The sequence below is a fragment of the Mustela putorius genome, unplaced genomic scaffold (genome assembly GCF_011764305.1).
Source record: "Mustela putorius furo isolate JIRA1106 unplaced genomic scaffold, ASM1176430v1.1 tig00000174_pilon_pilon_pilon, whole genome shotgun sequence".
Lineage (NCBI taxonomy): Eukaryota > Metazoa > Chordata > Mammalia > Carnivora > Mustelidae > Mustela > Mustela putorius.
In genome coordinates this window covers 41827210-41895759 of record NW_025421304.1, presented here as the reverse complement: position 1 = coordinate 41895759, position 68550 = coordinate 41827210, and the positions used below count along the sequence as shown (strand labels likewise).

The following is a 68550-nucleotide window of genomic DNA, read 5'->3' as shown; positions in this document are numbered from 1 at the left end:
AGATAAATTCCCTTGGACAGGCTGACTCCCGCGCTCCCCAAAGACGGAAACAATGCAGCCAGCCACCGGCCCAGGCAGAGCCGGGGTTCCTCTGCCGGCGAGGAGGAACCCAAGCCCGCTTTCCGCGGGGGCTGCGCCCGGAGACGCGCGTCGGTGGCGCCGCACAGGGCGGCCTGCGGGCGAGGAGGCTGCCCCCGGTCCCGTCGTCTGCTGGATCGCCAACGCCGGGGCGCAGTCCCCACCTCCCGCTCGCGGGAAAACCCCCTTAGGGACTCTCCTGGCCGACTTTCTGTCGTCGTCGTCCTTTGATAAGACGATCTGGGCACCAGGGCTCCGTGGGAGCAGGGGTAAGTGACCGCTCACGGTTAAGACACCTCCAGAGTTTATTCGGTCGGGTTATCGCCCTGGAGCGACTCGAGGTCTTCGCCCTTCAGAGCTCTCCCCTCTCCTCCGGTTACCCCGGGAAGTTAGTTAATTTGTGGACTGAGTATTCCTCCAACACCTCCAACAATCGGCTCCCCATTCCCCGCTTCCCCTAGAGGGGGAAGGACACTCATAAGAAGGGCTGAAGACCGGTCAGAATCCTTCTGCAAGTTGCCCCTCGGTTGGGTAGGGAAGACCAGTGATGAAACTCGTGTACTTACCCACCGCCCCCCCCCCACCGCCCCTCTTCCTCGGTCGCTCACTTGATTCCCAGGAAAAGGGTGTGAGACAATCCGCCCGCGCTCAGCTTCGGAGGTGAGGACAGGGCGTTGGAGACATCTCATTCATTTTCTGGAAAGGAACAAAAGAAGAAAACAGGCGTGTGCGTTCTGTGTGAGTGGTACTGTCTCCCGGTAAATTCAGTTAGAGGGCCAATGCAAACCAGGTTCCCAGGTTTCATACTGCAGGTTCCCCTTCAGTATTCTACTTCTGAAACACAATTTTCTTTTTAATGGGTGCTGTGAGTCTTTCTTTAACTTGATTTTTTTTTTTTTTTTTTTTGCAACGAAATAGAATCAAGCTTCCCAGTCCTCAGCTCCCAGGTGAAGGGTCTGAGAGTTCCTCCGCGCCACTAAGCCTTTATTATTTTTTAGTATGTTCAGATCCATCTTTTTTTTTTAATGCCTTCCTCGTGGAGTGTGGGGCAGGCACCTCAAGTTCTTACTGTTTCACTGGAAATGCAAACTCTTGATCGAGAACTATTCCTCGGTCTGTAGGCTTCCTGTAGAAATATTATTCACTCTGCTTTTATGAGGTGCTCTAAGAAAATGTATCACAGCACAGGGTAAAACCCAGAAACACCGAGGACCGTGGAAAACAAATTCCAAAAGGACAGCTTCCATCTGAGTCTGCATTTACAGGGGTGTCCCGGTTTAACATAACGTCATCTGCAAAGCACTAGGTGGAGTCGCCAAAATTATTGCGCCCCCCCCAAAAAAACTTGGGGTTGGGAGGAAAGAAATCCTATCATCTAGACAGAAAAGGTGAGAGAGGCATTTCCCGCGGCCCCCGGCCCTGGGTTTGGTCTCGGCTCCGTAGGACCCCGGGAGGGACGTTTGCACCGGTCGGTACAGCAGCACCTTCCGCACACCTGCGTTTGGCGGACACCTGCGCTGCCGACCTTTCCTGGAACCTGCGGCGGGTCTCCGGGGGTCGGGGGTCGGGGGGGGGGGCTTCTGGTTCATGGACGGTTGCGTCCCCTCCCGAGCTTGCGGTGGTGGAGCCGAGAGCGGAATCGGGCCCCGGAGGGTGCTGCGTGTCGCAGGAATCAGGAGCGGTGATGACGGCGGGAGAAACTCAAGCCCCCCCCTCGACACCTCCTCCCCCTGGACCCCCACCCAGCACGCGCACCCGGAGGCCTCCCGCCCCCGCGCCGCGGGCTCCCGCACCTGGACGCAGCTCGCGCGGGCCTGTGGTTTTGGCGCCACCTGAAGGCCAACCAGGGAACTGCTCAAAAGGCAGAAAGCAAGGGACCGGGCGGCGCTGGTGGCAAGGCAGGTGCTGACACCGCACGGACGCGCTCCGGCACTGCACCGCGCGGGGAAGGCCCTGGGAAGGCGCTGAGCCAGGACTGCGTGCCGCGTCGGTGAAGGAAGAGCAAAACGCTTTCCAGAGCGAGGCAATGTGTCTTCAAGAACAGGGTCGGCTGGAGAACAGAAATGTCTTGGAGACTTCTCTGCAGCAAGAAATCCTCCCTGGGGAGATTCGCGGAGGTTCTGAGCAAAGAGAATAAATGAAATCTGAGCAAATATAATCTGCGCCTCTTAGGAGGCTAGAAGTCTAGGCGCTCCCACCCCACCCCCACGCCGGGGATTTCTTGTCCCTCTGTGTCTTCCCAGGCCCGCCGTCCTTCTGCCCAAGGTGGGGCTTGGGTTTGGAGGGATTCATCGGAAAAGCGTTTGCACTGGATGTGTGTGTCCGGCATTGGCTTGAACGAGAGGGGGGTAGTTTCAAACATGCCTGCAAGTCCCTTCTGCTTCTGAGGCACAACAGAGAATTCAAAGAGGCCACAAGCCAAAGGAGAGTGTGTCTTCTCTCACTGCTTTCAAGACATTTGTCCCAGAGGCCTTTCAACATCTCCCTCTGGGCTCGGGCTCCAGAGATGCCTTGGGTTTCAGGGAAAGGAACCAGGGATAAGGGCAGTCCTAGTCTTCCAGAATCTACAGGGGATGTGACGAACCTCTGGAATGAACAGAATCAGTTCTGCTATGTAAAAATCCATCACAACCCGGCTCCTAGCAATGATCTTGTTCCAGGACGACAGGCGTGTCCCTGATGAAAACTATCTGAGCCCCCACCCCCAGCCCCAAGCATGGACTTCCCAGGAGATAAAGCCGATGCGGTGCTGTTCACAGATGGCAGTGCCATGAATGACATAGTAACAGGGGACAGGACTGTCCTGGCTTGAAAGGAATGTGATAACTAAATGCAGTGCTTGACCAGAGTGGGGGAAATTCAAAGGCGAATAAAAGACAGTTTTGAGAGTACCTGGGAACACTTGAATCTGGAGTGTATATTAGATAATAATCTTGTATCGGGGTTAAAATTCCTGAGTGCAGTCACTCGATGTGGTCAAGCAAGAACACGTCTCTCCTTGTTTCTGGAAGGTACACGTCACCGTGTTGAGGGCTGGTACCTCCTCCTGCAACTTCTAGAAAGATTCCACTGCAGGGGGTGGGGTGGGGGAGATGGAGTGACAGGCCTGAACCGTCAAATGGAAACAGCCGCTGAGCCTGAGGGGTGTGGGCACTTGCTGTGTGCAGTTCTTGCAACTTTCCTATAAAACTGAAGTTCTTTAAAAAGACTTTTTTTTTTTTTAAGATTTTCTTTATTTGTCTGAAAGAGAGAGAGCGCGCACAAGCAGGGGTAGTGGCAGGCAGAGGGAGAAGCAGACTCCCCGCCCAGCAAGGAGCCCCATGTGGGACTCGATCCCAGAAACCCAGGATCATGACCTGAGCGGAAGGTAGATGCTTAATCCATTGATCCCCCCAGGTGTCCCTTGAAATTTTTCAAACTTAAAAAAAGATGAGAGAAGAACACCTCCATTACTCTGAAAATTAAAAAAGGGATATGACACAAAGCAAACACCCTTCCACGGAACGACTTGCAAGACCTCACATGGGGGCCAACTTGGCCCTGGTGTCCCTTCTCCTTGTGTTCTGGACGTTTCTGAAAAATAATCAACAGTCATGTGCTTTATCATATTAACTTGTGATTGTTTAAGTTAAAAAAAAAAAAAGCTGATTCTCTAAGGAGCTTTTCTGTCTTATAAGTCAAGTATTGCCATAATTAGCACAAAGACGCAAGAAATCCAGTCGACTGGTGTAGATGTTTTCCAAACAGAATGTTCAAGTGTACACGTTTCTTCTTAAAGAGAGTCAGTGAGCTGCCTTCAGCCGGATGGCTGTGGACGTGATTGGCTTGCTCAGTTGAGGGGGGTGTAAGCTGCAGCCAGAAACACCCCAAGTGTCCGCGGCTTCCTGCTGAGCAGTCCCAGCTGGCCGGGGCTTCTGCTCCTCCAAGTCACTCAGGACCCGAGTGTTGGAAGGCCACCTCTCCTGCCATGTTGGCAGGGGCCAGAGAGGGAGACCCTGTCCTGGGAATTAAGTGGTCCCGCCTTCCAGTGCTGTCTATCAAGTGTCCTTCACCACTCAATGGCCAGAGCCTGTCACGTGGCCCCAACATGCCCAGGGGACAGGATGTCCGTCTGCTCTGGGCCCAGGCACATGGGCGAGCTAACATTTGCAACTCAGCCCCCCCCCCTCCCGCTTACCCATGCCCTGCCTTCCTTGGCAGGTAGGGACTGCCTCATTTCTCTCTGCAGTCCCAGTGCCTTCTGTGCTACCTTGGCACGTGATAGGCGCACAAAAATCTTTGTGGAACCGAATGTATGATCTTTCCAAGATTTTTCTCCCTGGTGTGTAAGAGAAAGTAGAATGTGCGCACAGTGCGTGCTGTGCTGGAGAATCTGCCGTGACACCTCTCTTTTTTTTAAGATTTAATTTTTTAATGTTTATTTATTTAGTTAACAGAGAGAGAGACACAGCCAGAAAGGGAACACAGGCAGGGGGAGTGGGAGAGGGAGAAGCAGGCTCCCCATGGAGCAGGGAGCCCGATGTGGGGCTCGATTCCAGGACCCTAGGACCACGACCTGAGCAGAAGGCAGATGCTTATCAGTCGTTAAGTCCCACAGGCACCCCCTGTAACGGTTCTCTTAATCCTCTCTTGGGGTGGGTACGCTTCATATCACCACTTTACAGGTGGGGTTTAAGCCCTACTTGGAGACCTTAAATATCCTACTTGCGTCTTGCAGCTGCCACATGATTGAACTGGGTCTCTTAACCCATCACTTTGGAATTCGGGTCAGGACCTTGGAAATTAGAGGAGACTTAAAAAGTTAAAATAGAAACTTCTATATATGTATAAAAATAGTCTAAATGGAAACATATAGATTGTAATTTTATAACTATATATACACAGTGAATAGTGTATGCACGTAGGCGTGACTTCTGAACACACATGACTCAATGTCTCTGAAATTTTAGCTTTCTCTATCACCAACTGGAAACCCTGTAATTAACCCTGTGGGGTAAATAGACTCATTATCGGAGCCCGTGAAAAGCGGGCTATTCCCTGGGAGGTACAGACAGGGCCCTGATTGTGTGGACCAGGGCAGGGAGAGAGAGGGGGAGGAAGTGTGGGATGGGTGTTCTGAGCCCCAGGGAATAAGCCAGACCTGGAATCACCGTCCAGGGCAGCTTTGAGTGGTGCCTCTGACGACACGGTCTCATGGTGGCAATAACCTAGGGAGACCCCGTGGGGACCTCGAAAGGACTGAATGGAGCCAGGAGTCCAGAGCAGCTTTCCCAGAGGACTCGGACCATGGCGGGCCCTGGATGCTCATCACCCTTAGGAATCCCATGAAAGCAGAGAGCGTTCCCCAGCTGGACCCCAGCCTTCGCCCCCGAGTGTCCACACTGGGGGCTTCCAGTGCCAGACCAACCCGGACCCTCCACAGGGCCTTTGCATGTGCTGTTCCTTTTGCCTAGGTCCCTGGTCCTCAGTTCCGTGCTGCCTCCTCCAAGACCTCACCTCCCATCTGCTTCCTGCTGTCCTTCAGCCCACTCCCACCCTGATTCACTGTCACCCTCTCTGAGATGATCCTATTAGTCTGTGGTCTGCCTCGCCACCCCCCCCACACACACACACACTCCATTCCAGGTTAGAAGCAGCAGGAAAGCAGGCAGGACCTGGTCCACCTCATTTAGCTACTGCGTACCACACCCCACTGCTCTGCTCAGCCCAGACTCATGGCTCCCAGCTCCCAGTCACCTGGGGCTTCAGAAACACCGTCTCCTTCCTGCCATAACCACAGGCCTCTTTCCCCACTCAGTGGTTGAAACCCAGGATCCAATTCAGACATTTACTTGTACTTATTTTAGGCAGAGGCTGCCCAGGGAATGGGGAAGCATGGTCAGATGCTCCAAGGTTGTCCTGGAAGGGCTCACATGCTGAAACTTCTATTCTGGCAAGACACATACAGGCTTATTAAACAATTCTACATCTATTAAGTACTAGATGCAGCTCCAAATAACCAGGTATCTTTCAAGTTCTCAGTTCAAGGGAAAATAACAGAAGGTCTTTACTTGGCTCTGCGACAGATAGGAGAGATGTCAGTGGATTGCTGGCAGCCCAAAATACAAAAGAAATTATACAGATTTTTTTAAAGAGTGGGCATCATACACTACATGGCTATAAATCCTAATAGCAAAAAAAGACTTTAAAACCCAAAGAGCATCTTCTCGCCACTCTCCCCCGCACTCACAGAGACCACGAGCCCCTCCCACTGCTTCTTTGGCCGCTACCCCCAGATCTCAGAAAAAAAGCTTTGCTGCTGTTTCCCCTTGGCGAGGAGAGCTGCGATCCTCTGCCTGCCTGCTCTGTGTTTAAAGATGCTCATACGTTTACTTAGAAGAAACCGGTTGGTTCCTGTGTGCAGAGGACGTTTTAAAACGACCGGAATGCACCCGCTTGCCCCAGTTGCATAACGGCGGCACACTGTGTATATTTTAAATTCACATTTGGGTTCACCCGAGGAAGCCAGAGCTCTGTGCGGGCACCACTCCGCCCTCTCTCCGCCTCTCCAGCTCCCAGAGGAGGTCTGTTTCGACCCAGGGCAGGTCCTCCTCGTGCCTGGAACTAATACCTCTTCAGGCCCATCCGCACTTTGTCAGAGGAATTTCTTGGCGCCCCACCCTTCCCTCCTGCTGGCCACCAGGCCGATGTGGGGTCCAGGAGGGCATTTCTGGCATGGGAAAAACACCAACAAAAGCAGGAGGAAGAAGAAGGGCAAAGTCAAATTGATAGAGACAAAACCGGGCTGAGAGAGGAGGCTGAGAGTCTGAGCCGGTGGCTCGAAAGGCCTGGAGAGCAGGCTGCGAAGTGTGTGTTCGGCTAGGTGGGAGGCCATGGGACCAGGAGGTCACAGCTGGAAGGTATGCGGGGGGCATGCCCGTGGGCGGAGGGCAAGACAGGGGCAAGCAGAGGAGGGGAAGGAGGAGGGGAAGAAGGATGGGGTAGAAAGGCAGGAGAGAGCGGGGAGGGGGCAGCGCCTGGGAGTGGACAGAGTCGGGAGAGAAGATGGGGCGCCCGGGGGGCTCAGTGGGCGAAGCATCTGCCTTCGGCTCAGGTCATGGTGTCAGGGTCCCAGGATTGAGCCCTGTGGGCTCCCTGCTCAGCAGAAAGTCTGCTTCTCCTTCCTCCCTCTACCCCTCCCCTGGCTCGTGTCCTCTCTCTCTCTCTCTCAATACAATCTTTAAAAAAAAAAAAAAAAAAAAAAACTGGGAGACAGGAGCCCATTGCCCTCTGAAGCATGGGGACGCAGCTTTGCCCTGGGTGGTGGCGCCAGAAACAGCGCGCGGGGCCGTCCCGGTGACACTTCCCGCATACTCGTCTCGCTACAGTCCTGTCTCCAGTGAAACGCCAGGGGCTGACGGATGGCCTCGCCTGAGCCAGGATGGGCGAAGGCACATGACTCAGGAGCAGAGCCGATGACAGACGGATGCCTGAAGGGAGGGGGCAAGCTTCTGGCTCTGCAAGAAATCTTTGTTGTTAGTAAAATTATTCGGGTGTTGTTTTCTTTAGCACTTTAGGACCTGTGTGTGTGTGTGTGTGTGTGTGTGTGTGTGTTTGTGTGTGTGCACGCGCACATATGATGCAGGGGGCGTCTGGGAGCAGAAAGCAGAGGTGGCATTTTACATGTTAAGTCTGTACCTGTGACGTGTAAGGGCTGGAAACACTGGCATTTCCGAAGCACATGCAGGGAGAGGCCTGGCTGTCAGCACCCCAGCACCTCGGGTGCATCTCCCCTCTCAACACCTCCTCTTGTCTGTCTAACAGGATGGTTCTGGGACGATGACAGTGTGCTTGCTGCGGGCTGGGTGTGCACAGACTCCCCGTGGACCAGCCCGCTCGGTCCTCTCGCCGATGCTAATGCAGGAATCACTTCCTTGCGTTGTACAGGAAAGGGAACAGAAGCCCCGAGAGGTGGGGTTGATTACCCAACGTCACACAGCTTGGAGATCCATGGTCAAACTCTTCATGCTCTTGCCTTTTTCACCATGTGCTCCTTCTTGCCGGGCTCAAAGGGGTTGTGAGAACTCGCAAGGCAGTGCTGTGACGAGCTCTAAAACCCTCCACTTGGACGTAAACATGGTGTCCCAGCAACGTGATCATCATCGCCAGACCCCCAGGGCCACCAAGGTGTCCTTCAGTAGGTGGTGGATAAACTGTGACCCATCCAGACAATGGACTGTCACCACCACTAAAAAGAAAAGAGCTACCAAGCCATGACAAGATAGGGAAGAAGCTTAAAGGCTTATCACTAAGTGAAATAAGACAATCAGAAAGGCTCCGTCCTGTGCGACTCCAGCTCTGTGACATCCTGTGAAAGACACGGTATAGAGACAGGAGAATGAGCGGCTGCCAGGGGCTCGAGGGAGGGGGAGGTGTGGGCGAAGCAGGGATTCTCTGATACAGTCATGACGGCCACGCGTCATTATACGTTTGTCCAAGTCCATGGAATGTCCGCCATCGAGAGCGACCCCTACTGTGATCTGTGGGCGTCAGGTGTCCACTTTGGTGTCCTCAGTCAGGTCGGGCTGCTGTGACAAGATACTGTGGACCAGTCAGCTTAAACAGACATTTCTTTCTCAAAGTTCTGGAGGCTGGCAAGGGTGGTGGCAGATTCTGTGTCTGGTGAGAGCCTGCGTCCTTGTCCACGGATGCCCGTGGTGGAAGGGGCAGGGTGAGGGAGCTCATTGGAGTCCCTTCTAGAGAGGCACGAACCACACTAAGGAGGCTCTGCCTTCAGGACCTGTCATCTCCAGGGACTCTACCCACTAAAGCCACCATGTTGGGCATTAGGCTTCAACATGAGATGGGTGGGGGGTGGACACAGATATTCTGTCCATGGTGATAATGAGGCGTCAGAGGTGATGGTGGCAAAGGCACTATTTTGCTAGGGGGGGGGGATGCTGTTCCTGGGGAGGCTGTGCCAGGCAGGGCGGGTAGTGACAGTCTATGGGAACCTCTCTGTGCCATTGGCTCAACTGTGCTGCAACCAGAAAATGGCTCTACTGGGACTCTTAAGAAACTCTCAAGTGGGGCACCTGGGTGGCTCACTAGGTTAAGCCTCTGCCTTCGGTTTGGGTCATGATCTCGGGGTCCTGGGATTGAGCCCCGTATCAGGCTGTCTGTTCAACAGGGAGCCTGCTCTGCCCACCCCTTTCTCTGCCTGTCTCTCTGCCTACTTGTGATCTCTCTCTCTGTCGAATAAACAAAAATAAAATCTTTTTTAAAAACGCCAAAAAACCTCTCAAGTGACCCAAGTGCAAATGTACCTATAGGATTGAGTTTGAAACATTTGGGTCAACGTTCTAGAACATCTTCCTATAGAGGAGAGGCAACTAATTTTTTCCTTAGGTGTCTGTCTTTCAAAACCACTTATTCTTTTAAGTGCCTGGGCTCTGGGGGCGCTTCTAATCAGGCAACAGGGAATGAGGGGCCCAAGAGAATGTCCTGGGCGGTGCCACCTGCTTTCTGACGTTGCCAGTGAGGAAGTTTGTCCCCAGTGGGTGGGTGGCTTGTTACTCTCTGGGGGATGCACCAGGCTGTCCGCCTGAGGGACTTGGGCCGTTGGTCAGCCCCTGGGGCACTGCTCTGAGCCCAGCTGGCTGACGGTGAGACCCGCACACGCTTCCCCTGCTGTAGCCACGTCCGTTTGCTTAAAACACTCTCCACAGATCTACTGGGTTTTCCCGAGAGTGGGAAAGGACACTGACCTCCCTGAGAGATTTTATTTGATAACCTTCTATTGTCCAAAGCAAAGCTTTATACTCCTTTTTGCGAGCCTGTAAGAGACACGGCCCCCCTCCTCATGTGGAACGAAGGCCCGTTAATGTCTTTACGTATGAACGCCACAAACACCATCCGGGAATGTAGAGCTGGGACTGAGAGCCCGAGATTTATAATTAAGCCCGGGTGCTGCCCCTTCCCAGCTGGGCGGTTCTGGGCAAGGCTTGCTGATGTCTTGAGCCTCTGTTTCCTCCCCTGTGGAAGGCCGGTCACATTTGCTGTCCCACGGTCATTGTGAGGACTGTATTTAGGTATGATTGCTAAAGCCGTGAGCCTCTGGCATGTCTGTAGCAGTGTTCCTCACTGTCGCAGATTATGTTCTACCCGATAGACAAAGGGGATTGGATTACAAAGGGGATAGGATTCCTTCTGTGGGAGCTCCAGGAAGTCACTGCGACCCCCAGAATCTCGCTGCCCCATTCTTGAAGACGATTCTAAAATCTTCGTCTGTTTCACAAGCTTGTCACGGGGACGGTATCAAGTATTGGAAATACAGTTTTGAAAAAGTAGCTGCCAGTTCTTGCGGGCTTGGGATGCATGAGGCGCCCCTGCTAAGGGTGTGCAGCTACTCATTAGCAGGTGGTTACTGGTGACTTGGTTTGTGACAGCCTCCTTTTGGGAGGACCGGTCATCCTTCTAAAGGGCGAACGCACCTTCTTCTCTCTCCTGCTGGAGTGGAGCCCAGAGAGGGCTCCAAGTGGGCCAGTGTGTTCAGCCTCATCCTCCGAGCCACCTCCTGGCCCTTAGATGGGCACACCCTACGTGTTGCAGCTGCCCTGTCCTTGCAGTCCAGAGATCCGGAGGTCGCAGTAAAATCAAGAGGTGTTGCTCAACTCACCCATACCCAGGCTGGCCACCATCCCACGTGCAGCAAATCCCACTCCAGCAACCGGACATTTTATTTTACTTTTTAAATTTAAAATATTTTATTTATTTATTTGAGAGAGAGAGGGACGGCAAGAGGGAGAGGGAGACGCTGAAGCACACTCCATACTGAGGGCAGAGCCTGATTCGGGGCTCCATTCCGCGACCATCAGCTCGTTACCGGACCTGAATCCAAGAGTCCGAGGCTTCATGGACTGAGCCAACCAGGTGTCCTTACAACCTGACATTTTAAAGTGTCCACAGCTGAGGCAGATGCACACCCAGGTGAGAGCACTTGGATGTCTTTCTCCGAGAGGAAGAATCGCATCCTGGAAGAGCAATCAAGGCTGGCTTCCCGGAGGAGGGGGCCTCTGGGGAGACAGAAGAGAAGCTGGAGTATGTTGGAATTGGCTGTGGGCTCAGAGAATCCAGGGGCTTCTTCAGCTCGGCAGCCCCAGCGCCTGACAAACGCCCCTGGGAACAGGCGCTCAACCCTCAGCTGCTCCCAAAACAAATGACAGCCCGGGAACCACGTCGGTCTTCCCCCCCCCGCCCCCCCCCCGGTCGGTCCCGCCCCCCCGGCCGGCGGAGACGCATGCGCATGCGCTCCCCGGGCTGTACTCTCCAGGCTTCCAAGGCGACGCCACCGCCCCCCCCCAACTATCAGCGCGCAGGCGCGGGGGCGAGCGCGCCAGCGGATGACGTCACTCCGCGCCGGATTTGGTTAGTGGAGTCGTCGCTCACTGACTGCGTCGTCATGGCGCGGAAGCCGGGTAAGGGGCCGCGGGAGAGGCGGGCGGGGACCCCCGTGAGGGACAGGCGGGGGACGGGTGCGGGAGGGCCGCCGCGGACCCACAGAGGGGCCGCCGGGTGAGGGGTCACCGCGTGAGGGGTCACCGCGTGAGGGGCCACCAGGGACCCACCTGAGGGGCCGCCGGGTGAGGGGCCGCCGGGTGAGGGGCCGCCGGGGACCCACCGAGGGGCCGCCGCGGACGGGCCGGGGCGGAGCGGGAACACCGGACAGGCGGGCGGGGGACGCGGAGCGATCAGAGCGGGGCTCGGGGGTCCGGCGGCCGGCGGTCTCGGACCCTGGTGCCGGCAGAGCGGGGACACGGGCGGAAGAGGGAGGGCTGCTTGCCGAGCGCGTGGGCCGCGTGCCGGTCGCGGCCGGTCACGCCCGCCACCTGCGAGTCCCGCACTGGCGTCCGCACGGGGCCGCGGGGAGACCGGGGCTCGCGGCTGGTGGCCGCTCAGTCACTGTCCCCTGAAGCGCTGTGCCCGGCCCTGCCCGCGTGCCGGGAGCGTCGGTGCCGCCAGGCTCGGAGAGGAGCCTCGGGGGTGGGCGCGGGCTTGCTTGGCAGAGACGGAGCCCGGTACGGAGCCGGGGCCGGGCAGAGTCCGGCGGAGCCGGTCCGGCGACACGGGCGCGCGCGTCTGGCCTCCCCGGCTGGCGGCCGTGCGACGTGCGGACGGACAGACCCGCCGGGGCCGGCCGAGCGCAGCCGAGGTGGGCGGGGGAGGGAGACCTGGGTGACCCGACGCAGCTCCGCGTTGGGGGAGGTGAACGGGCATCGACCGACAGGGCCGGGGCACCGCACCCGAGTCTGTGTCGCCTTTTATTATCTCGCGGATTTCCCGTGCTCTGTAACTTTTCCAAGGGCCGGGACCTGCCCTATTACCACCCGCCCCCCGGTGCGCCCCCGGTCGGCATCGCTTTCTAAAGGGGAGTCGCGCAGATGCTCGCGGTTGGTGGGTTCTGCAGAGCGAGGGTCCCAACCCCTTGCACTACTCGTGCCCCACACAGCGTCCTGCACGGTGTTGGGAACGTTGTGGCGCCCACGGGTGTTAGTGAAAGTGGTAAATAACCCCGTAGTTGGGCCAGCGTAATTGTGTTTAAAAAGAAGGGTGCTCTGGTTGCTAAAGGGGGCACTCAGCCCCTCCGGGGTGGGGTGTGTCGGGAGACCGGGGGGAGAGGACGCACCAAGGCCGGACAGGCAGAAAGAGGAGGGCAGGTGTGTGGAAGCGGGGACAGCAGCGCCGGAGCCACATTTTGAATCCACCGCGAGGAGGGACGGCGGTGAGGCTGAAGTGGGCAGCTGGGCGTGGTAGGCCAGAGCTCCCTGTGACCCTGTGACGGAGGGATCCCCAGGCAGTGGACCGGGAGGGGAGGGGAGGACTTCCTGGAGGTGGTGCTGAAACGGAGCCCTGAAGAGTGAGTTTGTCGAAGGGACAAAGAGCCGAGCAGGTTTGGCAGCAGACGCGTTCCGTGCTGGGGTCCCGGGGGAACGCACAGCCAAGTGGACACTGCTGTCAGCCTGCTCCGGCTGCGCCTTACAGACGCGCGTTCCCGAAGCACCCCCAAACCGCGGTTTTCACTTGGGAGGTGGCGTAGCACTGCCAGGGGCAGGGAGCTCCAGAAGTGTTAGTGGTGGGCTCCAGGGGCTCTGGGGCAGGGCTGCCCCCCGAGCAGAGGAGATGTAGGCCCAGCCCCAGGGCGTAGGCAGCGGAAGCCTTCAGCTGTTGGCCGGTGTGCCCCAGAACTGCACGTGGAGGGTAACACCGGGAGGTAAACGGGCGGGTGGCAAAGCGCATGTCAGTAACAACACCGGAAGCCAGCTACTGCCTTCAGAAGGGGCTTCCTGAGTGAATTTTGGCCTGTCCTTGTGACGGAGTACCGGGCAGCCTCAGGAAGGGCACAGCCGCGGGCGGATCTGCAAGGCGGCTGGCGGGAACAGCAGCGTGCAGGGCAGTGTGTGCCGCGCAGCGCACCTCACTAGGGAGAGGGCTTGACAGCCAGGGTCTCTGTGCGCCCAGGGACCTGGAGAAGAATTCGTGAGGAGAAAGGCGCGCGCTGCCCGATTGCCCGGGGGTGCCGGCAACAAGGAGAGGGCTTGTCAGCAGTGTCTCTGCTTGTTTGCAGAGTCCGCGCATGGAAAAGGAGCTTTCACAATGGAACTGACTGACGTGATTCGAGGCCATACAGTTGAGAAATGTCTGGTTGAGAAGCCAGCTGCCCGCCCCACCGCACCACCCATCCCGGTGGTTCCCAGCTGTCTCCGGACCTGGGCTGCTCCCGTGGGTCACTTTTCAATATCCAGCCCTCTTTTAAGGGAGACTGAGGACCTGTGAGGTCAGACCTGCCCCTCCCCCCTGCTCAGACGGTGAGAGGTGCCCCAGCCACACACAGGGCACGTAGAACCTCACATCTAACTGCAGCGAGCACCTAAGTTCCCTGGAAAGAAGAGGTCGGCTTTCACTGCCCGCTTCGGAGGTGCGCATTCCCTGAGCCCCGTGCATGTGTGTCCCTCCGGTGACTTGCAGATGGCACTGGGTGGGTCGCATTCCTCGTCGCCAGCAGTTAGGGAAAGTTGGTGTTGAGAGTTCACCAGTGAGTGAGATGTCTTCACGGGGAGTTCCTTGCCTCACGCTTCTCATTGCCGGCCGCGCGACAAGTCTGTATGAAGACAGCTCAAGTAGGTAAAGTGATATGAAGCAGACTTCACAGTTCAGTTGTCCTTTGGAGGATATCCTTTAGGATCAATAGAAATGAAAATTCAGTCAGTATTTTTTTAAATATGTCTTTGTGAAGGTGCTGGCTTTGTTTTTTATCTAACTGGAAGCTGCTTTTTATGGTTCTCGACTCTTAAGAGGAACACACGGCTAATGTACATTTCATTAAAACTGTTGGAATCCAATAACAAAAGAGTGCTTGTCGACACAAAGCGTGCTTCCGAAGTTGGGTGTAGAGGAAGAACTTGCTGTACTAATGAGGGAGGTTGTAATCAATAACCCAAAATAGTAGGTGGTTTGCAAAGCATGTAGGCTTAAGGCAGGTTTTCTGGGTTCACAGTCTGCACACACAAATCATACCTGCATCAAAACTGATTAGAGGGGCACCTGGGCTCAGTGGGTTAAAGCTTCTGTCTCCAGCTCAGGTCATGATCTCAGGGTCCTGGGATCAAGCCCCACATCGGGCTCTCTGCTCAGCAGGGAGCCTGCTTCCTCCTCTCTCTCTCTCTGCCTGCCTCCCTGCCTACTTGTAATCTCTCTTGTCAAATAAATAAATAAAATCTTAAAAAAAACCAGCTGCTTAGAGCGAGGATTGCAGTGCCTTGACTGAACACAATGTGCGTTTCTGGGCAAGAACTGAGGAAAACCGGGGTACGTGGCTCGCTTCGCATTTTGTTCTGCTGCTGCAGGCCAGTAGAGCTAGAGCTAGGGTCAACACCTGGATTATATTGAATTTGCTCTGGTTTTGGACTTCATGTTGTGAGTTTATCACTAACCCCGATTTTTTGCCGCAGAGCTGAGAAGCCCTGGATTGGTGTGGCGTGACGGAACACTGTGGGCGCCGCTGGGGCAGGCACCCAACAGCCCCTGGCCCGGGCATGCGGCCGGACTCCTTTCTGCCACATTAACTAGTTCCACTCTTTGTTGCTGCAGGTGTTTCCAAACAGGACATTCGTCAGCAGATTTGGGACTACATGGAATCACAAAATTTAGCTGATTTTCCCCGGCCTGTTCATCACAGAATTCCCAACTTCAAGGTACTGAAGCATTCCTCAGCACTCAGAGGGAAAACACACTGTTCCTAAATGAGAGAGTTCGTAGCGCAGTTACTGTCCGGGCTCATGGCGGATCCGATTTGGGGGCACAGTGGGCAGCAGTGCAGAATTCACACCACTGGCCTGCATGTCCTTTGTGTTTTGAGATGTCCCTCATCTGGGTTCCTTAGTCCTCACTCATGGCCTCTTGCCATTCTGTGCAGGGTTGGCGGGTTGGTCGTGTCTTGCCATGAGGTGACGCTGCAGCTACTGTTGTTGGGGCCTTTTTCTCAAAGTTCGCTCCCTTAAGAACAGCAAGGAATGATGCCCTCTGAGAGGGGGGCCTGGGCCAGCGCCTTTCGAAAGAAGGCAGCCTTGCCGGTTCCTGATAGATGATTCAGGCCTCAGTTTCCCCACTGTTCAGAAAGAAGATAGTCACAGGTGTCTGTTTATGACACTGTTCACAGGAAATAAGTTTGCTTGAATGTGCAAACATACACCGCTCATAATTTCAGCATGCGTGTTTTTCACAGGAAAACCACGGGATTTTTGAAAATACACTGATGACTCTATCAGGCCCAAAGGATGTGTGGCTCATTTACTCGCCATCATCCCCCATTCTGGCTGGACTTGGTCTCCCATGCCTGGCTTCTTGGGAACAAGCTCCCACCCTTCTCTGGTTCTCAGCTGAGCTGGTTCTGAGGCCATCCTGTACCTTTGAAAAACTGTTCTTTTTGGGTGTTTTTATTGCTTCTTTGTTTTGCTTTGGTGCTTGTTATCCCCGGGAGGGAAGTGTACATGAAGTATAGGGAAAAGAGAAAGGTGCACAGAATCAGTAAAAAATGTCTAGAAAGGGAGTTCCGGGCTACTGGTCATGCACTTAGGGTTTAGGCAGTTACTACACATGTGTGTTCATTTTGTGAAAATTCATCAGACTATATACTTTCTACACTTTTTTGGAATATATGCTTTAGTGTGGTTAAAAATAAATTGGAGCTAGCTTTCTCAGCCACTTTCTACCCTGCTTTCCCACACTTCTCCGGGCGATGCTGAGATCTTGTCTCAGACTTCATGCGCCCCACCTGCCTGGGTGAGATGCTAGACCAATCTGCTCCTGCGTGTCGTGGCCCAGGATCGTGCTGTCTTGTCAGTAACATGCGATCGCGTTTGAAAACAGGAGGCCTCCCGTGCTGCCGAGCATTTCCCACGCTTGCAGGCGTTCAAAGTGGCCAGAACTATTAAAGTCAATCCTGATGCTCCCCAGACCAATGCTCGCTTCTTCGTCCTCGACGTAAGTGCAACTCTGTCTCTTTGCCTAACTAGGGCTCTTACCTGGCTTGCCAAAACATCAGAGAACTAGAGGTTTTTGCCAGAGCACAGGAAGTTAAAGTGGACCCCGATAAGCCACTGGAAGGCGTTCGGCTGCTGGCGCTGCAGGTAATCCCGCTCCCTGAGCCGCTGTCCTGGCCGCTGATAAAACACATCCTCCCGGTGGCTGGCACATGTGTGCGGCTTACATACTTAGGCTTGTGCTTCCGACTCTCTTCCAGACAGAACAGACCCCTGGAGTGGTTTTTTCTAGGAACAATCCAGAACTCTCTGATTTGTCAGAAGTCATGAATGTTCCTAAATTCAGAGATAAAGGACGTTCACAATGATGACCTTGAGGCAGTCTTTAGTCTGATGTGCTTCCTTCGCATTTAGTCTGATGTGCTTTCCTCAGGGAAAGGTTGTGTTTATTTCCTTTTGCTGCTTTAATATTATAATTCTTTGAGATGTGATAATCCATGAGTAAGAAATATGATGGAATCCCCAAAAATCTATTGATGAGAACAGTGTTTCCTAACTTACATACATAGGCCCCTGCTCGAGGGGGGAAAAAAACCTCCCCCAGGGTTGCTTTAAATTCAGTAAATTTTTTTTTTAACTTTAATTTTTAAAAAATTTTTAAAGATTATTTATTTATTTATTTGACAGAGATCGCAAGTAGGCAGAGAGGCGGGCGGGGTGGGGGGGAGCAGGCTCTGCACTGAGCAGAGAGCCCGATGTGGGGCTGGATCCCAGGACCCTGAGATCATGACCTGAACCGAAGGCAGAGGCTTAACCCACTGGGCTAACCAGGTGCCCCTAAATTCACTAAATTTAATAAGTATAATCAGAAAACTTGGTATAAAAGTTTACATGTTTGTAGCTCTGATGCAGCTGTAAAACCACGATAAACCCGTAAGTTAAATAGAAACTACGAGCAGCAGCATCCGTTGTCCGCACTGAGTGACGCCGACAGCTGCTGCTGCTCTGCTGAGACACCTTGCTGTCGGTGGTGGGCATCCAGATCTTTGGAATTTCTCCTTAGTGGCCACGCCTGTGTGGCCAGTCCACTCTCCCACCGTTCCCGCGAGGCCTCGGTCGCACAGCGCACCTTGCAGCCTGTGTGGAGAAGGGAATGCCAGGAAGCGATTTTACAGGGAACGGGGCGGGTGTGCGTGTAGGGGTCCTCCTCTCCTTCTTTCAAGGCTTGCGTGTCGGGGATCATTCTGTTAGCTGATTGCAGTCCAGCCCCAGAGGAGCCTCCCATTCAGGCCCTACTGGAAGCCTTCCCTCTTGCCAGCTGTATTTTCCCAGTCAGTGGTTCACCTGAATGAACTAGAGGAGATAATGGCAGCGGAGAAGAGCCCGAAGTGAGTGGTCGCCTTGTGCGAAGACAAAGCCCTGTGGAAACAGTGCACTCCGTTGTCTCATTTAATTCAGCCAACAACCCTGTAGGAGTGATCTCTGTTCCCAGATGACGTGGAATAAGCTAGACCCAGAGAGGTCAAGTGGCCTGGCCAAGTCCCCTGTTCAGAACAGGTGAAGCCGGGATTCCAACCCACACGGACTCCAGAGCCGGCTCTCTGCGTTTATGAGGTTCTTACCTGTCAGCCCATCAGAGCACGGATCAAAGCCTTGGGTGTGTTGGAGATTAGTCAAGACAGCCTGTAGCAGGAGCACGGCCGGGTAGCAAGATGGACTAGCGGGGCCTTCACTGTCTCTTTTATTCAGGGGCAGGAAAGCCAAGCTTTGAGAATCTGTGGTAGTACAGGCTCTCTGGTGGGCACAGGCATATAGTGGTGAAAAAGACAAGAAGACGTATGTGGTCTCTGTGCCCTAGACTACACCTGAGTATAGGCAGGGATCCTGATGCACATGGCCACAGTCCATGCCTGGGGACACAGTGGCCTGTGCTTGGGGATATACAGTTTCCCAGACCTTCAATAGGTTTCTAGAGTTTTTTTTTTTTTAAGACTTTATTGTTTTCTTTTTTTAAGATTTTTTTAAAATTAAAATTTAAATTTTTTAAATTTAATTTTTATTTATTTATTTGACAGAGACACAGTGAGAGAGGGAACACAAGCAAGGGGAGTATGAGAGGGAGAAGCAGGTTTCCCACTGAGCAGGGAGCCTGATGCGGGGCTCAGTCCCAGCACCCTGAGATCATGACCTGAGCCGAAGGTAGACACTTAACGGCCTAGCCACCCAGGCGCCGCTCCCCCCTTTTTTTGAGAGCGAGAGTGCGTGTGTGCACAAGGCAAAGGGAGAGGGAGAAGCAGACCCCCTGCTGAACAGGAAGCCTGATGTGGGGCTTGTTTCTCAGATCCCAGGATCATGACCTGAGCCAGAGGCAGACGCTTAATCAACTGAGCCACTCTCTGAAGTTTTTTTTAATAAACACCCTAATGGTGCCTTAAGAACCACTGCAGGTCAACATTTGCCAACCCTGGTTGCACATTGGTACCACCCAGGGAACTTAGAAAATTATCTGTTGCTGATGGTCAGGTCCTGAATCAGATGCTCTGGGTGGGTGTGCACTCCCACTCCCCAGGTGATTCTAAAGTATAAGCAGCTTCCAGAAAAGAGGGAGTGACCATGGGACGCCTGGGTGGCTCAGTTGGTTAAGCAGCTGCCTTCAGCTCAGGTCATGATCCCAGCGTCCTGGGATCGAGTCCCACATCAGGCTCCTTGCTCCGCAGGGAGCCTGCTTCTCCCTCTGACTCTGCCTTCCACTCTGTCTGCCTGTGCTTGCTCTCGCTCACTCTCTGATAAATAAATAAATAAAATCTTAAAAAAAAAAAAAGAGGGAGTGACCAGGATAATGTGCAGTACACCAGAATCTTCAGACTGTGAATGAATCCAAACCTCTTTCACACTCCTCAGGAAAAGAGCATGTGGTCATGACCTGTGTTGAAATATTTCTTCTCTCACGGCTTTAAGTAAGCCAGCCTTTGATTTTACAGGTCCTAGATTGGTCTCAGGCTGTCATCTTTTGCACAAAACTAAAATATACTCTTTTTACAGATTAGATTTTATAAATTTTACAATTACCTCATGGCCTGCCCTGGCATAATCTGCAGAGATGCCTGTGGCAGTGGCTCTGGAACTTTCCTGGGCATCAGAATCACCTGGCAAGCTTGTGAAAGCAGATTGCTGTGCCTGCCCCCAAGCTTCTGGTCATTTCTCACAGGTGCCCAGGGGCTGCAGTTGCTGGCCAGAGACCTGCACTTTGCAAGTCCTCACTCTGGGACTCAGAACAAGGTGTTTGGGGACTAAATAGAAGAAAGGGGACTGTGGACTCCGGTTAATACAAAATATCTACTCTCATGAGTACTAATCTCTGACGCTGGAACTTTTTGAACAGCAAACTGGTCGTGAAGGCTTGAGACGTAATGCAGGTTTCAAATGGGGGCGCCTGGGGGGCTCAGTGGGTTGAGCATCTGCCTTCAGCTCAGGTCGTGATCCTGGGGTCCTGGGATCGAGTCCCACAGCCGGTTCCTTGCTCTGTGGGAAGTCTCCTCCTCCCTCCTCCTGTGCCCCTCCCCCTGTTCCTGTTCTCTCTGAGTAAATAGAGAAAGTCTTAAAAAACAAAACATTGTAACTATAGTGTGTGATGCTGGGAGTGGAGGACACAGGAAAGTCCTGGCGGAGTCCTAATGAGAACAGGCCTTCATTTGGATTTACTTGTCATTTTGGCCTGTAGTGTTTTTGAGTGCAAGTAAAGTAGAATTCGGGAGTTTGACGACTCACTGCCTCTTCATCCTAAGTGGGTAGGGTAGTGGCCCTGAGTAAGATGGACCGCCGTGCACTATTTAGTTGGGTTTGCAAAGGAATCATTTCCTTGGCACACACCAAAAGATGCCAATAATAGGGCGCCTGGGTGGCTCAGTGGGTTAAGCCACTGCCTTCGGCTCAGGTCATGATCCCAGGGTCCTGGGATCGAGTCCCACATCCGGCTCTCTGCTCAGCAGGGAGCCTGCTTCTCCCCCTCTCTCTCTCTGCCTGCCTCTCTACCTACTTGTAATCTCTGTCAAATAAATAAATAAATTCTTAAAAAAAAAAAAAAAGATGCCAATAATAGTAATTTGTTTTTGCTCCTGAAATGCTATCATATGCAATAAAATTTTCTATGTCTAATTTTGTAATTTATTGATTATCTTTTTTTAAAAGAGCAAAAAAACATTGTTGGTCCCAACACCACGACTGAGAATGGGGTTATTTAATAAGATCACACCACCTCCCGGGGCAACGAAAGACATCTTGAGAAAATGTGCCACCTCTCAGGTAAGTGCAGGAGGCCGCCTCACCACAGGAGAGCACGGTTGTCAGCCGCGACTTCTGGTGAGTTAGAGTAGGTGAAATACACCACAAAATCGAAATTCGTTTTTCACAAAGCCAGAGGAGTGGAGATGGGAAAGTGTTCAGCAGGCCTGTCAGTGAAGGAGCCAAGGAGAAAACCGTGAGGGCGTGTCTTCCGTCTGAGTCACCCACTTTCTCTTTTGTCCCAAGTTAGCAGATTGTGCCCTATTAAATTCCCCATTAAAATGAAAAGTTTTGTGGTGCTCTGGTGCCTTCTGGGGTTAACCTGTGCCATGGTCTGGTGATTCATAGCATTTTCTTAAGTGCCACCAGAGCAGTTGGGGACTCAGGAATTTCCAGAATACTGGGACTGGAAATCACCTCGCCGGTTCTGAGTAATGGCTTTAGTAATTCAGTTCTGTGGTCTTCTTGAGTGTTCACAATGTGGTAAAACTGAAGTTTGTAGATGCTACATTAGGGTGCCCCGTGGGGGGATTTGTCCTGTATCTTGCAGATAAAGAAATAGAATTTGGTGACTTTTTTCACACTCCTAGAATAGACCGCAGGTCATTTGATTTCTGATCTATTAGGAATTAAAAATAGGACATCGAGATACTCCTTTTTAAAAAAGATTTTCCACTTAGGTCTGATATTTAAAAATTGTATGTTTATATTGTTATTTATTGATAACCTTTTTCCAAAAATACAGATTGCTACAGCTTTCAAAAGTGTGTGTGATAAAGTAAAACAGTAAAATATATGTAGAAAAAAGTGCGAATGGAAAATTAGAAAAATAAGACAGTCACGGTTCTGGTCGGTGTTCAGAAACACAAACTGTGTGATCGCGTGCGGTGGGCCACCCGGGCCGCACACGGGAGCTGACATTTCCCGGAGCCGGCAGGGAGTGTGGGGAGCGGCTCACGAGTCGTAGGTTTCGGAAGTACCAGCGCGCCCCACCCTGGGGTGGTTGAGGTCCAGGTCAGACGTGTCTGAGGGCCCGTCACAGGGGCCTGTGTCAGCCGCACTCATCTGTGTCGCCCTTACAGCATCCTCTCCGAAAGGCGGACACCGTGGTGTGTGTTGGCAGCAGTTCCCTGCAGTGCGCCGGCGCCAGCTGGTCCCTTAAACGGACCCCCGCAAGTGTGGCCAGGCCTCCGGGAGAGCCAGGCCAGCTCTCCTGCCTGAACTTCACTAAGGGTTCCACAGCAGAGTTCGGGCTCCATCGGCACATAAGATACAGGAACCTGAACAGGACATTTCCGTTTTCTTGATGGCACGGGGAGAGGCTCTTAGGATCACGTCTGTGTGCAGGTGTGGGTCCTGGTGCAATCACTATATCATTATTCACTCTGCCAGAGCTTAGTGGCAGAAACACTGTCCGCGTGCGGGTCAACTCTAGGAGACTCAGACGCGGCCTTACTTTTTGGCAGAGAAATCTCTGAATTTGTCCCTTTACAGCCTTTGCCTCCGGCACGTCTCAGCTGCCTTTGTGATCTTGGTGTTTTGTGTTTATTCTCTAACCCAAGAGTCTTCCAGCAGCCGCCTCCACGGGCACACAGAAATGTTTGTCAGCTGAGTTTTTGTTGAATCGAACCGGACTTTGGGGAACCAGGTTGCTCACGCGCTGTCCGGCCGGCAGAGCAGGTGAAGCTGACTTGGAGGGAGGAGGAAGTCTGATGGACAGTTTTGACACGGGTTTCTGCTCACCAAGGCTGCCAGGCACCACGCCCTTTAAAACAGGGCTGAGGATGTGGGTGGGCCTTCCCACCGTGGGGCACAGTGGGCTGGTGACTGGTGGCTCCTGAGAGGCCCCAGACCAGCTCTGTGTACTGGTCCCATAAGTGCCTTGTCATGTACTTGTAGACGAGGCATTATACTCTATGCGGTGACCCTCCCGTGCTGGGCAGAGGTCTGTACAGGGGCCTGATTTGGCTCTTCGATTGACCTGTATTTCTTGTTATCTGAGACTCGTGACCGTATCAGCCTCCCTACTCTGTAAATACAAGCCTCCATTCGTTAGTGTAAACATGTGTACTTTTGGTACATTTTGGCTGAAACAGTCATATTTTGGAAGTGAAGATGCTACATTTGAAAGTAATAGCCCCAGTATTTTATATGTAATCTGTCCCACACATTAACTGCCCACGTCTTCTGTGCTAAAACTCACTACCTCCGTGATCTCCTTGCCTCCCAGTGCCAGTCTGACGGGGCAGCAGCAGGTGACAGCTCTGCCTTAGAGGTGAAGAAACGGAAGGTCACCTTCCTCCTCTCGAGGTCACAGGGCTAAGGGGGACCTGGACCCGGTTCTCCGTGACTCCTGTGCCTCTGGTCTAACCGCTGTGCTCTTCTGCCGCGTGGGAAGAAATGATTTGCTCAGTATTGTAAACTTAACATCTTACTCATTTGTGCTCTCAGTTCCAAGTGGGATCTCTCCTGCGGAAGAAATTTGGGGAAATTATCCTACGATGGTTTCTGAACCAAGGTCTTCCTAAATACCGCTTCCATGCTGCATGCTCGCTGTCGGGCGAGTTTGCTTCTCGCAGGAGGTTGACCCAGACCCTGAGTGCGCCTCGCCCGTGAACCGCGAGGTGGGACAGCTGCTCGCTGCCCAGGAAGCATTCAGGCCCCCATCTGTGTCCACAGGGCGTGAGGAGCTACAGCACTCCCGTGGGCTTGGATTCCAGGGTCCTTGTGGACTTGGTTGTGGTGGGGTCCGTTGCTGTTTCTGAAAAAGGTAAGATTAAAATCAGAAACTCCTTGAGGTGACCTCAGCTTCACACTCTGCCGTGTGTTCATCTTTTAAACACCGACGGTAAGTAATTTCAGTTTTCTGGACACACGTCTGTCCTCTGAAGCCACTGTATCTCTCATTCATCTTGAAAAATTAACTCGGTTCCTCACACTCAGTACCTTCACGGGATCGCCATGTTTCTTAGCAGGAAACATAAAGTCAGCCCCTCTCTCTTTGGGTGGTGAGAGAGACTTCCTCTAATCTTGAGCTGCCTGGAACCGGAGCTGGGTTTACTTATAGTCCGTCAGTAGATAATGGAAAGACATTGCTTCTGTTAGCCTCTGGGCAAACAGGGTGTCCTGAGCCTGCCTGGGGAGGCTGCGCCGCTCAGGCAGGTGAAGCGGAAGGGTGTCCCATGCTGCTGTCTGCCATCTGCCCTCTGCCAAGCCGCCTGGGGGACTTGGGCCCCTGTGGTTCCCCTGGGACCTCTGGCTCCTCTGATGCTCTACCCCAGTCCCGGCTCAGTGCTCTCAGGAGACGGTCTGGTTATGCTGCTGCTTATGCTGCCCCGGGCTCAGTGGCTTCCAGGACGGGTCAGCTGGTCACAGACCGGGTTCGCACAATGTGGTTGTGCCCCCTGCTGGGAAGGCGCTCCCTTTGCTCCTTCCCTCCAGGAGGGACAGACTCTTCCAAGACGCCCGTCCTTAAAACTGCCCCTTGGAAATTAACCAGCTAAAGCCCAGATCTTCCTTAAAGAGACGTTTCCAACAGTTTGCGAGAGATGCTCTTAAGTCATTCGTTCCAAACCCTGAGCATCATATTTTTAAATGTTGACCTTTGATGCCTTCACCTGGAACATACAGTGTTTGCCGGCTCTCGCAGTAGAACGTGAGACGCTGTAGCGCAGTGTGCTTGCTCTCCCCGTGCTCCCAGTTACAACACTTCAGCTGTGTCATCAGGAATGGGTTCCCAGGAGCACATGTTTCCTGGGTGCCTACTGTGGGCCAGGTGTCAGGCCAAGGTGGTGTCTGTCTTGAGCCCACAGTGCCCGGAAGAGCAGACGCAGCAGCTGGACCCTGGTGTGGTGTGCTGGTGCTACACACCGAAGTCAGCACTGACGCTGGGGAGATGGGGTCAGAAGAGTCACCCTCTTCCCAAATGCCCAGTGTCGGCGTTTGCTTGTGTCGACACACATGTCCTGCGTTCTGTGTGTGGGTCATGTTTGTCCTGGTTCTGTTTTTCCAGGAGAGGCAGCAGCACGTACAGCACTCTGTGCCCTGCTAGATGACGCCCATCCATTGGGCACTTAAGATGTCGCCAAGGTTTGGTTTTGGCTTTCCCCTTGCAGATCCCACTAAAGTGAGGTGTAGTCTTGTGGTAGACTTTCTGTGTGCCTTCGAGAGCCATGCATGGCATAACTCGAGCAGAGAACTGTCGAACCGAAGTGCGGACTTGAAATCTTGGTGGCAGTTACTGAACAACCTGCGGTGAGGTGGCCTGCCTCCCATCCCCAGCACCGTACCTCACCTCTCCCTACGCCCTCTGCGTAGCTAGAATCATCAGACTTCCATGTTGACCGACCCAGTAGTGAGCAGTGGTAGATCATAGGCCGTCTGAGTGGCCTTTAATGGTGAGGGAAGGTGGTCATTACTCACTTTTGCCGCTTACAGCCTGCCTCTGCGCACTGTTCTGTCCTTGGTCGTTTCCGCGCTGTCTTTCTCACGGTTATTGGCTCGCATGGTTGTAGGTTGGTAGTCGCAGAAGTAGGACGACAGAGGAGAATGTCCGAAAGAGGCTCGGGCAGCGATGCCCTTGGTGGGAATGCTGATGCGGATGTTAAGCGGAAGTTAGAATTTCGGCAGTGTCGTGGGCTTCCTGATGTGGGGTACATCGGCTCTTGTGGGAGCCAGGGCTACTGCCATGTTCCCGTCTTGCTGCTTTCTTACCTGCTCTGTAGCTTCTCATGCACCTTCAGCTCAGCTTCTGCAGGCCCCCTCAGGAGTCCTCAGTATGGGACTAGCTCTGCCGACCCGGCCCTCTTCCAGGGACTGCTGGACTTTTCAAAAGACAAGGTGATGTCCTCTTGAAATACGTATCCCTGATTTTAGTTTTTATTTCCTCTCCAGGATAAATTGATTTAAAAGGTTTTGGTTTTAGTGGGAATTTGTTCCTTAATCTTTTTAAAAACTAATCTTGCGGGGCGCCTGGGTAGCCCAGGCATTAAGCGTCTGCCTTCAGCTCACAGCATGATCCTGGAGTCCTGGCATCGAGCCCTGTGTCAGGCTTCCTGCTCGGCGGGAGCCTGCTTCCCCTCTGTCACTCCCCCTGCTTGTGTGCCTCTCTCACTTCTCTCTCTCTGTCAAATAAATAAATAAATAAATAAATAAAATCTTTTTAAAAAACCAAGCTACTATTCATTGCTTTTAAATGTGAGTTCTGCTCACATTAACGCAGGTTCCGTTGCCTTTTGTAACACAACTGAAAGGCTCAAGCTTGGCATCACCGTGTGCTGCTGACCCCTGTATGTGTGCAGCGTCGGTGTGCCCCCAGGCCCCGCTGTTGAGGGCTCCCTGTGGGCTTTCTATGGAAGTTTCTATGGAGGTGCCAGGGACATTGAGTCCAAATTTCTGTTTCCACTACAACCTGATGAAACATTTCCTCCTGAAATACCGATGCTCTGTGTGTCTCTTAGGCTGGAGAATTGGGAAGGGAGAAGGTTACGCTGATCTGGAATATGCCATGATGGTGTCGATGGGAGCAGTCAGCCAGGGGACGCCTGTGGTCACCATCGTCCATGACTGCCAGGTGCTGCCCATGGACAGGCGAAGCGGAGCTACTGCCATACCCCCGAGAGAGCGGGCGGGGAGGGGAGGAGACAGACACACAGGGACAGACTGGTGTCTGCCTTCATTCCACGTCTGCTGGGACTGGTGGTATTGGCAGAGCTGGCGCTGTCTGGCAGTGAAGCCTTACCCCGTGAGGCTGCTGAGCCCTGCGCTTCTGCCGTGCGGCGCAGTGAGCACAGGATCCACATTCCCCGTTAGCTCCCTCACCCACTTCTGTCTGACCAGGTCGTCGACATACCTGAAGCGCTGCTCGAGGACCACGACCTAACAGTGGACTACATTCTCACTCCGACGAGAGTCATTGCCACGGGGTGTGAGCGCCCAAAGCCGACGGGAATCATATGGTCCAAGGTGGGTCCTGGGGCCAGCAGTGGCCTATAGCTCGGAGGCGTCTCCTCTTGTGTGGTATTCTTTGGCAGCTGTCCCTAGGCCCAGCATGTCTGTGCATTAGAATCACCCGTAAGCTTTTGAAAACTCAGCTCCTGCATCATAGTCTCCAGACATGGGCCCAAGAATCTCCTTTGCAAACCTGTGGGATTCTGATAAGCAGCCAGGTTCCAGGTCTCCTGTGGCAAGACAGCAGTTCTCGATGGCAGAAGGAACAGTCCACTCAGGACCAGTGCCATGACACACTACTGGCCAGCGGGTTTCACCTCTGAGAGCTGTGTCCCGCCATCCTGGCCACGGCAACCTGCTGTCTAATCAGCTTTCCCATTCTAAGTCCAGCTTGTCTTGCCGTGACCTGGGTCGCCGGGCAGTACCCACAGCCTCCGTAACCCGGTACCTTTGCGACTTCATCTGCGGAACAGTCACAAGCATGCGTGACAGTAGTCTACAGAGGGAGTCCTGTCGCAGAGGCCCACCTGTGGGAAACGGAGAGTCGTGCTTCATCTGGATTGAAGCTGTTGCTCGTGTCTTCCGTTCCTTCAACCCCAATCATCAGAGCTGGAAAAGAGCCTTCCCTTGGCCATGGAAAACCAGTCACATACACCTCTGAGATGGGCAACAAAGTGAAACACCACGGCACAGTGGGCCTTTCCCACAGATGCCACAGGCAGGTGGTTTTGGGCTGCCTGGGGCCTGTGCCCCTTCTAGGTTAGTCCCGAGAAAAGCAGAGGAGGAGCGTGCATGGCCTAGAAGCGAAGGGACGGGTCTCTCTGAGTGCAGGCGAGTGTCCGGGGAAGGCAGTGGCACCCTGTGTGAATATTCACATGCCCCTTGGTGTCTTTCAGAAGTTGGGTTCACCTTGGAATTTGGGTCCACAGCTTCCAGGTGGAGGCTGCTCCACCGGTCAGAGGAGCGAAGTGACATTTGCTCACAGCTGAGAGGACAGGTTTGGGGAAGCCACACAAGGGGCTAGTCGCAGTGAGGCTGCAGGTTCCTCAGGGGCCAGCACTTCATACACGAGGGCCGACTGTAGCTCACCTTAGGAAGACGTCGTGTGGTCTCTCCAGGAAGAGAGAGAAAGATGTGCTGCTTTGGGGAATAGCCATGGTTACATCCCGCTAATTTTAACAAAAAACAGCAACAGATGATCTTATAGGTCATGTCAGGTGAGGAGACTCGTGTGTGAGAGGAAACCACATGAACCGGAGGGACCAGCGACACGGCTGGTCACCCTGTGTGCAGCCTCTCGGGGCCCGCGCTGTTTGTTGCCATGCCAACCGTCTCATCCTTTTCCTGGAACACCTCATTGCTAGTGAGGCCTAGGCAAGAATTACAAACTTTTAAAATTTTCTCATTTCTCATCTTGGGGTCCTGGGTTCTTTGTTCTTCCAACCCTGGGCCTCCTTTTGCATGAATCATGGGAAAGCAGCGACTTTCTCCGGCCCCTGGGGCTTCTGTTCCGGCCTTGCTGTGTGTGCAGCCAGAGCGAGTTTTCCTCGAGACTGGGAAAACCATCCCTGGATTCCACTGAAGATCTGGGGAGGGGCGGGGGCAGTTCGGTGCCGGGCTATGGTACTCTTTTGTATGGAGTCTTGATAGCATTGACGTATTCTTCTGTGGTTTTCTACCCATAGACATCATTGTGTAGGTATTAGAGTCCCAGAATTTGCTTCTTGTGTATTTCGTTGGAACATATGGCATCACTGTTCCTTCTAAACACTGTAGATGCCTCAGATGAGGGCTGTGAAACACATACGGAATGTGATATATTTTTAACTCGTTCCTACTACACAAAGGTTGTGCAACGCTTGACTCCCTGGCCTTTGTCCCACATTCTCAGGGATGTGCATGGTGTCCCCGTGTGGGGACCAGGCTGCTATCGATTCCGCTGTCGGCTGTAGCTACTTCCAACAGATAGCTTCCTTGGCCCACCACCTGCTTTTCTCTGCTTGTGCCTTGTGGTTTTAAAGATGGGGACCAGGTGATCAGTGGTTTAGAGTGAGCTTAGAAGCCGCAGCAACACGTCTCAGTCACTTTATCTGTGACCTTGGAACACCCTCTGCAAGCCCCCCGTTTGTTAGATTATCTGTGAGGTGGGGTGTTGTCAGTGCTGACCTCACAGGTTGTACCTGCAAAGTGCCTGCTGAACTTGGCCATTTTTGCTGTTGGGGCCATCACAGGTGTGACATGCAAGTAGGTAAGTGTGAGAAATGTCCCTGGACACTGTCGCTGCGGGCAGAATCCTTGGTTACCCTCTGAGTGGTTTACTGAGCCAAGGTGGGGCCTTGCCCGTGTCTCCATGGCACTGTGTTGTCACCGTGTGCCCTTTACTGCCTCTCAGTGAGGGAGAAAAAGACTTTCCTTCCAGAAGGTGTGTCTGCTCTGTTCATGCGGGGTCCTCCTTTCCTTTGGGTGAGCCGTCTGCTGTGCACTGGGTGACCTGTAGAGCTCTGGGGGACTTGGCCATGTCTGAGCTACAAGGCCACATGACTGTCCCACTTGAGAACCTAGCGCTCCCTGAGCTCCGCTCCCCGCTCCAATCCAGCAGGTCAGCAGGGCTGCCCTGGCAACAGGAAGCGCTTTCCCCAGGATCTCTGCCAGGCTGGTGCATGGTGTGAGAGACCTGGCCGTGGGTTGGGTCTTAACCCTCTGGGCAGCACTTCCAGCCCAGGCAGTCGCTATGTCTCTGGGACAGTAACCCGATGTCCCCGCTTGTCGACAGCCATGTGGAAGGTGATCTGCAGTGGCTCAGAGGCCATTGGCCTGCATCCCTCAGCTCTGGCAGGAGTCCACTGACGGTGGCCCAAGTCCTCGCAGCCAGCTTCCAGCAGCTCCCCGCGGTCAGTCAGTTCCAGGTCTGTGAGGTGTCGGGAGTCACGGCGGAGCAGCGAAGCACCTGCTTGGGAGCCTGGCTGCCTGCCGGACCCACACGAGCTCCTGGAAGGCAGCGGCAGGATGGAGCCGTCTGCGTGGGCAAGGCCCCAGGCTTTCCCTCACACTGCGGTCCCCTCACATGGCCCCACTGGGCTGAGCCTCTGGACAGCCGAGCCCCATACCTCTTTTACTGCTTTCTGCTGAGCTAGAATGAGGCAGGGAGAAGGTGTAAGACTTGCTTCAAGAATTCCCTGGAGATGTGGTCGAGCAGCGGGGTGTGGCCGCAGCTCCGAGAGAGCCAGGGCACCCCTGAGACTGTTCCTTGCCACCAAGGCCACAGATGGAAGGATGGCTTCCCAACCCCCTTGCTCCCCACAGTAAGTGGAAGAGGTACCATCACTGATTACAGAGGAGAGCAGTGGGGCACCACTGACCAAAACCTGGATGTCTGCCTTCCTCAGTTACTCTCTGAGGAAGTGGGGTTCTGGCAGGTTCATTCCTTTGTGTGCAGACTCAGAGAAGCGACTTGGGGCACCCACCGCCGTGGGGAGGGACTTTCCCACGTGGTCACCAGGCCCTGGTGATTGACTTGTTGAGAACAACAGATGCCTTGAGGAAAAGGGCTTGGACAAAGGACCTCTGAGAAATGGCCATTCTCGGACCTTGATGCTTGCTCTCCGAGCCCGTATAGCAGCGTTGTTGTCTGGAAATGACAGCCAGAGGTGAGCTGACGCCTACCCACACCTGGGCCAGCAAGTTAGAGCGGCCGATACTTCTGTTTGAAAAGATATGCTGTTTTTGACCCAATAATTGAACTTCTAGGAAGCTGTCCTAGAGAAATACTTAAAAATTTAGATAAGAGATACATGAGTACCCAGCATAATGTGATGCCTGAAAGTGTTCTGACCCGATAGTTTAAGTGCAGAGAGCCTTTTTTGAGAGTATTTAATGGCATGAGAAAGCATTGATGGTATAATAAATACTAAGTGGAAAAACCACAGAGTATGAATTTATACATGTTTTGGTATATTATTTTATATTCGTTATGCTAAAACATGTATAGAGAAATGATGGAGGGGTGCCAGGGTGGCTCAGTCAGTTAAGCATCGCCTCTTGATTTCAGCTCAGGTCAGGACCGCAGAGTGATGGGATGGAGGTCCCCTGGGCTGTGTTCCGGGGTGGCGCTTGCTGGTGGGGTGGCGCTTGCTGGGATTCTCTCCCCTGTCCCTATATCCCTCCCCCCACCAAAAGAACAAGCAGGTGAAGTGTATCCGAACATTAACAGCAGTTCTCTCTGCAAGCTGGGATTTCAGATTTCTTTTCATTGTTTTCTAAATTTCCCACAAAAAGAATACTTTTTAGTAGTCAACACTAGTCAGTAGGAAAGCAGGACATTTGAAACCATTCCCCAAGGGCAGCCTTCCACCCAGGCGTGTTTGCGTCGGGTTCCACAAGGAGCCTCTGTTCTCTGCATACTCCTAACTGGTAAAAACGAGAAGCCAGGATGGAAGATGGTTAAACGTGTACCAGCTCTTAGAAGTCATGGGCTCGTGCATGGCGGTGACATAGGACTATCCAAGCTGCGTGTGCCAGGCCCATGCCTGAGTGTGAGGTGGGCTGCGCAGGCTGCTCGTCCCCCGTGGCTGACACTTGGTGTGGAACTGAGCCTCGAGCTGCCGGGCATGAACTCGTCCCACACTTGGCCCTGAGCTGGCCCAGCAGGAGGGGACCTTACTGCTCCAGTGGGCCTGTCTGTTATGCTGCCCCTGCCCTCTGGAGAGCTTCAGGCAGGCAGGAGCTGGCGTTTGCAGCTGGAAGCTGGTGTCTTGTGGTGACAAAGGTTTTGAAGTCATCATGTATACCAGGAAGTAAAGGGTTTTTCTTTTTCTTTCTTTTAAGATTTTATTTGTTTATTTGACAGACAGCGATCACAGGTAGGCAGAGAGGCAGGCAGAGAGAGAGGAGGAAGCAGGCTCCCTGCTGAGCAGAGAGCCCCATGTGGGGCTCGATCCCAGGACCCTGGGATCGTGACCCGAGCGGAAGGCAGAGGGTTAACCCACTGAGCCACCCAGGCGCCCCTAAACAGTTCTTCTTAGTAACTTCCATGGCCACTTCCAATAGAACCATCGCCCTGATGGTGCGCATGGTCTGAAGCAATGGTGGTGTGTGGTCATTGCCCTGCTGGTCCTTCAGCACCACAGTCAAAGCATAATTCTAAAGGACTAATGTCATAGGGGCTTTTTAGTAAGTGACACGTGTGACCAACTATGTGCAAAAAGTTGTCTTAAATGAGTCCTGTTGTCATTAAGAGATGCTCTAACTGGAAAGCAAACACATGCTGCCCAGGCTTGAATGGCATCTGGATGACGGTGCGTTCAGTGGCTCTCCTGCAGGCTTACTCTAGAGAATGATTTCGCCTTGGTCATTTGAAAGTGCTGGATCTAAGAGCATTTTCACTCAGTGAATGATAAGCACTAGTCTCACGCAAGACAACTAATAATTTTGGTGAAAGTTCTGTTTCACATTAGAAATACTAACGGTGTTCCTGGTTTTTTGCCGGCAGCTGCTCAAGCATGTCCTGACATTTTAGAATGATAGGGATTCTAGATATCATCCCTCCCAGTCTCTGAATCTTCTGGTCAAGTAAAGCGAGAGCCAGGAAAGGCAACAGGTTCAAGATTATGAAGCCGGTGGGTAGTGGAGGCAAGATTAGGGCCGGAGTCTCATCCTGGGTTGGCCACGGGTGCCTTGAGAGTGAGATTCCTGCTGTGTACTGCAGTTAGCTTGTATTTCCAGGGAATAGGATTTTTCATTTAATCTTTAAAGAGAATGTATATTTATAAATGACATCTGTAAGTGTAAGAGAAGCGTGGTTGTAGCATATTAAAAAATCATATTTCATCTGTTACTATGGAATGGAATAGTTACAGAAAAGCAGAAGTAGTTCTTTTATGTTTGATTAACAGGCAGGATCTTTCATTTCACAGGGCACACTTACAGAAGGTAACAAATGTTCCTAATTGCTAGCCAGGAAAAACAGCGCGGCCCTGCCGTGGGCCGTCCTGAGCGTGAAGCCAGCCCGTTCAGTTGGGGCACAGAGGCCTCTGTGTCAGCGGAGGGAGCGGCGTCGGCCCCAGCCACTCCGCAGAGAGCACAGACATGGCAAACAGCTGGGAAAGTGGCGAAAGCCACATTGTGGACAGGGAGGTTTTTCCATTTAGAACTTGTGGGCACAGAAGCATGAGCTGACATTAAGCTTTGTCATTCCTTACCCAGAAAACATCCTGCTCTTGAGATGAGCAGTTTTACGTAAAAGTGACGCATTTGGCCATTTCCATTTCTAAAGATGAGTCTGTGTGTGCGTGTGTGTGTGGCGGTGCTGTAGACTTAGTTCATAATCTGTGCTTGGTTAAATCGTTTTGTTGTTCAGCTGATTACAGTTTGTCCGTGGGCCAGCTCGGGATAGAGTAGCCGCCTGTGCTGTGCAGAGAAGGACGTATTTTTGCTCCCCACGCCACGCGGTAGATGTCTGCTGGGAGAGTGGAGCCTTGCCCCCTGGGCTGGGTTTCCTGAGAACACTAGCTTTGGCCCGAGGGAGCCCCGTGGTTCCACCCGGCAGAAACACATGGGAGTTTTAGTACTTAGGGCGGTCGCCCAGGCAAGAGAGCTGCGGGTGGGGACCGGAGGAGGCGAGGCGTCTGCCAGGGTTTTGGTCTTGCTGCTCTTGCCTGCTGGTGTCACAGCGGAGGGACATTCCGTTTTTCCGTAAGAGAATGTAGTCACGTTTCCTCTGATTGTAATGGCAATTTTAAATTTGATCATCCTTTCTAATTACTAGATCCTAGTAACTTAAGACATCCTTAAGAATCTCATTATGACCATTTTAGGGGCAGCCGGATGGCTTAGTCAGTTAAGCATCCCATTCTAGGTCTCAGCTCAGGTCTTAGTCTCAGGGTTGTGAGTTGGAGCCCGGAGCTGGGCTCCATGTTGGGCATGGAGCTTACTTAAAACAAAAAAGAATCTAATTATGACCAGTTTAAATCTGTTTTGAAATAACTCTGAAAGGACACAGGAATCTGAACTCTTGAAGAAGGTGGAATTGGGGTGTGGGCTGGAGATTGTTTGGCTAGACTTAGGTCATTTTTAGGATTCTTTGGGACCAGAGCCTCTCAGGGTACTGGCCCGTGAGCTTAGTCATCTTTGGATGAGTCAGTTCAAAAGAATTGCAGAGAGTCAAGTGGAAGAAAACTTCCTTTTGCTTAGCAAAGAGTTGTTACATCTCCTGCACATTTCCATGGTGGAGACATGGTTTCTGTTTGTTTCTCTGCGTCTCAATAATGGGGAACATTAGAAGGAGTAGGTCTTTCTTTGACCAGTCCTTGGCATCTGGGCATCTGTGTGCTACTCTGAAGACCCCAGTAGACAAGTGCCACCTTCAGAGGCTTCTGACATGGCCGTGCTGGGAGCAGGGGCACTGTCCATTTGGAGAGGGCTCGGAGCCAGGGGGGGAAGGCTGTGATAAGGTGGAGAGGGTCGTCCACTTAGTGCTAGGAGAGAGAACCAGGTACTGTATTAATGAGGATCAGGAGCCTTAACATTTGTGAGAAGGTACTGGAATCGACTGTTTTTAGGTGTTTAAGTTTCTCTGGCTCTTCCTCTGAATCACTGATCTTTCACTTGGGGCCTGTGTGCCTCTTGTGGTTTGGGGATCTCTGAGCAGAGTTCGGGAAATTGCACCCAGAATTGCTGGGGACTCGCTCCCGGGGACGAGCCGGAGCTTCTGCAGAGGTCTCTGACTCTCTGGCAAGGGTAAGAACCATTACTCCAGTTACAGATGGTGCAGAGAACAAGAACCCTGTTATTCGTTAAGCTCTTTGTTTTTAGACGGAAGTTTCACCTGTCTAACTCCTGTGCTGATCTGTATTCTGACGTAGCCATGTTTGTGGGAAGTCCGGTGTTTGGACCATTGCCCGCCTCTTAGTAATTGGCCATTCATAGAGTTTGTGCCCTAATGAAGGGCAGAAAGCATCTCTGAAAAATGAGGATTGCTAAGAAGGACTAAAATGGTGCGTTGCTGTGTCTTTTCTGCCATGCGATTCCTCAAGTGACAGAAGACCGGTTCTGCCCGGGCTCCACTCTCCTGGTTCAGCCTAACACACAGGGCCATGCCATGTACGGCGGCTGCACCGGGCTGGGACCGTCAGCCTGCACACTGCAAGCTGGGTCCGGGCAGTCCCTGTGCACGCAGGCCCCACTTGTCAATCCCAGTTCTCAAGGACCAGGAACCACCTCATGTTTTGAGGTTCTTCTACCACCTCATTTGTTGCAGGTTCCCAAAAAGCCAACATTTCCTTCGTATAGGAATTCCATGCATCGAGACGTAACGTTTTTTGGAGTGTTAGCTGGTAGCTAGATGACCTGTTGCTGGAAAGCATTTTCCAACGTGGTGTTCTATTTCAGATCTGCCTTGTTTCTGCATTTCCAGTGACACCTTGAGAGGCTTGGTCCCTGAGAAATGCTCCTCCAGTGGAGGTGGGGAGAAGGAGGAGGCCTGGGTGGCTCGTTGAAGACCCTTCCCACCCAAGGCATCAGTTGGGAGGACAGGGCAGGCGGCAGAAACCCCCGTTATTCTGGAGGTCAACCAGGTGCACTGCCCCTTGTGGCCGGGGAGCCTCCTTCCAGTAACGTCGCTTACTGTCCCTTCTGCATAGGAGGCCTTTGGTTTCCTGCTTCCTGGGCCTCTAGGAGGATAAAGAAAACCATTCCCTCTGCCAGCTGCCGTGGCGTGTCAGGCACAGTCCAGAGGAGAGAGTCCAGAGTGGCTCTGGGGATCCCAGATTGACTTAAGCTGGGGCGGTGTGGGGTCAAAGTGACTGATTAAGGCCAAGGGGTCTTGCTTCTCAGAGGGCCATGTTGGACCAGTGGTGCAGCGTGGCAGGCAGACTGCTTGCCTGAGGAAGGCAGAGGCCCCTGTGCGGTCCGAGTTCTCTTCCCTCCTGACCGAGTGTAGACACACGGAGAACAGCTGGAACTGCTTTGCTTTTTCAGATCAGCTCTGAGGTGATGGGGAAAATCCCCATACTCAGAAGCCTTCGTTGCCGAGAGAGGCAGGCTGGGAGAGATGTCACCCTTCAGGACGAGCCCCGGCACCTTCTGGGAACCGGCAGCCAGCAGCCACCTCCCCTGAGTACTGTCAGAAGACACCAGGACCCACAGCAGCCAGAATCCTGTTCCGGGCAGGGGGAGGATGGGCCTTCTAACACCGTTTTCATCGGGAACCTTCCGCGGGGCACCCGAGTGAGTGAGCTGAAGAGAGCCCTCCAAGAACTGGGCACGGTTCCCCAGAGGCTCACGTGGCAGGGGCCACAGCGCAGGGCCTTCCTCCACTACGAGGCCCCCATCTCAGCCCAGCAGGCTGTCTCCTGCTTGCAGGGCCTGCGTCTGGGTGCTGCCACCTTGAAGGTGGCGCTGGCCAGGCCGCAGAGGGCCGGAGACGTGACAGGCAGCTGTGCGGAGGAACCATGCCCTGACCGTCCCTCAGCTGTCTCCGACCTGTGATGTGCTGCCCTGGGCCCTGTGGAACTTAAGGAGCCTGTGCAGCGGGGCTCAGAGCGTTGCCGCGTGAGCCATTTTGTGGCCGGTCCTTTCCAGGACGTGCCAGCCTTCTGTTACTGCCTGGGGCCTGCTGGTGAGAAGGAAGGTAGCCATCGCGCGCTGCCGACTTGTCCAGGCCCGGCTCTGTCTGTGCTTCAGCCTGCCTGTTGGGTATTAGAGCCGCGCTGGTCTCTCTGGGAGCTCAGAGGCCCTGGGGAGCGCAGTGAGTGATGAGCAAGCGGGAGTAGATGTTGGCCACGGTTAGGAGCGCCTGTGCTCTGGCTTTGGGAGGGGGAGCTCGGGGAGCAGGCGCCAGCAGGGATCAGGTCTGAGCGCGCCCAGCTGTCCTTGGAGCCTCGGTCTGGTGTAACTGCAGGGGGAGAGCTCTGTTCATACTGCAGAATCCAAGTTCCCTGGGTGCAAACTGCTGGTCACAGCTCAGTGCTAGTGTCAGCGACGGAGAGCCAGTGTGATGTGCGGGTGGCGGGCAGCTCCCCTCCAGGCCCTCCTCACTTCCCAGCCTCCTGCCGTCTCTGCGTGCACTCCCCGCTCCACGCGATCTCTCGTAGAAGACCCTGGTCATGGAGAGAGCTGTCCCGGCCTTCCTCACAGGCAGGGACAGAAGCGCTCACACCTGTTTGCCCAGGGCCTGAGGTTTCTTGGGGTTTCCCTCCAGGTCTCTGTTCCTAAAAAACAAAACTGGATTTTTGATTTTTAATTTTTGATTTTTGAACGACGCTTTCTTAACAAGTGATTTTGCAGTTGATACAGGACCAAAAGTCAAATGAAGCATTTAAGTGGCAAAATTTTAATTTTTTTTACCAGAGGGTCTTACTGAGCACGTTTTAAGCACAGTCATAGCTCAAGGGGGTATGCCTTGCTCATACTTTCAATAAAACCTCAGAGTACTGTCTCCCTTTGCAGAAGCACTTTGTCATTGGTTTTACGTGAAAATACTGTGCAGATGTCAGAAAGAAAGTCTGCCCTTAGATGGCTCACTACGTGCAGCTCCTTTCCCCAGGCATCGTGAGTAAAGCAAATGGCAGAAATAACTGAAAAACAAGGGGCGCCTGGGGGCATCAGAGGGTTAAGCCTCTGCCTTCCGCTCCAGTCGTGATCTCAGGGTCCTGGGATCGAGCCCCGCATCGGACTCTCTGCTCAGCAGGGAGCCTACTTTCCCATCTCTCTGCCTGCCTCTCTGCCTGCTTGTGATCTCTCTGTCAAATAAATCAATAAAATCTTTAAAAAAACAAACAAACAAACCTGAAAAACAGGCTAGCACCTTTCCTTTGGGCTTTTGGGACCACTTTTCTTTGCCCGAACCATCTCCCCCATGAGCATGGCTGATTTCGTTTTGTCACCCGGCACTTAGCTCAGACATCAAAGCCCGAATCTGGTCATCTAATTCTTTGTTTTTGGGGGGAGGGGGTGTTTGCCTTGATTTTTGTTGTTGTTACTGTTTTCTTCTCATAATTTTTTCCTGCACTTGACATATTCTGGTTTAGTTTTTGTTGACTTTATCATTGATCCTTCACCATTAGAGTGGTACTCCAGGAGATCAGGAAATGAGTCTGTGGCTGTCTTGTTCACCCCGCACTATGCTCCAGCTGTCAGGGCACCTGGCAGGTACACAGCAGCCCAGGAAAAACGGGAGACATGGACGGACAGGTCATCAGAGCCAAGAGAGGGAGGAGCGTTGCCTGATCGCAGCACTGGGAGCACAACCTGTGCCCGACACCAGCCTCCCTCAGGCTGTTGAATCATCCCTCCCATTTAGGCCAACTTGCTTGACTTTGCTGTCCATCTGGACAGATTATTAGCCCAGAATCATCCAGATATATTGATATACACATCATCTGAATGAATTCATCGTTTTTGTATTTGTGGGAAATAGTTTAGTATGAGCAAAACCCAAGATCCAAGCACCTGAAATGTAAGTATCTCAAGTGTACCGGCCTGCACGCCTTCCCTCCTTGCCTGCTGTGGACAGCCTGGAGTCAGTCTCTCGGGGCCTCCAGGACGAGCACTCACAGTAGAAGGCAGGCACTCAGTGACCTGGCTTTTTGTTCCCAAGATTTGGGTATCCGTGATGGTGGCGATGGCCCTGGAGCCACTTCCCAGACTACAGAGTGTCGAGACCAGTGGAGGTGGGCAGGGGAGGCAGCAGCCCTGAACTTGCAGGAGAGCATGTTTGTGAGGGGCTTTTCTTGGGCACACCATCTAGAAGGGCCTCGGAGAAGAGCCCTCTCTGCCTCGGGGGAGGCAGGGTATGGTCTTGGCGTATGGGCTTTTCCCCAGACCCACTTCTGTTCCCAGGCCTGAGAACCCGAGCCCTGCCCCCCCCCGCCCCCAGCTGACTAGATCACAGCTGGGAGCAGCCCCTCCCGTTTGAGGAGAGGGAAGTCTGTGCCCACACAGTGAGAAAGCAGAACCCGAGGAGAAACCATTTGGCCCATTTCTGGAAAACGTACAGTCCACAATACCGGTGAGTAAACAGCACAGCAACACAAACCTGTTACAGGAGGTGTGAAGGAAGAGCACGTAGGAAAAAAAGACGGACGCCTTGAAGCAAGCAAGTTCCAGGCTGCACCTGCTCTGTACTCCTGAAAATTTTCAGAAACTGGTTTTCACGTTTCTATAAAAAAAAGTTGAGTGAATTTTTGCCCTTTCCTGCTCGGGGATAGGTGAAGATATTTTTGAAATGTGCAAATGCATGGTATAACATTGAAATTTGTACTAGAAGGTGTGACGTAGAGAAAAGAGAAGGAAGTCCTCCAGCAAGAAGGCCAGAGAACGGAAGCTGAGGCCCGGCCTGCTGCTCCAGGAGTCCCTACCGCAGGAGGCGGTGCCCAGCCAGGTCTGCGGTAAGCCGCCTGTGCACTCTTGAGGAGGGCCGCCTCTAGATGGGAGCACAGGCCAGAGTCCCCCGTCCCCTGAGGACAGGCAGCATCTCGAAGCAGTAGTCAACCCTTGCCCGTACGGGAATCAGAAGCTGATTTGAAGATTGTCTTATCCATTAAAAAGAGAATAAACTGTAAGGAAAACAGTTCTTAGAAATAAGAAATGTCATAAACTTAGTCCCGCCGAAGCCAGAATCGATGCTCGCAGAATGAGCTGGAAGCTGAAGGCACAGGATGCTCACAGTGTGCAGGGAACAGAAGTACGAACAGTGTAGGAGGTAAAACCACCTTTAGCTAAAGAAAGATTGGACTTTGTGTTGAAGTCTTCAGAGTCCAAACCAGTGAAAGTCTATAAATTTGTCGCCTTCCCCAACAGTGTCAGTGACTTAATGAAAACTTTTTAACGCAGTAGCAACAAAAACTAGTAAGAATTTGGGAGTACACCTAATGAGCTGTCCTGGGCTCAGACGGGTAAAATGATAAAATTTTGCTGAAAAGGGGGAAAGGTCTGAATTCAAGGACGTGCTGGGTTCTCGCTGGGGGAACTCGATACTGTAAAGATAGTGGTTCTCCCTGTGCGTAGACATCATGTCCCTGACGGGATCCCAGCAGCGGACTTCCGAGGGGCTTGTGCGGGTGGGCGGCCACGCGCGGTCCTCGGACGCCAGAAGCTACAGCAGCCCGGCCTGCGAGCGCTTGCAGCAGCGCGGCGGAACAGAAGGCGCAGAAGCAAGTGGGAAGCTGGAACAGAAGAGGAGCCGCCCACGGAGGAGGGGTTCGTGGAAGACGGGACGAGACCTGCCGGCTGCTGTTTCAAAAGGTGCCGCAGCCGCCACGTCCTACTACACGTACAAGTAAACTCCGGCTAGCCGGTGTCGAAACATGAAATATGAAGGAATTTGGGGATAATGCCAGAGAGTGAGTTATCCCTTCAGTAGTGTCAGGATAGGGAAAAGCATCGTTAAAAACAAAAAAAAACCCTGAATTTAAGGAGGAACTTATTCCTCCCCCCATCCCCAGAACAACCGATTTGGGTTGGGTCGGAATCCCTGGGAGCCTCCACAGTGTGCTCCCCGAGGAATACTGCCATCAGCCAGGGTAACTGGCACGTTTCAGCAGCTATGTAGTTAGTATTTTTTTTTAACGCTGCCGGATGCAACAAGTACCCTCTTCAACACGAGCTTCTATAAAAATCTGGCCTGCCAGCCCCTCTGCCCCTGGGCCATTGGTCGGCCCTCCCGCTCTCCTGGGAGCCTCAGCAGTCGTCTTCCAGTGGCCCCGCCGAGCTTCACCCCAGGCACCGCATAAGGGGAAGGAAACCTGTGCCGACAGGACTGCAGGCGAGGATGCTGAGAACAGATGTGTCCAAGAAGAGCCAGCAGAGCTGAAGCCACCAAGAGCTGGCGTTGGTGACAGGATGCTGGCGAGGGTGAGACGTCCAGGGAGAGCAGCAGAGAAGCTGTGGCCAGGTCCCGGGGTGGTACATCTGAAGCCTGCACGCCACGCCTTCTGCCCCTGCCCCACAGCAGACCTCAGCAGTCAGGAGGCCTTCCCGCCACACTTGAGGAGCCTTGGCCAGGTGGTCTTACTGTGCTTGAGAGGATGGACCTTTCTGTCTCTTTGGGCGACAGTGAGGATTGCTTCCCTGCAGCACCTCTGACCTTCCTGGGGAGCGGTGCCCCCTCTTCTCGTCTAGGCTTGTAGAGGACTCTGTTTCCCAAACGCCTCTTCTGGGGCTATACCGCCTTCTCCGGCCTGAAATGAGCGGGGCTGGTTCATTTCCCCTTACCCAGCTTGATCCGACCAGTGTTCCGAGTGGGACAGACACTCCCGAAACCGAAGGACCGATGATCATTTTCAGAAACAAAATTTGAAGTGGGGGGTGGGGGTGTCCCAGGGAAGCCTTCAGACAAATTTACATGACCCCCATGCGTAAAAGCAGGAGGAAGAGGCTGCTGGGGAGGTGAACTTCAGTCACTTCCCGGTGTGATTCTTGACTGGGCGCAGCCCACCTGCCCCACGCTGCCTGCCGCTCAGGGAGGGGACAGCAGCCTCGGCCGCACTGGCTTCTGGGGTCTGCTGATGCTTCGCTCCTGGTAACAGCTCACATCTGCTGGGTTGTTTTCTATTTTACATAGATTTTTAAAAGTAATCTGGGCACCCACCTTGGGGTGTGAAGTCACAACCCTGAGACAGAGTTGAGCGCTCCACCACCCAAGCCAGCAGGTGCCCCTTACTGAGCTGCTGTAAATGGAACGTGGAAGTTGTAAAATGTGGCCCCAAGGGTTTTTTTTTTGATGCACCTTCTGTGGAGAGAAGGGGTCTGTGTCCACCCCCTTGGCATCCCACCTGCTCTGGGACAGCGTGGTTACGGTTAAGTGGCTCTGGTGGCTTGGACGAAGAACCTGAGACTGGTCACTGCGGCCTCTTAGGACAATGGTTGGAGGAGCCCAGCCACCACGGTGTGAGGGAGCCCAGGCTCGCCCGGGGCCAGGCGCAGGTGGAGAGGGACCAACCTCACCCTTAGCAGCCTTGTGGGTGCACCGCCGTGGGAGTGGGTCCTCCAGCCCCACCCGGGCCATCTCAGCAGACACTCCCCCGAGGCAGAGAAGGGCTCTTTCCACGGAGCCGTGCCCAGACTGGTCAGGGGTGAAGTGGATGGTTTTTGCTCCTTTAAATTTGGAGGTTGATTTATTCTTTATCAATAATTAGTTGTATGATGGTGTTTATCTCATGATATCCATATATAAACTATATGTATTTGTATTAACGAGCATAAAATCTAGAAACAAATTACATACGTAGATGAACAAATGCGTAATTTCATCAAATTTCTCCATTCCGCTTGGGGGACATCCCTGTTCACAGAACTGGTCAGGTGCAGGGAGAGGAGCCCCCTGGCCTTTGGCCCCCAGCTGGCGGGTAATGAGGCCGAGTCCGAGTGTCACAGATGGCAGACCAGGCCAGAGCCGGTCGTCTGTGTGCCTTCTCCGCCTGTGGCGTGTCTTCACCTTGTCACCTGAGGTAGAGAGAGGCAGACACCACCAGGGGCGTTTTCTAGAAGAGGAATGTGGGAGGTGTGGTTTCCCCAAGGCCCACGGCACACCAGAGGCACAGTGTCATTTGGACTCAGGCCTGTTCACTTCAAAAGCCTGCGAGGGATCCCAGGCCGCGGGTCCCCGGGTGCTGTCCGCTCTGCCGTCCTGCTGCCCTCACATCTGATCTGTGCGTCACTGAGCTCCTTCCCCCGCTGCAAGCCCACGGTGTGCTGGCCGCTGAGCCAGTGTGGCCTCTGTTGCTTGACGTGGCCCGTGTCCCACGGCCTTCGTCGGTGAGGAACCAGAGGCAGCAAAGCGTCTGTTCCTGGTGTGCAGTACGGCCCCTCTGGACCCCCGCCCCCGTCCCCGGTGGGCTCCGACCGCTTCGCCAGGCCTTGTCATCGTCCTGGTTTCTCACCAGAGACCGCCTGGGCGATCTTTCAAACAGGCTCACACTCCTGTTGCTCTGACAGGGCAGGATTCCTTCCTGTGAATGGAACCCTTTATTCTCAACATCCATAAATCACAAAGGTTAAAATGGGAGCTGACATGTGGCCATGTAAAGTGGACATTTTGCACTTGGGATGGTTTGGAAGCAATAAACTCAGGCCCTGAGGTGCTGAGTTATGAGCAAACTAACCCTCGCTCCCGACCCAGAGGGCGGGTTAACTCCTTCAAGCCTCGGGAGAACGGAGTGTTACACTCCCACTTCCCAGGTGAGGACGGTGGGGCGGGGAGAAGCCTGGCCGGAGGGGAGATGTTGCTGGGTCATGTGTTGGCGACCACCAGGACCTCAGGGGGAACTGGAAGCCATAGTGGCTTGTGGGGGACACCAAAGAGATCATTTAATGGCCGAGGAATGTGGTGGTGAAGCTGTGCCCACCAGGATTTGCGGTGAATCCAGCTCTGGCACGTCCTCGCTGTGTGATCTCAGAATGTTTTCCCTCTCGGTGCCTTGGTTTCTTCACCGGTCAGCCCTTCGTAGCCTTTAATTTTGAGTTCACTTGAGCCGCACAGCCGTGCTTTGAAAGACGCCCTCCCACCGTCACCTCCGCTTCACATATGGGGAAGCTGAGGCACAGGGAGGAAGAAGCGCCTGCCCGAGCTCACGAACTCAGCAAGATAATCCGTGCCCTCGGACCCCTGCTCTGTCAGCTAGAATCTTTGCTCTCTGCTTCTCAGGAGCCTGGGGACATCTTTGGGGACCAACACAGCCGTCTCGGGACAGGGTCTGAAGTGGCTTGCTTCCCTCTTTCCACTTTTGCAAGGTTTATTGTAAATAAGCAGTATCGCTTGTGTAATTAGGGAAAGATTATATTTAGTCTTTACCACCTCCAAGGTCATGTGTCCCTTAACATAGATCAAAGGGCCTGAATCCTCAAAATCATGTTCCTCTGTGCACATCTGTCCACGTTCTGGAGAAACCTGTTTTCCTGGAGTTTATTGGGAAGTCGGCTGTTGTCCCAACACAAGCTGCACGATGGACAGCAGGTGGCGCTGCCGCCTCGTGGAGAAGCCACCAGGAATGTGCTTTCCGGGGTGGGGCAAAGGCGCTGGGCTGCCTCTCTCCCAGGGACAGTCCCCTCTCCCCAGGAAAGGCACTCTGGAGAAGACCCCTGGAGATTTAACGGATACCCACTGCCCACACCTGCTGCCGCCTCACCAGGCCTCTGACCGTTTGAACGGAGACCACGCAGCGCTCGCTGCTTGTGTCACACAAGCGGTGACCATGCCAAGGTACTGCAGGACCCAGAAACGTGTGCGGATCTGTGGCTGGCTCTAGGGGCATTTCCAAAGCTTACCCTTTCTCAGGGGACGTCTGAGGACCTGGCGCACTTCCCTGTGGCCTTAAGCCCCTAAGCACAGTGGGGACGCATGGCCCGTGCTTCCTCCATGGTGTGGGAGTTTTAATAAGATGCTTGGAGAGGCTTGTTACCATTGCTTCTTCCCAGACCTCTATTCCAAAGCCATGGGATATGACCTGCACCTTTTCTACGAGCAGCAGACGTGGTCTTGTGGACCACATTTCAGTTGGCCCTTTCGCTAGGCCTGGTAGCTGGAGGAAAGTGGGTGACCAGGAGCCGCGAAGCACAGTGAGTTAGGGACGGGGCTTTGGGTCTGATTCCAAATTCCAGCTCTTACTAGCAGTGCCTGGAGCAAGCCCCCTGCCCTGTCCATGCCTGGTTCCTGCCTCTGGAAGGCGGGAGTAGTCCTAGGACCTCCCTAAGGGAATCCCAAGAAGGGCAGAAGGGTGTGTGGGAAGAGGGCTTTCCGTGGCCAGCATGCAGCCTGCCTGGTGAGCACGAACGTCCGCTGCATGTCTGGACGTGGAGCCGCCATGGCAGCTGGGCGGGAGGGGGCAGCAGAGGCCGCGCTGAGCTTCCTTCACCCGGGCTTTTCTCAGGAGTCCAGAGAACTCTGGGGGAGAGACTGCAAACTCAAGCAGTCACCAGGACCCCTGGGAATCTGTGAATACTGGAGTTCTGGGTCCCACTTCCAGAGAGTCAAGTCAGGTAGCTCTCGATGCCATGCTCCCCAGTCTGCAGTTTGAGTGGACGCCCTGCGTGTTTCTGATGAGGGCAGTTCCACACTGAGAACCACCATCAGAAATGAAGTCATGGGGCTCAGGGGTCTTCTGGCCTGGAGGTTGAGAGGTCCTTCCTGGGAAGGGGGCAGGGTCTCTCCAGGTGCAGGGTGCTAGAAGGTGGGGAGCTCCGTGGCTCCCAGACTGAGCACTCATTGGAAAGCCTCCAGTCTAGGCTCTAGGGAAGTGCAGAATCTTGCCGTTTGTGTGGCACACACCCTTCCCCACACGCACCCTGCACCCTCGACAGATCTGTAGGGAAGCAGGGCGGGTCTTGGGACCATTCCTGTCTGGGACCACAGAACTCCTAAGGACATTTGCCACTGCCCTTCATAAGTCATAAGGTCAGTATTGCTAGAGATGAACTGAGGTTCAGAGGTGATAGGGCTTGCCCAGATATGGTGGTGGCAGGGCAGAGACTGTGTAGCTTCGTCTCTACTGTCTCTGGAATAGCTGCCAGCTGGTGGGTGCTTGGAAGGCAGGGAGCCAGGCCTTTATGCACCCCCCCTCCCTTCCTGTTCTTAGCTCTCCAGCTGCAAAGGGAGAAGAAAACTGGGACAGGTGGGCTTTGATGGCACAGGGGGGCCAGGCACCTTCCCATCAGAGGCACATTTCCGGAGTGCCTTCTAGCCAGTTGTGGACCAGAGGTGGGCATGAGGGAGCTCCACGGGGTGAGGACTGGCCGGGCCTGCAGTTCCTTCCCGCCTGGGCCTGGGCATCGAGGAGGGCGCCAAGACAATTCTGCTGCTGGGTCTGCGATGGGCCAGCTGCTGAGGCTTGGGTACACCCAGGACGTCAGCCCCTCTCCCCAAGCAGAACCCTGGCGTCCCTGGGATGTGTGATCCACAATTAGAAATCCTGTGGCATTACCCTTGCGACTTCCTACCTCCAGGCATTTTATTGGGGGGGGTGGGATTCATACACTTAGAGCAGCTTGACTGCATTGTTCCAAGACCGCCCCCCCCCACTGAGGTATGCTCAGGTTTTATGAATTAGTTCTACCTAGGATGTCCCTACGGTAGAATGATACAAATGCACAAAGCGCACATGGTTTTGCAATAGAGTCAGAAATGCCTTTACATTTCTAAGATTGCTGCTTGTACGTGCACAGCACATTCTTGTGCAGGCGGTCGGAGCTTTGCCCCTGGACCCTTTGCAAATCAGGGGAAACGGGCCCTGGGGAAGACGCAACCCAAACAAGCAGTTTCCACGAGGCACCAGTAGCAGCAGCAGCGACAGCAGTGTCATGGCTGCAGAGACCCTTTTGCCTCCTTTCCGAGCCAAGCTTTCCTGGGGGTGGGAGGGGGCGGCTTTTCTCTCATCCCCAGGCGCGGGGTCAGACTGGGAGATGGAGGCCAGGCCCAGCCTATGGGTCCCTGGCCGGTTTTCCTGCACCAGCCCCTCTGCGTGCCTCCTTCGCAGCCAGGCCAGGATGTGGGAGCGATGGGAGAGCCCGCAGAGACGCAGGTGCCGCCGGGGAGTGGAGCAGGAAGCCGGGGCTCGCCTCTGCTCGTCTCTGGTCCGGGCGCGCAGTAGATCTCTGGCGGTCCTGTGGGGGCAAAAGAGTGGGCGCAGAGGCTGGAGACGTTGCTGGAGACTGGGGAGCTTGCCGGCTGGGCAGGCATTGGGTTTCTCCTAATCAACCCCACTTCCCAGAACCTAGGTCCTAATTGGGGCTCAGTCTCCGCGGCGCGGGAGGGAGGACAAGACCCACTCTTGCCTGCGGCTGTTGCCTGGATGCGAGCAGAGAGCGGTTTCTGCACTGGAGGCCCGCGGGATTTTCTCCGGCCTTGTTTTCCTGGGCACCGATCTGATGGGCTGCTGTGGTGGCGTCCACCCCAGAGGGGACAGTGCCGTCGCTGCTTGCTGCAGACATGCTCCCGGAGCGCAGGACTAGGGGCGTGTGGGCGGCAGCCTGCTGAGCAGGGAGACCCCAGCCCCGTCGCTTCGGCCCACCAGAGACCCCAGGGATGGAGTCACCAGCCTTTTCCTGTACTCTTTATCTCGGTTTTATAGACAGCGGTTAGTTTGGGACATTAATTGCCTAGGCGAGTTTGATAATTTTGATGTAACAGAGCACTGGAGAAATTACCCTCATGTCCAAAATGTCAAATTTGAGAAGAACCAGGTTCAGAGGCTCGCAACCCCACGACGCGGAGAAACTGCGGTGGGTCCTGAATGGCCGCAAGGACAATGTGATTTTACTGTTTGTTTTCTTAGGTAGGCGGGAATCGGTAGGGAAGGAGGGTGGTCCGTTAGAGACACAGGTTTTAAACCGTGTGTTGCCCCCCACAGTGACTTTGGAGGAAATGTTCCTGAATGGAAATGTTTTTGTCACCTTGCTCTCACACCAGTGGTCTTTTTCTTACTTCTATTTTACTCACTTGTGAGTTGGGGAAAAACAAGTATAGAGAACCAAAAACAAACAAACAAACAAACAAACCACAAAAAACCCTCAAAAAACAAAAACAAAACTCTACAAAAAAATAAAGTTGTTTCATAATTTATAACAGCTAGAAAATGGTAACAGTGAAGCCTGAAACTCCAAGTAAAACTCTCACTGGTGGCCAAAAAAAAAGTCAAAAAAATCATATATATACTTATATCTATGCGGCTTTCCCTGGGGAAAGGAGGGGCACAGTTTTTCTTTCAACATCTGATTATGTATCTCAAACAAGAAATGACATTTAGAGGGGCAGAGGGCTCTTCTTAAAAAACAGAAGCCAAGAAAAATCGTTCCTCACGTCCAGATCTCACGTCAGTCGGAAGCGAAGGATGGAAAGAAGAAGAAAAGGGGGAGAGAGAGAGAGAGAGAGAGAGAGAGAAGAAAAAGGATTCAGAGACGTCCGCGTTTTACATAAGAAAAGGCTGGCGAGGCCAAGCCGCTGTCTGCGTGTACTGGGGTTGAGAAGATACTCTGCCATCCCAATCCCAATAAAATACTCATGTGATTTTATTTCTAGCTGATACAATGTTAAAGGCCATGTACAAATGTTATACATTTTTATTTTTGTTCTTTTTTTAGGAAAAAATACACAAAAGGCAAAACATCCTCGAATTGTCATTTTATACAGTGCAGAAGGAAATTTAAAATACGTGTCACAAACGCTGCACCCCAGCAGCCAAATACTAAAAAAGGGCTAGTCCTTCATTTTATATATATATTTATATAAACATATGGAAATTTGTTTTTACACAGATTGGACTTTGTTTCAAAAATTTACAATGGACCTCTAAAAAAAAAATTTTCTACGCGGCAAATATTGCCAACAAAGTTACACCATTAATACTGATAAACGGAGGAGCCGATGCGGTGTTTTGATTATTAGGGAAGAAAGTAGAATAAATAACAGGATGAGCCTTGCTATAGTTTAAAAAAGTGCCTTAACCTTTCTGCGTCGCCTTCGCCGCCATCCTGAATCCGTGCGCTCACCGGCCTCCCTGTCCCCGCGCCGCGCGGTGCTCCCCTTGCTCTGCCGCCAGCACGTTTTTACAGTAGAGATCGGGAGTCGGTTGGGTCTTGTGAGACGAACACCCGCCGGAAAAAGTCAAAATGCAATCGGAAACAAAACCAAAAGGGCTGTCGAGAAGGCCAAGGAGGAGTGAGGGGAGGGCGAGGCCCAGGGAGCCCCTGCTGCTGGGCTCCTCCTGGTTTCTTTTTGTAAGAGGAACAGTGGCTTCGGAAATGCAAGTCCGCACAAAGATCCACCTGTGGTTGCTGGGGGGCTTCCGAGATGGGGAGGGAGATGGGATTTCTTGCCCCCCTTCCCTGCCAAACACGGCTCTAAGAGGAGACTTGCGCATTCCAAGACATTCTTTCAAAAAAAAATTAAAAATAAAAAGATAAATACTCAACGAAAAAATAAAGTATTTGATAATGATGGTCTCACATGTTGGCCTTTCTTCTGAAAACCTTCCCCCACTTCTGCCATTGGAGGGAAAGCGGGGAGAGGCCTCAGCAGAATTCTCGTTTGGATGTTGAGGGTCCCCCCAACACAGCACCGTCTCGGCCGCCTTCGACTGGATCAAAACCAGATACTTATTTACCAACAGCTGCGGTCAGACGGACCCCACAGCCACCATTTGTTAATCTTTTGAAGAAGTGGGGGAGGAGGTGCTGACCGCCGTGCTGCGTCTTTGCCTTGGGGATTTCTTTCCAAATAATCCAGGTGGGTAGGGGTCAAACCCTCGTCTTCTGCCTATGGTTATACCTCAAGAATAAAGCAGTTTCTTGCAATGCGTTCCAGATCCCTGCGCCAGGCCGCCCGGGCCGGTGGGGCCTGCTCGCCGTGGTCTCACATCACACAGGGCTTGATGTCTTGGTAGGTGACCTGCTGGTGGTAGTAGGAGCCACTGCCGGCCGAGTGCATGGACGAGGGCGCCATGGTGTTGAAGGAGAAGACGAACTCCTTGCGGTCACACATGCCGGGGGACTGGGAGTGATACCTCGGGATGCCTGGGAAGGAGGCAAGAGGAGGGCAGGGAGCAGAGTTAGGGTCAGGGACGCAGGGCTCCAGGCGGAGAAGCAGCGCCACCCGGCTCCAGCGCAGGGCCCCAGGGCAGGGCTCTGTTGCCTCCCTACGTCCCACCGAGGTGCCAGACTCCCAGAGTTCCGGCCTCGGGCGGATCCAGGCAGCCCCAGATTCCAGGCCCTGGGCTCTGTGCTCCAGCACAAGATCCCAGGACCCCAGGGATGACCGCTGCTCCCTGGGTGCCCACTGTGGGGGCCTCTATCGCCTTGGACATCAGAGCTCCAGGCTGGGGCTCCCTGAGGCTGAAGGGGAAGGGGTGAGGAGGCTCTCACGGGCCAGCAGATCTCAAGGAGAGTCTGGTCTCCGCTTCCATGGCCAGCCCAAGGCCTGTGCCGGGCCCTGGGGCATCTACCTCCCAACCTCAAAGCCTGCAGAGGCCCTGGTGCCGCTGGAGCCTTACCCAGGGGAAGGGCCCCTCCGAGAACACCTCCCTCCCCGCAGCGGGTGGAGAGGCAGCCAGAGCCTGGGAGTTTGAAACAGCCCCAGCCAGGAGATCCCTGCGGAGAGACCGCCCTCCGGCCTTCCAACCACCGGACCCGCTCCTGCCTCGCAGGGGCAGCTGACAGCTGAGCCCTGACTGGCCCTGCTGAGCTCCTGAGCGCCCTTTTCAGAACCAGGCCGGGAGAGGCTGGTGGGTGCAGAGAGGAGAGGCCCGAAGGGCGCACTCTGCTGCATCTCCTCCTCGGAGGGGCGGGGAGGAGTGTACCTGCCACACAAAGCCCGGATCCTCGGAAACAGAGAGTCTGTGGGGCCTGCGCCTCTAACTCTTGCTCTGGGCCTGGCCACAGCTCCTCTCTGCCTCTATCCCTACAAAATGTCCCCCAGCTCAGCTGTCCCACAGCCAGCCTTGGTTCCTTGGGAGGCTGGGCTGCTGGGCCGCTGAGCACCCAGCCCAGGCAGCTTCGGGCCTAACTCTTCCTTTCTGTCCACACAGCTTTCCGGTGGCGATTCCAGGGGAGGCCTAGCCAGCTGGCCAAGACTGGGCTTGGGCTCCATCCTGGGAACTTGATGAGGCGTGAGGGGGGTAAGGGCTTAAAGAGATGTAGAATATCGGGGTCTGAGTCTTTTTGTTAGAAAGGGGTCTCTTGGCCAGGCTAGGGACCACCAGCGGCTAGGAGATGGAGCCCAAGAGGAGAACAATTATCTGGACCTAAACTGCCACCATTCAAAGGGCGGCGTGCAGGACAGAGATACTCTGGAGAGCTGGGGCCTCCCCGGAGTCGTGGGGTTGGCACCCCACAGAAGTGGCAAGGAGCCCTCGCCCACGGCGGCCAGCAGTTTGGGGGCTGGGTTCCGTGCACTGACAGATGTCAGAGTCCCCCAGGACTAGGACAGCCCTGGTCTCCCCACTCACCTTGCAACTCAGCTGGGGCGTTGTGACTGTTCTGGTGTAGATACGGCTGGTCCAGGGAGTGCGTGGAGAGGCTGCCAGACAGGGGGTTGGCCGCGGGATTGCAGGGGGACAGGGGCTGCTGCTTGATGTAGGAGGCGCCGCTGTTGAGGGCTGCAGAGGCCGAGGGCGGCCAGGCGGCCGTGGAGCCTGAGTAGACTGCGTGCGGCTCCATGACCCCGCTGGCGGTTGCAGGCAGCAAAGGGGAGGCGGGCACCGAGCTGTCGTGGTGCGGGTACTCACCCGCCGCTGCGCCGCCACAGCTGCCCATGTACGAGTGCCCGCCGTTTGCGGGCAGGTGTGGCACCGAGTGGCTGGGCAAAGCCATGCCGTCCACGTTGCCCGGCAAGTGGCCGTTCATCATGCCCAGGCTGCCCTCCAGCGCCAGACTGTTGGGCGGGCACGAGAGGCCGCCGGCAGAGCTCTGGAAGCCGTAGGTGTCCGGGAGGTGGTTGAAGCCGAGCCCGTTCATCATGCTATACATGGGCTTGAGCGCCTGGCATTTCCTTCGGAAGCCGCGCGGCCGCCGCCGAAAGGAACCCTCCTCGAACATGAACTCGCTGGCCGGGTCGATGGTCCAGTAGTGGCCTTTACCAGGCCGCCCAAGGCCCTTGGGCAGCTTGATGAAGCACTCGTTGAGAGAGAGGTTGTGGCGCACGGAGTTCTTCCAGCCCTGGTAGGAGCCGCGGAAGAAGGGGAAGCGGCTCTGCAGGAACTGGTAGATCTCGCTGAGCGTCAGGCGCTTGGTGGGCGAGCTCTGGATGGCCATGACGATGAGCGCGATGTACGAGTAGGGCGGCTTCTCCGGGCGCCGGATGCCGGCGTTGGTCTTCTTGGCCTTGGACGGGCCGGACGACGCGGGGTCCATGGCCGTGCCGCCTCCCCCGCCGCCGCCGACGCCGCCGCCGTGCGGTGGCTGCTGCTTCTCGGGCGCCGAAGACATCGGGTGGCTGCTGCCGCCGCCGCCGCTGCCGCCGCTGCTCTGCGCCGCCGACGAGCCGGGAGGAGGAGGAGGAGGAGGAAGAGGAGGGGGGGGAGGAGGGCGAGGGGGAGGGGGCTGCGCGCGCGGGGCTGGCTGCACCTCTGCCGTCATCCGCGGCCACTGCTCCGGAGCGGGCCTCGGCGCGCCCTCCCCCGCCCACCCGTCCTCCCCGAGGAGCGGCTGGCTCCGCCGGCGGTTGGCGCGGAGCCCCCTCTCCCCAGCTCCTCCTCCCCCTCCTCTCTCTCCTCCCTCTTTCCCTCTCGCCCTCCCACTAGGGAAGGAGCCCAACGGAGGCTGAGGGGCAGCCTCTTTGCAGCCCCGGCCGTGGCCACGAGGAAGCCCCCCCACCTCCGTCGCCGGTTTTTTGGGGAAGGCCCCACCTCCGGGGCCTGCGGCCGTGCGCCCCCGCGGGGAACAGCACTTGGCCCTTGCCACCCGTGGCGCTCGGCTCCACGGCTCCAGCCAGGCCGCCCTCACTGCATCTTCTCTCTGCGGCGTCTTGAGGGCCGGCCTAAGACCCTCCAGGAGTTCCCTCCCCCCCCAACCCCCCTCCGACCAGCGTCGGTGGGCGCTTAAAGGGCCCCCACCCTCGGCGCCCCGCGGCCGCCAGCAAAACCGCCCCGCCTCCACCAACCTGGCGAGCAAGTGTTAATGCGCCCTCCGCCCGCGGCTCTGCCCCGTTCTGCGCAGCGCCCCCCCACCCCCGCTCCCCGCCTTCCCCGCTCGGAGGCGCGGACACCCCGGGTCTCCCCGGACGCGCACAGCCGGGTGGCAGATCGCAACTGCAGCGGCGGCAGCGGGTACCGGGCCGTGGCCACCGCGGGCACAGCCGGCTCGGCCACGGGTCCCCGCGGCCAGCGGGCGTCTGTTCCCGTGAGGGACCGCCTACCCACTCTCCCCGCCCCGGGAAGGACTGCGCTGCGCCTGGGACTTTTTGGACTCGCCCAGAAGCGCGCGAGCGGGCGGGCAGCCGCGGGAGCCGAGCACGGGCGGAAAACGAAAGCTCAGGGCGGGTCGCTGCAGCTTTGTCTCGGGCTCCACCGACCGGGCGGGAGCGAGTGAGAACCGCCGGCCCTGGGGGGGCCGAAACCACACGGCTTCCCGGAACAAGCGGCCCCGCTCATTTGCTCATTCGTGCGCACACACGCATGCATTGGTGCACGTGCAAATCCGGCAAATTACGAAGAGTCAGAAGTGAAAACTCATACTCCTGTGTGCCTTCTCAGACTCACGCGTGCCTTCCCACTCACGCACACACCTCGCTCAGGCACGTGCGCCCCAAGTAATGCGCTCACTCACCGGGACAGAATAAGACCACAGGAACTTACATTCTCACCAGTTCTCATTCACGTGGACACTAGCCACGTTCGGATCTGAACCACATTGTACCCGGTCCCCACCGCCCCCAACACACGCACACAATGAAAATCCGCCCATTTGGCCCCGCAGCTCCGGTGTCCCCACTTTCCAAGAACAGGTTCCGATTTCTCATAGATGGTAAAGGCCCTGGCAGGAAGTTTATACGGCTCAACGTAAACACGTTCTGGGGATTCTTTAATAATAATAATAGAGAATTCCGCGTGCGCGGGGGGGAGTTGGCCTAATGCCCCTGTGGGTTCGGCCTGCCGCCGCCGCGGGGCCTCTGACACTGCGCGCCAGGCCAGGTTCCGGAAAGCAGTCTGCGCGGGCGGGGAGCACAGGCCCGGGCGGCCCTCTCGCGCCAGGCTGTCCGCAGCAGGGGGCTCGCACGCACGCCTTCCCTGGCGGTGCTGGGGTGCGGGCTAGGGCTGGGGGGGAGGACAGTGGCGCCGAGCGCGGAACCGCGCAGGAGCTGGGCGCAACACGGCAAGCGGGGACCCAGGTGAGTGCTGTTCGCGCGCTGACTGCAGGACACCGAGCCCAGCCTCTCTGGCCCTGGCCCTGGGTCGGGCGGAGGGAGGAGAGGGCAGTTTTCCAGGGTCGTCTCGGGAAGCCTAGATGCCTTGCCCTGGCAGGAGCCTGGACAAAACACAGATGCCGGGAGTGCCGGGAGGCTCAGAGTGCGCCTGCCCCGCGGCGCTTTTCAAAGCCCACTGTCCTCTCGGGTTTCTCTGGCTTCCTTGTCCCCCGCTGTCCCCCCTCCTTGCTCAGACGCCTTCAGCCTCGGCGGTAGACGCCTCGTCGCCTTCGGGGCGCCTGGCACGTCTGTGCGAGGAGCTGGGGGTCTCAAGGCGAAACGCGCCCAGCGGTCGCTAGCTTTCCAGGCCGAGCGGCGCTCGCGGAAGCCGATTGAGTCGACTTCTCCGCACTCCGCTTCCGCCGGGCTCCCCAGCCTAGGGGAAGGGTGCGTGGGATGTGACCAAGTTTGTGTGTGGCTGTATCTTCGCGCAGGAGAATGCGCACCCGCGGATCCACCCCCATTTCACACGGCCCAGCCGGCATCCACGGACCTCAGAGACCCTGAGGCCGCGCGTAGCCGCCAGTGCGCCTTAGTGAATACCCCTCACACAGCTTAGGCGCCCCAACCCTCGCTTGAAAAAGCACAGGCCTGCCCTCCGCAGAGGACACGCTGTGGGTGAAGCGCACACACTCCTGCACTGCGCGTTCGCCCACGCACAGCCGCTCCATTCGCGGGTACACATGTCCACGCTCGCACGCGTTCTTACTACGTTCTCTTTCCATCACTTTTTAAATTTATTTTTTATTTTTTGCTAAACGGCAGCTGCAGGCTAGGAGGCCCTGGCGGTGCTGGGAGGGAAGTTCCGAGAAAGGGTCGCTACCGCCAGCTGCTGGGAGCACATCTGGCATTCAGTCGAGAGGCCTGAGGGAGAGGCTGCCCCATTCCCCAGCCTGCTAAGGGTGCAGCAGTACCCTGCGGCTCTCAGGCTCTCAGAAATCGGGAGCAGTGCCTCCGTTAGTCTGACAGTCTGCCTTCAAAGTGAGGGGGCTCCACAGACTTGAAATTGCGGGAGATTTTTCCCAGTAGCCTCTTCCCTCCTGGGTCCTCTCCAGTTGGGAGGGGCCTCAGATGCCATCTTTGGCTAAACCCCAGATCATTTCCTCCCTCCAGCACATGGGGGTCTTTCACTGGCTCCCCTGGGGGCTCCTGTGTGTTTTGGGACGGGGGAGCTCCTGCCTTCCTAGGGAGGAAGTGTGGACTTGGGGCCCTGCCTGGCCTCCACTTGCCCCTCGGGCTCTGACAGCAAACCAGACTTTGCAGGGAAGGGGCAGCAGTTACCTTGTCCAAGGACAGGGGCTGAGTGGCTGGGATCCTCAGCAACGCAGCAGATGGAGGCTCTTTCCAACCCCTGATCTCCACCCAGGAGGGAGGTAAACGGGGGAATGTGAGAAGGAGCGGAGGGGAAATGAGCTCTCAGCTCTGTAATTTGTAGGGGACCCCCCTCCAATTCTAGGAAAAACCACATCCATAGCAAGGAGGGCTTTTCTGTGTGCTCAGAGAGGAGGCTCTCAGCTCTCAAGTTAGCCGGAGAAGTATCACTTGATCTTGCATTTTGAAGTGGGGAAACTGAGGCCCACCAGGGACCTAGCCTGGGTTAGCCAGGGCTGCCAAGGGAAGACCTCTCCATCTTTTCTCTCTACCCCCAAGAGGAGACCCTCCCCCAGAAGCTTCAGTGCAGGTGGAGTGTAGAGAGAGTGAGTTTAGAAAAGCTTTTGGGGCACCCCCGTGCCAGCTCCTGGCTTCCCAGGCACACAGGCGCAGAGAGGTCCTTTGGGGAGCCGGCGATGAAATCGTAGCAGCTGTCGCAGACGCAGTGTCAGGAACAGGACTTTGCACACCGGACTACTGGCCGCCAGGTGCTGATCGCTGCCTTATCAACACCCCTTGGATGTTCTTAACCTTTCCATGGGCTGTGAATCCCTTTTGACAGACCACTGAAAACCAGACCCCCTCCACCCTCCCAACCCCAGAAGGCAAGGCGCATACCTGCGACATTCATAGAATGGTTTTTCCAGGTCTCACCAAAGAGCTGGAGCCTGTCCATGAACCCACTACCTCCCATCTATGAGCCCAGGACCAAGGTTAAATGACCCAACGATATTTGCTTACTCTTCACAGAAGCCCCCAAGAGGTCAATATTATCCCTCCCTTTACAGATGTGTCCCCAGCTCTGGTTATCCCAGGCCCTGCGTCACCCTGCAGAGCCAGGATGCAAATTCAGAGCTGTCCCAGGAACCAGGAGTTAAGCCACAGGGAGAGCCAGGGTCTGCAGTGGAAAAGCCAGAGACCCTCTGCCCGCACACTGGGAACATCCGGATTTGAATGCAGCATTCACCCTGTACGGATGTTGCATAAAATCTTTGTGCCTTCGTTTATTGGTAAGGGGAGGTGGTTGTGGGCTGTTTTTTTTTTTTTTAACAGCTTTATTAAGATAAAATAGACACACAACATCGTGTAAATTCAAGTGTGCTGATACAGTGTGCCGATTGAAAACATTTATGTGTTGCAAAATTATCACCACCATGCCCTCCTCATTCCTTTAAGACATCTCTATCCCGTCACGTAGTTACTGTTTCTTTTGTGTGTGAGAGCATTTAAGATTTCCTGTCTTGCAACATTCGAGCATATGTTAACAGTATCGTTAGCTGTCATCGTGCTGTGCACTGTAGGTTTTTCATCTAAGAAGGGGACAAATGGCGCACCTCTTCTCAGGGCTGTTGGGCTGTTGCAGGCGTTGAGCCTGTACAGAGAAAGACTTAGGTAGAGATGGAAACAAAGTCCCAGGGGCCCAGCCCATGGGACAGTGAAGAAAATACAGACAGGGATGTGGGCAGCTTTTGCTCTTAGCTTAAAGATCCATAAAGACACCCTTCCCATCCCAAATCAGATCTATGCCCCAGCTTTGGCCCCAGGAATCCTACATTGGGGTGGGGGTGTAAAAACAGACAAGCCTGCCGGGTCTCCCACTCCCCAAGCCCAAGGTATTTTTACTGGCTAATTGCTTAAGTGAAGCCGCCCTGGCGGAGAGTGCGCCGTAACCCGAGCAGGGAACCAGATCCAGCTCGGATTGTGCCGGCCCAGTGGGAGGGGGCTGGGGCGCAGGCAGCAGCCGACCACCCACCGAGAGGGCAGCCACCCTGTCCCCCACTATCCCTGCTCTGCATTAGTGAGGGGCCTGAGCCTCCCTTGCCCCTCCTCCCTCCAACCCCTTCCAGGCGGTGTCCAAAGGCAACAGAAGGTAGGGCAGGCGGGGCCCAGACCTGAGGTGGGCACTGGGCAGTTTCGGAAGCCACCTGGCCTGGCAGAGTCAGTAGGGAGGTCTGGAGTTGGGGACGGTGGTGAGGTATCTGTGGGTGAAAAATGTGACCCTGGGGACAGGGGAATGGGGGGAGAAATGTCAGGGTCAGGAGACAGAGCATCCACCCCCCACCCCACCACCCCCGGCTAATAGGATGATTTGTGCACAAAATGCGTGGGATGTTTCTCTGCAGGCGCCAGATGTGCACACATATGATGCTGGCCAACGTGTAGAATGTCCTCCCGGGGAGGTGGACCGCGCAGGACACGGGGTGCCTGGCTGCCTTAGCTCGTAAAGCATGTGACTCTTGATTTCAGGGTCATGAGTTTGAGGCCCATGTTGGGAAGTTTACTTTAAAAAAAAAAAAAAATGAGAGATAGAGAGAGAAACCTGCGATAAAAAGGCCCGGAGTAGAGTAACTTGAGGTCCATGCCGGCGTGTCCTGTGGGCACTGCCGTGTCGGGCAGGTGTGCATCACCAGGTCTGTGTGTACAGAAGAGCCTGAAGAACACACATCTAACTCGCATCCGTGCGGAGGCTCCGGGGACAGGAGTGTGGTGTGGTAGCTTCCTGTGCGGCTACTGTCAGATTCGGTCAGTAGAACTCAGTATGTGTGTAGAATATGCGAGTGTACTCTGCAGTGTTCCACGTAGGAACAGTCCTGGACCGTGTGCAGCACAGCACATCCCTCGCACGCGGCAGCTGTGGGCCCGGACGCGGGACTGCAGAGGCTCTTCGGACCACGTGATTTAGAATTCCGTAGACCACTGTCAGGGTTGCGTGTGTCCTCATGGGCGACTCGCACGAACCTTGTACAGCACGCACGCGTTGGTGCGCGTGCACACAGGGCATCGTGGGAGAGACGCTGGTGCACCAGAGGCGTCCTGGGTACACGGTGAGGCGAGGAGACTCGGCAGCCAGCGTGGTCGCTGGAGCGCGAATCACAGAGCAGACAGATGTCGGGGCTTCGCGTGTGATCTAACACACGGAGCGACCCTGCAGGGGTCACGCCGCTAACACCCAGGCCTGTGTGCCCCGGCCGGTCACTACCACCTAAAACTGCGGCTCTGGGAGGCGTTCCTTGCTCATCTCAGGCCCCGTCTCAGAAGGGCAGTGACTCTCCGACTTTACTCTTCTGGCAGTGGAGTGACTTTTCTGCACCCCGTCCTGCTGGCAGGGGTGGTGGTTCTCGGAGTGAACTCGAGACGTGGTGATGATGTGCTCCTGTGTCCATCACAAGAGGCCGTGGGCTCTGGACCTTGTGGAATGAGCACCGACTGCGGAGAGCCCCAGTGCAGGGGACGGCTGCGGCCGCCGAGAAGCCGAGCGCAGTGCCCGCCTCATTCTCGGGGGCGGTCCTCACCTGTACTCAGGGCCACCCAGCCAAACTCTAAACCCACGGCCCTGTTCTGCCCTCTGGTCAGCAGCAAACCATATTCTGGCCCCCGCCTCCCAGGCTCTCCATGAGGGGCCCTGAGGTGCGGAGGAGAGAGTGCCCTCTGCACAGACGGGGCTTGGAAACCTCACCTCTGGGGACCACCAGGGCCGCGTCGGGAGGAGCAGCTGTGGGGCGAGTCAGCCATACGCCCGGCCCTGACAGATAGTCGTCCCCGCTCAGCGGCACATTAGAGACACTTACACATTCATGGAAAAAAAAAGTCTGTGCCAGGGCTCTTGTAGCCCTGAGCTCGCCCCTCTGTGTGGGCACTTTACCCAAAAGTACACATTTTCCATGACGTTCTCCAGTGAAATATTTGACAGCACGGCAGCCTAGGAATTTACAGCTCTCTGCCCTGCGAGGTTTTCGGGAGTTTTCTGGTATTAGCAGTGCCTGCTGCTCTAAGACAGAGACTGTTCCCGGGACACTGAACGTCCTGGTGCTCCCATTCCGGATGCCTGGGCCGCCGCCGCTCTCCTTCCCACGGAGGCATCCCGGGATATTTTAAAGCTCTCTGCTTGGACAGCTGTGCTCAGAAAGTTGGGGCAAAGGAGTTCCTTCTCCCACGGGCGCACGCGCGTGTGTGTGTGTGTGTGTGTGTGTGCGCGCGCCCGTGGGGGGAGAGGGCTATCTCCCAGATTTAGTTTTCCAGCAAAGGATCCACAGGGAAGGAGAGAAAACTGATACCCAGAAGGTACAGCCTGAGGAAGGGGCTTTGCCCCTCCCGGACTCAAAGGGTGGGGCTCCCAGTGGAGTTAAATCCTGGGTTGGGAGGGGCGGGGCGGGGCGGGGCGCAGGGGATGCAAATGCATTCTGTGTGACGATCCAAAAAGAAACACACCAAAAGGAAAATATGAATTAAATTTCAAGGGCCAGGTATTTTGTGTTTCTCTGAGTTGAGGGGGAGTAGAGCACACACACGCAGACGCACACTCCCCCCCCTCACACACACTGTGAGGAGGAGGGCGTTGGAACAGTGTGAGGTCAGGGAGCTGGGGGCCAGGCAAGGTGGGGAGATGCTGGGAAGACCTCAGATGTGTTCCTTAATCAAAAGCAGCAGTTTGCTCCCGGCCCGAGTGTGCGGGAGGAATGTGCCCATTGGTCTCCATTTATAGGCAGTGGTGCTCTATTTCCATTCAGGGGGCGGTAAAAATGATGAAAATAAGTGTTATTTGGGGGGAGAAAACAAAATCTGCCCAGCTGTGGTACCGCGAAGGGAGGGATGGTCGGAGGGAGGGGCTGTACCTGCGGGGGGGGGGGGGCTCGGCCCATAGTCCAGGGTTTGCTCAGAAAACGGAGGTGACACCCTCTTCCCACACATCCCCTGTGGTCTGGCTGAGTCCTTTTGTCCCAGCCGGGTTGTAACTCGGCTGCTGCAAGGACCCTGGAAAGACCTGTGTGTGGACACAGAGGACTGGCGTAGCTCTGCTGGGCCTGTTTCCTGCAGGAGGGACCGGAGGGGCCGCTCTTGTCTGTGCATGACGCAGGGGAGGGGGCCCAGCTCCCGCAGAGTCCGACAGCGCGGGGTGCTGGGCCGCTGGGCCTGTGCACCGAGAGCAGAAAGGCAGGAGTGCCTGGAACACATGGACCCCTGCCTCTCCTCAGAGAGGGACCCGGGGGGTTCGGTCATTCGAACCCAGAAACACCGAGGGTCAGAGACACGGCGAAGGAGCTCAAGAAGCATATTCCGATTGTGGGAAATCGGTTCACACACTGGGAAGAGAGACGGGGACAGACACTAGAGGAATGGTGGGCTCCGCTGGGGAGGAGGGCCTGTGGAACACCAGCGGGGTCAGGCGGGCAGGGAGCTCCGGACTGGGGTGAGGAATGTTTGTAAGAAGGAGGGGGGAGGGGGGAGGGAGGGAGGGGGGAGGGGAGGGAGGGGGGAGGGAGCCGAGAGAAAGAAGCCGAGAGAGAAGAGAGGGAGAGAGACAGAGACAGGGAGAGGGGACTTGAGGCACATTCTCAGCCTGGCACACACGGGGCACATTTCCCTCTGGGGCTCCTGGCACCGTCAGCAGCCGCCCTGACACGGATGTTTCCCCGAGGACGGTATTCCTGGGAGCAGGTCACGGGCCTCATTCCCTTTAGCCCTAGAGTGGGGCTTTCCCAGGACAGTGGGGAGGGTATTGGGGGCCGTTCCAGTGTCCCCGGGACTGTGTGTGAGTCAAGCCTTTGAAGGAGGCCAGGGGCAGAACAGAACCGAGAGCCCCCGCGAGTGGTTTCATCTCCCGTTGCCTCAGTTTCTTCATTTTGAAATGGAGAAACCGATGAGGTCAGTACCCATCCACAGAGCTGGACTGAGGACCGGTTGAGAAAGGCTGGAAGTGCCCCATGCCGGGTCGGGAGGGTGGTGAGGTGAGTGGGGGTCCTGAGTGGGAACCAGGGCAGAGAGAGGTTTTGGGAAAGCAAGTTCCACCTGATTGAGACTTGGCTTCCTTGCTGGGTGACTGGGGCTGGTGGCCCTGCCTCTCTGTGCCTCGGTCTCCCCATCTGCAGAACGAAAACAGTTGACAGTAGCTCCTCCTGGGTACTGAGAAGATTCGACCCGTGAGTAACTGTTAACTGGGGTTGCTGTTACTGGGGGTGCTCCCTCAGCCCTTGTATTTGCGGATCTAGGGGGTTAAGATGCCTTGTCCCTTTCTCTTGGAGGTTCCAAAAGCCTATGTAGCCCCAGTCTAGGGACTTGGTTTGACAGGACCAGAGCTTTGGTGGAGTGAACACAAATTGGAGAATCGGCCCATGTGACTTGGGACAGGTCCCTTCTTCTGTGGGCTCCATCGTCATCGGTGAAATGGGCTACCCTGGGCAAGACGGTTGTGAAAGTGGCTTAGAATTGTGGCGCCGGCCTCAGGGAGAAGAGTGCTGGGTTGGAGGGGACCTGCCTCTGGCCCAGAATTGGACTTTCTTTTACAGAATAATGATGAGGTCTCAGATGTGCCCGCCCACCACTGGCCATACCTAGTCCCTGGTCACCCTCTCCAGTCCCTGCTATTTGGGGGGGGGGGGGGGGGAGCCTGCCCGGGGCACATTGCCTGGTTGGCGAAGACCTGAGTTAGAGTCCTGCCTCCCTGCCAGGCCAGCTGTGTGACCTCTGGGAAGCTTCTTAAATTCTCTGGACCCCCTTTCACATTTGCATGATGGCAGAAATGAAGGTATCTCTTCAGGGGAGACGCAGTGAGAATAAGTGCTGTGGTCAGGGAAGCCCTGAGCGCCTCCCGTGTCCAGCACCAAGCTAGGAGCCGCGTGAGTTGCTGGTGCGGTGGAGCCCATTTCACAGGCGGGAGAGCAAGGCGCGGCACAGGCAGCGAGAGCTCAGTCAATGTGGGATCCGTTAAAAGATACCTCCTTCCCTGCCGTGAGGGCAATAAGGGGTCCCAATTCTGGGCTCCGTTGGCTAATCTGGAAGAAGAGGGGAGACTGTCACTGCCCCCTCTTTCCACCACTCGTAACAGCAAAATAACAGCCCCATAACTGCCCCCGCCCCAGACAAGGAGGGGCAAATCCAAGGCTTCCTGCAGAGACCACCCCCTCCCTCCCCCGCCAGCCTCCATTCTACTTCCTGGCACTGTGTGTCTGGTCTGAGCCCTCCGCCAGGGTGAACGTCCGTGTTGCTGGCCTGGGCGCTCCCTTAGCTCCTAGACTGCCCCCTCCCGGGGTGCCCAGGCTCAAAATTGGGGCAGAGGACTGGGAGCAAGGCAGACGCTGGAGCAGCCCCGGCTCCGCTCTTTGGAGGCCAAGGGGTTCCTGCTCCCCAGGACCTCCTGGGGATTCCTGGGAGTGCGGTCCTGATCGGCGCAGGCACCCGCTCTCTCCGTCGGGAGATGAGCTCTTCCCCCTCCTCCAGCCGCTGCTCCCCACGCCTAAGGCAGGCCGAGCTCCTTCATCTCAAACGCGCCGGGCCCCTGTTCAGGCTCTCAACGCTAGACTTGTTCCCAAGCGGCGGCGGAATTAAAGATCCAACAGAGGAAAAAAACAAAGCAGTCACTCAAACTTTCTAGTCCTTTTATTCTGAAACCTACTTTCTCAATGTTTGCGATACACCCCATCTTTGAACAACTCCGCCCCATAAGGACCCTGGCCCCCCGCTGCTCTTTGCCCCGGGCAGCGGGCTTTCGAGGGGCATCTGCAGGCGCTGCCCGCCACCAATTAATCCTTATCCCGGGTCCTTTTTTCTTAATAATTTAGCAATTACCTACGAACATTCTATCTCTAACACGGAAGATGTGTAAGACCTGCTGTTTCTAAGAGCATCCCTGAACGTATTTACCATTTTGTTCTATTCCCAGGGTCAGAGTCGATGCTTTTATCTCCCTCCTCTTCCTCCCTTTCTTTCCTCTGTGAACGTTTGAGAATACGTTAGGTCCTCGTGGCTGCTACAGGCACTGCCGCCCCCACCCCGCCGGGTCACCCCCCTGCCCCCCCCACTGCCACCCCTCTGCATTGGGCTAAGACCCATTTCATTCGTTATGAAAAGTAACTCAATTAGGAATCAAATTCACTTTTTAAAGAGACCACTTCTAGATCTCCTACCCCCCGGCCCCTCCGGCCACTGCCCCACGTTTTTCTCCACATTTTGGCAAAGTAGCGTTTTCTGAGGACCGCGCTTCTGGGTAGCTGCCCCTCGCCACTGCCTGCTTGCCCCTGACCTCTCTGTCTCTGTCTCTGTCCCTGCCCCTGTGTCTCTCTCCTTTGAAGCCGCCCAGACTCACTCTGGTTTGGCAAGTCTGACTCCAGCATTCTTTACACCGCCTCCAAGACAAGAATTGCCGAGGGCTGGCGTTCGGCCGAGGCGGTGCGACTGACTCGGAGCAGCCACCGTGCTCCGGTTTCTCTCGAGCGGACCCCGGCCCCCGCGGGGCCCCGAGTGTGCCCCTGCTCCGAGTCCCCGCTGGCTGAGCTGAGAGGCCGCTGCGCGTCCACCGAGGCCGCGGTGGCGGGAGGGTCCTGGGCAGCCCCGGATGGGCTGGTTACTACTGTTCTCGTTCTGCGACGAAGCAATTATTTTAATCTTGGTTTGGGCAAATGATGGGTTCTGCTTGCGTGAACGCGGTGTTTATTTTACCTCGACCATCCCGGGGGAGGGGGTGCGCGCCTGGATGCTGGCGGGGGACGCTGGAGTGGCAAATTGAAAACTCTCCAGCCCGGGAAGGGTCGGGTTGGGGGTGGGTAGTGGCAGTGAGCACCTCTTTCTCACTCACTTGGCCCGATTCAGTCTTCTCCTGCTGGGGCGAGTGAGGGGAGAGGCTGGGGGGTCTCTGGGGAGCACCGGGGACTCGCAGTCGTGGATCAGCGCCTTCTGGAAACCAGTTCTGTGCGCCTCAGAGCCCGGAGCCCCGCTTTGGCCGGCCGTGGCAGGACTGCCCGGTCCCGGATCCTGCGGCAGCCCGAGCACACGAAGGGAGAGGGGCTGAGGGGAAGGGTCTCTGCGCCGGACTGTGGATACAGCATAGGTTGCCACTAGAGTGGGACGCCCAGATTGGAGCTAAGGTCCGTGCAGTGGGATGTCTCGAACGGGGCTTTTTTTTTTTTTTTTTTCCCCTGTGCAAAACCGGGAACTGCGCTTAAATTGCAAGATGGCCTGGAACATGTCTGTAGGGTGATGGAGAATAGCAGGACGCCAAAGATTATGCACTGACCGAAGGAGAAATAGCATGTTAAAGGTCTACTAAGTGGACCATTCTGGCTACCTCGTTTGGAGAACTCCCCGAGAACCGGCTCTGTGCTCCACCTGCCTCTGCCCCTGTAGATCGAGCTGAGCCCTCGGTGAGCCGGGCTGATTGTGGTCTCCAAAACCCTCCTGATTTTTGATTCGAGCGGGAGCGGGGTCTAACTAGTGGTGTGGGGGGGTGTTGGGAGAGGGAGGAGGACGACGCAGACCAGGATTCAGACGGGCTCTGGTGGGCTCTGGTCTGGGAGATTCTCGCGCGCACATGCTTACACGCGTGTTCGGGAGGTCGCTAACCCGGGATCAGACTGTGCGAACAGGGCCACCGAAGCACCAACGAGAACTACCAGGGGGTCGCCAGGACCACTGAAGTGGGCGGCGGAGACCCCGCCGCTGTTGTTGTGCTTCCTCCACTAGAAGCCCACCCCAGCAAGAGTGGGCCTTCAACCCCAGGACGGAGGTCCCAGGTGGCCCGTCCCCCGGGCCCCCAGCTCCTTCCTCCACCTTGCCTGGTGTCTGGCTGAGTGGAGACGGTGCAGCTTCCAACTCCCATTAGCTTGCTGCCCGGCCGCCAGCGCCCGGCTTCTGCCGCGATTAGCGCTGCGCGGGTGAGGGCGGAGGCCGGGGGCGGGCAGGTAAAGAGGAACCAATTTGCCCTGAGGCTTTATCAACAAGAGGCTTAACTAGGAATTTAGGTTGACAACTCAGCACCTCCGTGGGGCACCGGCAACCGCCGCCGCCGGGGGACGCGCTGAGCTGGGGGCCGCTGGAGAGCCTGGAGGCCTGAGGCTTCAAAGCCTGCAAAGGCAGCCCGGGCTGGCCCGCACAGCGTAGACTTCGTGGACCCGGGTGCCCAGGACGCACCACTAGGGCGGGGACCCTGCGGGTGGGCGAGCGCCGGCCGGTGGGTGCTGGGCCGCCTCTCCTGGCGCAGTAGGTGGCCGTGTATATTTTTGTTCAAGTGGTGTTTATGTTAATGAAAAAAGGATGGAATTACAAACAGCCGATCGAGCTGCGGCCGCGGGGCGTTTGCGGTGCTGGAGTCCCAGGCCCAATGAAAGGGCGCGCACAGCCCCCTTCCGACCCGCTGCCGATCGCCCCCAGGGGTGAAATTGTCGTGCCTCCTCCCCCGCTGCCCGCAATCCGGAGCTCTCCGTTCGCAGTCACGCCCCCGAAACCCGCAGCAGTATAACCAGGTTTTTGGGCTAAGGAAAACCCTAATTTGTGTCCTTCAGTGCCTTTTTGGAAGCGCACACAGATAAGTCTTTGGGGCCACCTCGGTGGGGAAGAATTCAGTCTCCCTTCTCTCTTCAGTGCCTGCCTTTCCCTTGCCTCTCCTTTATTTTAAACATAATGTAACCAGCTCGGACTTCTTCAGTTTGCTTCCTGGCCCAGGATGTTCTTGCGGGCAGAGAGGGCTCCAGGTTCCCCATCCCAAGGAGCTGTTTGCCCCGCACCCACAGCCTGCTGCTCCCCTGCAGCAGGGAAAGCGTCGGTGCCGCCTTTTCTTAGCTTAGTGAGGACTGAGGATGGGAAGAGCAGGAGAAAGCACCGGCCCGGCAGGCCCCGGCCGATCTGACCTTGAGGGGAGGCTGGCCAGGCAGTCGGGGCTGCTGGCTGTGGCTGTGGCTGTGGCTGTGGCCAGGCAGGTGGGTGTTGCCGGCCCGGGCCAGCAGGGCTGAGACGGACACCATGCCCCAATTTTCTTCTCGGAAACACACCCGGGTCTTCCAAACACTACCCGGCAGTGTCTCCACAGGTGAAGTGAAACAGTGGGAAATTTCAGGCCTTGTCGGATCCTTTCCTGGTGGATGTCGGTGGGGGGGAGAGGTTGGTTTTCCCCACACATCTCCTCGGCTTTTCCCCACACGGTTCTTGTGAGTCCACCGCTGCCGGCGCTCTCCTTCGGCGCAGCTTAGGATAGGGCTTCCAGGCACACAGCCGCCGCCGCAGGTGGAGGTGGCGGCCCCGGGGGGAACACCCTAGCCTGGCGCTTCCATCTTCCGAGCTGGATCTCCCAGCGCGTGTGCCGGGGTGAAGCTCGCTTCGAAGGCCACACTCACCCGGACTGGGTAACCCACCCAGTGCCCAAGTGGCGCCGAAGTCCGGGGAAATTGCCTGGCCGAGCTCAGCTTCTGCAAGCCGGCACTCCCAGCAGCAGGAGAGCTGCTTTCGGGCGGTGCGTTGTACCTCCTAGTTTCAGGTAGTGTGCCACATCGGGGTCACTGACTTGCGGTGGGGGGGATGTCTGTTTAAGGGGCCACCTCATGGCTCCATGCCGATCCCTGGAAACTGGGGCTGGGAGGTGAGATCTGTGTCTGCTTCCAGACACTTGGGTAATGGAGCCGGTCAAGGTGTGGGTTTAACTAGATCAAGGGATCTTGCAGGTGGGAGGTGCAGAAGTGCGGGTAGCAGCCCATAGCTCTCACTGGTTGTTCAAAATCCCTAACACACTCCCTCCCAGGTAAGAGCCACCAGATGGAGCAAACTGAACCTCACTCGCAGCTCTTGGTTCCCTGTTCTTTCAAAGAGTTGCTGTTTGTCAAGCCCATGCGTTCAGCTGACATTCTCTTGACGGGTTCTGTAGCCTTGACATTGTACAGCCGAGGGAAAAATCCGAGAGGAGAGACCAGGGTGAGGGCCATGCTTCTGCAGGCCTCACTCCACCCCTGTCCTCCAGGCCCAGGGTGGGGGTCACAGGCTCCAGCCAGGCCACATTTTTCTCGCAGAAGTGCTGGGGTCATGGGCCCAGAGGCGGGAGACCTGATGCAGCTGCTGCTCCGAGTCCCTCCTCCTCCTCCTCCTCCTCCTCCTCCTCCGGCCCCGCCCTGCGCCCCCGCAAGCTCTCACTGTGGCAGGAGCTTTCTGCAGGTGCGGGGTGGCCTCATCCCCCGCTTCCCTCACCAGTCACCAGCCCCCATGCATGCTGGAAGTTTATGTTGGGGACACTTCAAACTGGTGTTTAGTCTATTGAGTTTGGTGGCAAGGCGCATCTCGAGCCCAGTGCCAAGCCCGCTGGCCTTGCGTTCTGCCGGCGGGGATGGGGGCAGGCAGCCATCTTCTGGGGGGCTTTGGAAAGCAGAAGATTGGGCTTAAAGAGGGTCGAGTCTGCGGGCTGCTCTCAGGGACAAGCGGCTGCCCTGGCTCCCTCAAGCAGGCGGCTCCAGGGTCGGGCCAGGGAGGTGCCCCGCCCGACCTGGCTCCTGAGCTCTCACCCTACTCAGCGGGCCAGGAGCCTCCAAAGCCGCTTTCCCCGGCCCGCATCACTTTCTCCAGGGCTTTTCTCTGGGGCTAGCGGATGCCAGATGCGGAGCCCTGAACTCGCCTGCGCGCTGGCGGGCCCAACCATTTATTCCATCCTGCAATTAAACCCGAGGTCAAATATCTCCTTAACGACGCTATCAGGCCAGGGGCTCATTATGGCGTATATTTAGCCATAAACTATGGTTTGTAGCAAGGAGGAGATGAAAATTATTGTGCTCCGGGAATGAATCCTTTTAGCAGAAACCAGAGCTGTTATTTAGCAGGGAGAAGTAAGTACAGGCTCAGGCTTCCAGGCGACCCCAGGCAGGACGAGCGGTGCTTCCAAGCCCTTTCCGGCTTCGCCTGTGCCCCCACCCCAGGCCTGGCACTGGCGCTGCTTCCCGAGGCCCCGAAGGCACCCCTGGGGAGGAATACTGCTTCTTGGCGAAGAGGGGCGCTGAACATCCACCGAGTCTGGTCGCAGCTCCCACATTCCGAGTCCCGCCAGCCCCGTGGCCCGTGTGCCTCTTGGAAGCCCGTGGCAGCTTCGAGGTCGCGTGGCAGCTCTCTTGGGGAGTGGTCTGGAAGGTGGCAGGTTGAGCATGTCGGCTTTCAGCCTGGTTCTGCCTCTGCCATGAGCCTGGGGTGTGTTACCTGACCCCCCACCCCTCAGTAGCCTCATCTGTAAAATGGGAGAAGTCAGACCCCCTTCTGGGGGACTCCGGAGAATTCTATCAGATGGGAACGCAAAGGCAGCAGCCCAGCTGCTGACCGGGGAAGAGCTCAGCAAATGACGGCCAAGGGCAACCTCACGAGGATGCTGAGGAAACGCGACGGCCTGGGCTGCCGACCCGACGACCACGGAGGAAGGCCCCTTGAAGAGGAGGATGGAGGCAGACCCAGTCGGTGGGGCTCAGACCATCGCCTGCCGCGCCACCGGGTCTCATTTCCACTGGGTCTCATTTCCCTTGCTCAGGCCCCGGGGTCCTCATCTCTGAACACTGTCCCAGAGTGGCCGGGGGAGCTGAGAAGCAGCGGTAGGGTCCCCAGTACAGAGCTCCCCTAAAAGGAGTTGCTCAAGGCTCTCACTCCCGGCCTCTCTTTCCCAACAACCTGGATGTCACCAGGAGCTTCCAGACACGCTGGGGACTCAGCTTGGCCCTGGCAGTGTTGACGGACGGAGATGGTTTCAGC

At 55.5% G+C, this 68550-nt stretch overlaps 2 protein-coding genes across 4 annotated transcripts; one reads left to right on the top strand and one right to left on the bottom strand.

Moving 5' to 3' along the window:
* The first annotated feature begins 11458 nt into the window (after positions 1 to 11458).
* MTHFSD (methenyltetrahydrofolate synthetase domain containing) lies at positions 11459 to 37257 on the top strand. 3 transcript variants are annotated; one of them, XM_013056950.2, is made up of 9 exons: positions 11459 to 11534; positions 13682 to 14032; positions 15205 to 15308; positions 16629 to 16742; positions 20784 to 20897; positions 23556 to 23646; positions 26336 to 26448; positions 26715 to 26840; positions 35799 to 37257. In XM_013056950.2, the coding sequence occupies exons 3-9, from the start codon at positions 15246 to 15248 to the stop codon at positions 36306 to 36308; spliced, it is 1131 nt and encodes a 376-aa protein (XP_012912404.1). In that variant the 5' UTR covers positions 11459 to 11534; positions 13682 to 14032; positions 15205 to 15245; the 3' UTR covers positions 36309 to 37257. The 3 variants fall into 3 exon arrangements, with proteins under 3 accessions (XP_012912404.1, XP_004753914.1, XP_004753915.1); XM_004753857.3 differs by lacking the exon at positions 13682 to 14032 and having other exon boundaries at positions 11465 to 11534; XM_004753858.3 differs by lacking the exons at positions 13682 to 14032; positions 16629 to 16742 and adding an exon at positions 16483 to 16596 and having other exon boundaries at positions 11513 to 11534.
* Positions 37258 to 47852: 10595 nt separating this feature from the next.
* FOXF1 (forkhead box F1) lies at positions 47853 to 53189 on the bottom strand. The gene is made up of 2 exons (XM_004754062.3): positions 50753 to 53189; positions 47853 to 49322 (listed from the first exon to the last, which is right to left on the bottom strand). The coding sequence occupies exons 1-2, from the start codon at positions 51879 to 51881 to the stop codon at positions 49162 to 49164; spliced, it is 1290 nt and encodes a 429-aa protein (XP_004754119.2). The 5' UTR covers positions 51882 to 53189; the 3' UTR covers positions 47853 to 49161.
* Positions 53190 to 68550: the final 15361 nt, after the last annotated feature.

What these genes read in the sequence shown, in the direction of transcription:
- MTHFSD (XM_004753857.3), top strand. An exon ending in TTCGGCTGCTGGCGCTGCAG is followed by an intron (nt 16,743 to 20,783) that starts GTAATCCCGCTC and finishes TTTTTTTAAAAG; the next exon opens with AGCAAAAAAACATTGTTGGT. An exon ending in CGTTGCTGTTTCTGAAAAAG is followed by an intron (nt 23,647 to 26,335) that starts GTAAGATTAAAA and finishes TGTGTCTCTTAG; the next exon opens with GCTGGAGAATTGGGAAGGGA.
- FOXF1 (XM_004754062.3), bottom strand. Translation starts at nt 51,881, where the DNA reads ATGACGGCAGAGGTGCAGCCAGCCCCGCGCGCGCAGCCCCCTCCCCCT. An exon ending in CGCCCCAGCTGAGTTGCAAG is followed by an intron (nt 49,323 to 50,752) that starts GTGAGTGGGGAG and finishes CCTCCTTCCCAG; the next exon opens with GCATCCCGAGGTATCACTCC.